At 45.4% G+C, this 72,089-nt stretch overlaps 2 protein-coding genes and 1 long non-coding RNA gene across 6 annotated transcripts; 2 read left to right on the forward strand and 1 right to left on the reverse strand.

Annotated features, from left to right (window-relative positions):
- Positions 1 to 5,527: 5,527 nt before the first annotated feature.
- Positions 5,528 to 30,666, forward strand: cd34 (CD34 molecule; the record flags this gene model as incomplete). Its single annotated transcript, XM_080534432.1, has 8 exons — positions 5,528 to 5,652; positions 23,155 to 23,364; positions 23,652 to 23,986; positions 24,264 to 24,344; positions 27,793 to 27,907; positions 28,019 to 28,071; positions 28,914 to 29,060; positions 30,475 to 30,666. Exons 1-8 carry the CDS (start codon positions 5,571 to 5,573, stop codon positions 30,664 to 30,666), a joined length of 1,215 nt encoding a protein of 404 aa, XP_080390558.1. The 5' UTR covers positions 5,528 to 5,570.
- A 12,162-nt stretch (positions 30,667 to 42,828) lies between these two features.
- LOC308160190 lies at positions 42,829 to 45,685 on the forward strand. The gene is made up of 3 exons (XR_013937509.1): positions 42,829 to 42,969; positions 43,102 to 43,141; positions 45,563 to 45,685. It is a non-coding gene; the product is annotated as an uncharacterized lncRNA (long non-coding RNA).
- Positions 45,686 to 63,558: 17,873 nt separating this feature from the next.
- On the reverse strand, positions 63,559 to 71,680 carry LOC308160016 (C4b-binding protein alpha chain-like). 4 transcript variants are annotated; one of them, XM_080533865.1, is made up of 13 exons: positions 71,613 to 71,680; positions 71,191 to 71,388; positions 70,527 to 70,712; positions 70,132 to 70,231; positions 67,955 to 68,028; positions 67,680 to 67,862; positions 67,341 to 67,520; positions 66,797 to 66,877; positions 66,057 to 66,098; positions 65,855 to 65,896; positions 65,293 to 65,338; positions 64,704 to 64,775; positions 63,559 to 64,320 (listed from the first exon to the last, which is right to left on the reverse strand). In XM_080533865.1, exons 2-12 carry the CDS (start codon positions 71,264 to 71,266, stop codon positions 64,718 to 64,720), a joined length of 1,068 nt encoding a protein of 355 aa, XP_080389991.1. In that variant the 5' UTR covers positions 71,267 to 71,388; positions 71,613 to 71,680; the 3' UTR covers positions 63,559 to 64,320; positions 64,704 to 64,717. The 4 variants fall into 4 exon arrangements, with proteins under 4 accessions (XP_080389991.1, XP_080389994.1, XP_080389992.1 ...); XM_080533868.1 differs by lacking the exon at positions 66,797 to 66,877; XM_080533866.1 differs by lacking the exon at positions 64,704 to 64,775.
- Between the last annotated feature and the right edge of the window lie 409 nt (positions 71,681 to 72,089).

Here is a 72,089-nt window from a genome sequence, read left to right on the forward strand (position 1 = left end):
TTGGAAATGGCCTCTACGAGGGAGAGAGACGATGGGGACGTCCATGTTGAATTTCCCGAACGGGTTCAAATGTGGTCAAAGAAACGGTTAGGGTTAGGGTTAGAGTTAAGGTGAACGGTTGGGTTTAAGGTTAATGATCAGGGTTAGGGTTCTTGGTGTCCAGGCCCAGAGGTCCCCTTCATCACTACCACTCTACAAACCACCTGTTTAGTGACGGTCGTTCTCCCGATACGGTCGCTCTCCTTTTCCGCTTGACGGACACTCGTACTGATTCAGTGAGGTGGAATGTTTGCGACGTCGTGTGTAGAGCTGACATAGAGGCGTGTTCCTCAGTGGGTTAGCCCATGATGCTAACAATGCTAACTTAGGTTGGGGGTTCGGTTCCTGCTGGGACCATATGTATACTGAAAAATGTAGGGTACTCACTGCAATGTATAAGTCACTTTGGATGAAAAGCATCAGCTAAATGGCATAACATTAATACAACCCACTTATTCCCACGTTCTGGCCTCACAACTCATGATTCAGTCATGCCCTTTCTCCTAGATGTCGCCAACTGGCTCTGTGACAATCTCGAACCCGCAACCTCCCCCTAAAACTCAGGGGTTAGTTACTACCTGCTGACTCATAGCTCCAGACACCCCCCATTGGTCCATGTGATGCGCTGGCGCTGCCCAAACAATGCCCTCGGGGCCCCTACAGGAGAGGAGCATTGTGTGTCTCTCTCTACGAGCACAAGGGGTGGGAGGGGTGCACGCATCTGGTCACTCACTCACAAGCAGAACACACAGGCAGAGAAGGCCAGGGTCTAGTCCACTTCATCAAGATTCTCCTCCTTGTTTCCTTGTAAACAGCCGTGTTCTGTGTTTGGAGAAAAAAACATGGAAACCATAACAGAACATCCGCAAAAAGCCACAGTGAACAAGAAAGCCTGCCAAGGGAGGAACAGAGAGGAGTTATTATCTAGTCTCTTATGTAATTGGAAGCAGTTGTTCTTGCAATATATGATCGTGCAGTGACTCTATCGGTGTACAGAAGCCACCAATGGAGTTCAGTGTCCAGTCTTGATTAGATTAGATTAGATTGGATTAGATTAGATTAGTTTAGATTAGATTAGATTTGATTAGATTAGATTATACTCAACCTTTTTGAGTACAACGAAATGTATTTGTTGCTTTAGGCACAGGGTCAGACATACTCAGCACTCCTGGAGCAATTAGGAATGAAGTGCCTTGCTCAACGGCACAACGGCAGTGGTAGGTGCCTTAGATATGGCAACCCTCCAGTTCACCAGCTCAATAACGTCTTATGCTGGGCTCCCATCTCTTCACATAATGCTGCATATAAGCGGCTTTTCAGAGGTCTTGTTTTTACAAAGTTTACTATACGAACAACAGCTATCTCCGCTGGTAAAGTCTCGGCAACATAGCTGCTGCTCCATCAGTGCAGACACTTACGCAGCTGTCCCACTGAAGTCCTCCCCTGTTGTTTTTTTTATGCAATGTCTTGCAAAAAAGAAATTTTCTGTGATTGTGTCTCCATCCACAAAGCGTGCATTGGCCAAGAGTTGAGCCAAGACTCAAGTTGCAAAGCAAACTGCCCACTGCCACGTATCTTCTCCAAAACAACATTTTCGATGTCTGCAGACATGTCATCAATGCGTCTGGCAATCGTCTTAATGAATGAATGAAACAATGTAGGTTATTTTTATCATCTTGGGGTATGGGCATACAATCGTTAGGTTTTTCAGTCACGTATTCACACACCCTCCTGTCAATCACCTGGAAGAGGCCGCTTTGCGGACGGCGATACGCTTTTCTCTGACTGTTAAGCCGATCTTTTTGGGCTCGTCAACTTCTAACATTACACTCTGTAATATCATATTTCTTGGCTCCTCGACAGTTGTTTGATGCCTCTGCTTCATTGACCACCATGGTCTTAAAATTGGCATCGTAACTCCTCCTCTGTTGTTTGTTAACTTGACCAACCACTTGAGCCACTTTTTTCGAGCTGGTCCAAGTGTGTCTCTGCGGTGTCTCTCCGCGGGTGTGTGTGTGAGTGTGTCTCCATCTCTCCAGACACCCGTCACTGGGGTGTGTGTGAGAGGGAGAAACACGGTGGCTCGCGTGGGGAACAGTCTTTTGGCGCCATACATTGTTGTGAATTAATATTGACGTGTAAAAGTCTATTGCGCGAATATAAGACGATGCAACTTTTTCAGACTTTTTTCCGGGGAAAAAACCCTGTCTTATATTCGGGTCAATACGGTAAGTGGACTTTGATAATTTCCCTCGGCACAGTGGTTGAAAAACACTGCTCTAGGCTACCTGGCATTTCAGGATGCAAACACAGTCCTCTACCATCCTGGCCTCTACACATGTAACACAGTCTGATCATTTTGGTCTGCTTGTCGGCAAACCAATCAAAATGTTCGGACTTTTCTTTTGAAACACAGAACTACATTTCAACGTTGTTGAAAATCACAACACAAACTCGCTAGTCAAGCCAAAATATTGCAACGCAATGGATTCGGTGAGTAATCCCCACTGCTACCTAGTTCACTATAACACTACTTTACATTGTTAGCAGGCTCACAAAACAAGCTGTGTTAGTTGACTAGCGATGTGTCATTGGTTTTCAACAACGCGGAAATGTATTCAAATATTTCGAAAGAGAAGTCTGATCATTACATCAGATCCCGACATGAGGACCAAAGCATTAGATTGTGTCACATATAGTATCATCTACCACTGTGGAAGAGCAGTGGAGTGGAGCAGAGACCCTTACAGCAGAGAGAAGTCCTCTGAACCCTGAAACACTCAGCCCTTCTGAACACCACTGGGTCAGAGAAGCCCTCACTTTCTATTCTTTTTGAGAGAGTTGCCTGTGTGTGTGTGTGTGTGTGTGTGTGTGTGTGTGTGTGTGTGTGTGTGCGTGCGCGTGCACGTGCAAGTGTTTCAAGTTTCAAGTTTACTGTTAGGTCACATTACCCAAGAGTGTAAGAGAGTGAAATTCTTAGGCGTCGGTTCCTGACATTGCAATAAGGCAATAAGGCAATAGGCATAATTCAAGATAAAAAAAAGTGACAGTAGTACAGGACATAAGTGACAAATTGCGTGTGTGTGTGTGCGTCACCCCCTCCTTTACTATGTCCTGATAGTGAAGGGTCAGAGGGAGGGTGGCGGGGGGGGCGGGGGGGGGGGGAGACTAGAGAAGTGGGATCAGATTACCACGCCTCAGTCCCCGTCAGAAAGGGAACTCGCGGAGGGACGAGTGGGAGAGGGAGCGGTCCCCTCCCTCTCAGCGGCCCCCTCCCTCCCTCCCCCGTCTTAGACCCTGGCTCTGGCCTGCCTCCCCGCTGCACTCCTCTTGGCTTGACTCACTCCCATCTAAGTCAGGTTGTTTGACAAGCAATTTCTGCATTGCAAACCTCAAGAAAACACACAAGAGTGACTGCAGTGCTTCCAGATGTGGCCCGACTCCCTGCTAGTGGACACGTCTACGTGTGAACCCCCAGCCACACATCACACAGTCACCATCCAGAGAAAATACACAGACCACCGCAGTGTTGTTGGGTTTCTTTAGGATGGGATGAGGTGGGGTGAGATGACAAACTACCGTGTGTGTTTGTGTGTGGCATGTGTATGAGCAGCAGCAGGTGTGTGTGTGTGTGTGTGTGTGTGTGTGTATATAGGTGTGTATGTGTGTGTGTGCGTGTGTGTGTGTAGGTGTGTGTGTGTGTGTGTGTGTGTGTGTGTGTGTGCGTGTGTGCGTGCATGCGTTTTTGTGTGTGTGTGTGTGTGTGTGTGTGTATAGGTGTGAGTGTGCATGTATGTGTGTAGGTGTGTAGGTGTGTAGGTGTGTGTGTGTGTGTCAGTGTCAGTGGATGACTCACTGTATTACTCACCCATCCAGGGACACACAAAAGCGCAGGCAGAGGTCTGTGCGTGACGCCATGCACTTTTATTGGCCTCTCAGCTATGTGCTCAATATGAACCAGACAGAGGGAGAACTTCCTGTTTACCAGGTGCATCTTGAAGGCAGAGGCACTCTGCTTCTCAAACCCTCCCTCCAGAGCATGAACTGTGTCCAGGCTATCACAGACAAAAACTCCTCTACCGGTTCAGACCAAAGATCCGCAACGAGACAAGACCGTCTTAGAACGTCCAGCTTCTAGTTGCAGCGGTCTGAATTATGTTCAGTTATGTGCTGCTACCTAGGCTAATCTTCTCTACCCAACGTTCTCTTTTTCTCCCTCCAAAAGTCATCGGTCCATCTCAGTCGACTGCCACTGAGACAGGTGGCTGTCATTCCTACAATGAATGCGACATTCGGAGAACCTGTTTTGTAGAACGTGGAACCGATGTTCAGATGATCTGAACGTTAGTTAGCAACCGTGATAATGCGCTCCACCCGTTGCGTTCTATGGGACTGCTACTCGTGCTACAAAACCACAAAAAAGTCGGTATCAGTCATCCGTTGCCGTTGCTTGAAGTCACTTTTCGAATAATTTATATGCACTGTGAAGTTTGCACAGCTGCAGCTCAGATGGGGAAATGGGGAGTTTCTCTGCTGGCTGGCTCACTGAAACCATCTACGCTAGTTATCGTGTACATTTCCCAAACTAAACAACGGCTGCACCCTCAACCACCCAAGTCCATCGCTAGTTTCAAGGTCATGTAACTAATAAAATTCACTGGAGAAAAGCCGAAAAATACAGAATTCATAGGTGTATTGTTCCAGTGGCGATGCGTCTACACACATCGTAATCAAGGCAACAATATGACAGCACACGCCTGGGCTTCTTTTGATCTATGCCATGCGAGATAGGAGAAAGACCAGTGCTGACAGTGAGTCGCTCGATCAGCTTACAAACCCAGTAGGCTGCCTTCACTGTCTCAATCATGTCCTCCCAAGTGAGTAGGCTGCCCAAGCTCTCTCAGTTAGCTCCTTTAAAGCCAGTGGGCTCTGAACCCTCTGTGGTTAAAGTATTGTATATGCACATGAATAGTCCATCTAAAAGTGTCCAAAAACATTTCACATTTCACACCCTCTCACTGCCTTTTCCTTACACAGACACACTCACACACATGCACACACACACACACGCGCACACGCACACACACAGACACAGACACGCACACACAGACACACACAGACAGACACACACACACACACACACACACACACACACACAGGAGGAGGTTGGACCAGCTGCCTTGAGAAGAGGGGTTAAAACCAGCCAGTGCAAAAAAGGGGTGTGGAAAAAGAAGAGAGAGGGAGAGGGGGAGAGGGGGTAAAGGAGAGGGGCCGTATATAAAACCAGCTGAACACAAACCACACTTTATCCTGCCAGTCTGCCCCGCTCAGAGAGCACACCCACACACACACACTCACACACACACACTCCCTCACAGGAAACTCACAACTCCCCTAGCCCTCACATAAACCACTCACACATTCACTTACTCACTCAGCACTCACTTGCTCTCACATACTTTTTCAGAAACACACACACACACACACACACACACGTACGCATACACCGGCCGCCGCGCTCGCAAAGGAGGATGTCTGCATCCATGCGGAGAATGAATGGAACCTGGAGAGGGATGGCTCTCGCCCTGGTCCTCTGCGCTCTGTTGCTGCACAGTGAGTAGTACCACAACTTTCACACTACTAATTAACTTGTACTGCTGTATTCTGGCTGTAAAGTCACCTGTGTCTTACCGGACCTTCACTTTAGGGATCTGGCATGTTTCAAACTCTAGTAGTTTGTCTTCTGATGAGGCTGTGGGAGAGTTCAATGAGTATGTGTTAAAAAAAACTAGTAGAATGCGACATTGTTTGAAATGCACGCTTCAAGGTGAACATGAACGGTAACTTTTCAAACTTACGACACACCCGTTTTCTTGAGTATGTCGTCACGGTGTGGCATGTAGCGGCTCGGAGCATTTCTGTACATTAAGGCTGGTAGAATGTTAGAGGAGTAGAACGTTAGAGGGGTCACACACACAAAGGCTCCGCTCTAGAGTGGAAAGTTGCCGTTGAGAATAATTATGGACTACATCCTGAGTAGTGGGGTGGAGCTGGGTGTGTGTGTGTGTGTGTGTGTGTGTGTGTGTGTGTGTGTGTGTGTGTGTGTGTGTGTGTGTGTGTGTGTGTTTAAGAGTGCACTGTGCAGAGATGGAAAGCCCACTCTTTGGAAACAGAAAACAGACAGTTTATTTCAGGAACATGGGAGTCTATTTAGCATCTTTTTTTCTCTTCATCCTTTTTTTCATAAGTGGGAAAACTACTTCTGGAAGTTCCATCTGATATGTGATATGTGTTTTTTAGCTCACAATCTGTGTGTCCAGACGTTTAATAGGAGGAAGCTCATCCTGTGTTTGATCCCTGTGTCCTGTGAAGATTCATGTTTATGTTATTAGTGACCAGGATGGGTGGAGTGTGTGTGTGTGTGTGTGTGTCTGTGTGTGTGTCTGTGTCTGTGTCTGTGTGTGTGTGTGTGTGTGTGTGTGTGTGTGTGTGTGTGTGTGTGTGTGTGTGTGTGTGTGTGTGTGTGTGTGTGTGTGTGTGTGGGGGGGGGGGGGGGGGGGGGGGAAGTGAGCACAACAAGACGTAAAAATAGATCCAAATGTAACGCCTCACAGGGGAAATGTGTGTGTGTGTGTGTGTGTGTGTGCGTGCGCTTGTATGTGTGTTTGTGTGTGTGTGTGTGTGTGTGTGTGTGTGTGTGTGTGTGTGTGTGTGTGCGGTACCTCTCATGGGGAAGGTGTGTGTGTGTGTGTGTGTGTGTGTGTGTGTACTAACAGGGCAGTCTGCCCTGATGATAATTGCAGGGTGATGTATTGCTTGGAGAGTCTGCTGTGTGTGTGATGAGACCGGTGTTGGTCCGGTCCGGTCTAACGACTTCTCCAGAGCTCTGTTCGTGGCTCATGTGGGCACAGGAGCAGTAAAAGCACCCTGGCCCAGTTTGGACTGTGGGAACAACTATTCCAGACAAACCAGACAGAGGGGAATAAACATGGAAGAGTTTCACTTTAAAAGGGGAAAGTCTCTTTACCCAGGAACATCCTCGACATGATGCACATTGGGGAGGCGCCTACTGTACCACCCGGCTGCAGTCCAAGTTGGTAATTAGATTTCCATGGAAATCCGATTAAGTGAGGGCCCCCCCCCCTGACTATACTGTAGGTCAAAAAGGACACCGTTAATCTTATGTAGATATTATTGTCGTTTCGCTTTGACTGAAATGTACAGAGTTATTATTATTTATTTATTTTCTCAATCTGAATCATCTCCCATTCTTGTTTTGGGTTTGTAGCTAATTCGTTTCTACTTTGAGAATAGCACAGGGGTGTCGACACAAGCCGTCCGTGTCCCCTCCCCCATTCCAGACTGCAGCCAACCACGCTCCACCCCTCACACGGAGCTGCTACATGGTTGACACTTGTATGCCACCGCCACCACTACGTGAATTTGCCAAGGAATGGCCAGCATAGGATTTTGAACACAACATTGGAACATCTTTGTCAAACTCAAACACAGACATTTGTGACGGCAGCTGGTGAAAGGCGGAACAAGTTGGCAACTGACCAAATGTTCTGACTTTTATTCAAAATAAATTATAAATTGGGCCAGAAAATGTAAACTCATTTGTGGGTGGTGACCTTTAAAAGAGCATTGATTCAAAACACATCGTTTTACTGAAACGTTGTTGAAAATCAATGACACACTTGCTAGTCAAGCCAAAATATTGCAATGCAATGGATTTGGTGAGTTACATTTTTCTGAATAAAAGTCCTAACATTTCGTCGGTTGCCGACTTGTTCCCCCTTTTACCAGCTGTCGTCACATTTGTAAATTGTTTCAGCTCTGAGGCGCTTCTTTGTGTTAAATGTGACAAATGAACGAGACAATATACAGTATTTGGTTGCTTGGTGCTTGAGGTTTTCATCATTTTAGATATATATGAGATATTTTAAAGACCCCTCCCTACCCCACACCACCACAACCACCACCACCACCACCACCACGAGAGAGAAGCCCTCCACCCCATCTCTGTCCCTTTTCACAACCGCATCATTGTCCATATATACAGACACCAAAACTCAGAGGTCAATCTCCTTGACGTCAGTTGTCATTCTTATCGAGAACAAGACTATTTATATGGTTCACGACCCATTATGTCTGCATCTATATTTGAGGCTCTTTGTCATTATCGTCATGAGCTGATGAATCCAGCCCCTGTTCTGCCTACAATTCCTGTCTTGTTCTTGGCCTGTTATTGCTCTGGATAAAGTCTAATCAATGACACAGTGGATGTTGTGCCAGTGATGTCATGAGGGCCAGAGGGGAGGGGGGGGGGGGGGGGGGGGGGGGGGCGGAAAACAGGCAGCTGATCCCAGGCCTGTTTAAATAACACCCTTTGTGCTGCTTTTATAAAGACCCAAACATAAAACAACAACACACAGACTGGCTTATGGAAAAAAAGAACTAAACTAATTTCCCCCGGGGTGTACTTCTGCCTTATATCTTCTCCAAAACACGCATGTTTACGACAATCTGATCACATGCCAAGCGACGGCACCCGCAGGGAGAACAACATTGAGTTTGACAGACAGACATGGAGCACAGACACCGCCGTGTCTAGTGACGGTCGTAAAGAAGTATCCCTTACAGCAGTGGCAGCATGGCTGGGGTGACTGGGGGGGGGTCTGAGAGCAGCACTCGGTAACAGTAGCCATTAGGCCTCCAGAGCACCTGACCACAGAGGGGCATTCCACTGGGAGGGTGGGGGGGGACTCCGAACAGGTTTAGATGGTACAGCAAGCTGCCAATGCAAACTCGTAAGTATTAGATGTGCCAGGCACAGGCGGAGAGACAGATGAGCGAAGAGGAGATAGAGAAAGAGAGAGAAGAGGGGTGAGAGGGAGGGAGGGGGGGGGGGGCGGTGAGAGAGAGAGAGATGGATAGAGATGAGAGAGAAGAGGGGAGAGATGGAAAGAGATGAGAGAAGGAGAGAGGAAGTTTCTCGATGACGCAGCTCCATGGTAAATGTGTTTAGCTGAACTAACATTCTCATCATATTTAAGCCGGCCGTTCAAACCGACACGTTCTACAAACACCGACAGAGGTTTATGTTCCAATTTCCCCTGGCTTTGATTCAGCACTTATGTACGCTCTGAAATATGTACCGTAGCACTGCTATTAGGCATGGTCAAAAACCTTGCATGATGTCATTCCAACGCCTCTTGGAGCACACTGCTGTATAGGAGGGCCCTGGCGTTCTGTCTGGAGGGGGAAAAACCCCGCTTTTAAAGCTGCATGAGGAGGGAATAACACGTTCATTTCATGGCTCAGCTGATTTTCCAGGAGCCGGTTCGCTGGGTTCTATTGCTAATTCAGCGCCTTTGGGAGAGTGGGCCATTACAATGTGTCCCACATGAAAATATGCTTGTGCCACAATTCCAAACTGGGATCAATAGGGTTATGATGTGCATTCCTGTGATTGGGGGATTCAACACTTCATATCTCCTCCACCACATCCTCAACACAGGCTAAGTGTCCCACCTCTGAAACGAGGGTGTGATTGACACTTTGATAGGCCTCCCAGACACAGCACATTCATTCAGGGTGGCAAGAACCGTCGGGTGTTAATGAATATGGACATACAAAGAACTGCACAGACACAAGGAGGAGGGAAGCTCACTCATGACTCCTTTATACCACTATTGCGAGAGAGAGAGAAGGTTCTTCCTGATGAAACCCCCCAAAAGAACAGCAGAGTTCAGGGATCGAGGCCAGTGGGGGTGTCAGGGGGGATAAGCTTCTTGCCCTTCATATCTCCATGCTGTAACAGCCTCTTTCACAGACAACAGGGTCTCCTGCCAACATCAACAGGGGCAGAATATTGCCACTCTCTTTCTCATGGCCCTCGGCTGTTGAAGCAACATTCTTTCGGTCCCAAGTCGTGATGGTAAACGTTGAACTCACGTCATCCACTGGAGGGTGTGGGGACGTTTACATAACTGCTGGCAGATAACCGGCTGATGTCAGGGCAGGGTGTGTGTCCTCACGGGCCTATGGTCATGGTCTGAAAACCGTGAGAGCTGCAAAGTAATTAGAAATGTACTACATCAAACTGGCACTACCATTTCAGAGTTGTTCCTTTTTTTCTTTTTTCAAAGTAAGTTGTCAAAGTAATGTTGAAATCATCTTGTCTGCCAGTGTTATGCTGGCTAGAGTATGTTCAACAGGACTTCTCAAACTTCTCAAAAACAAACACACAACGACCCCACCCTTGGGACTATTCTATTACCTCATACTCGGTCTGGATGCCTGTAGATCAACTCACCCGCCATCACACTCCAAGAACTCCAAAACCCCTTCTCCACAGCAGAAAATCTTCATTTGGCATCCTGCTGCTATCAACTATTTTACAAAGCAAACAAATTAAAACAAAGAAAACCAAGCCAACGTTAATCTAGGACGTGGACTTGACAAAGAGCGCATAATATTCTCTAGCAACAATATTTACTCTGCTAAACAATCTTAATGAATTGCAGACGCTGGGGTTCGCATTCAAATCTTCCTCTCCCCCCCAATTATGGCTGTTCTTCAGAGCCTTTTGTTTCTTGTTCCCTTGGCACCCTGGTGCAGTTTTACAGCTGCTAGGGGTTTTTACAGCGAGCAAGCCCTCTCCTCCGATTTCTCTCTCTTTCATTTCAACACAGCAACCTTGGCACATGATGAGAAAGACTCAGTCAGGAAAGGAGCTTTAGTAGACAACACTCCTTCACTAGTCACTAGATATCGTTCCACAGAGGAACGCCTCTGAGATTGATCGGTGGGGGGCTGGTGGAGGGAGAAATCCTGTTGGATACCGTTCCTCATTCCATGCGTTACAACCCACCCTCCGATTTCTACCTCCACCAGCCTCCGCTGAGACGGATGGGGGATTTCTAAACATTCGGTCTGGGAAGGACACAGATTCTCGCCCCATCACAAACACTGTCGCTTATTGCTGCAACGAAACCAAACAGTAGACGTCAGTGTTTGGAAGATCCCAGGTCATCATAGTGTCACAGTGTCCACAGAGTAGACAACATTGGTTGTACAGTACTGGCGTCCACCAAGGCAAGCCTGTCAGAGAACAAGGCTGGACTCTTTCATGGCGGTGTATACTATTTAGCCTGGGGAATAATGATATTTAATGAGCCTTGGCTGAGGCCCTTTCACTAGTGGGGTAATTGCTCCTGGTAATTAATGTTCAGCAAGAAACGCATCATTGGGGCCGCATTGCTGTGCTGCCTAATTGAAAACATAAGATCACATCCTGTTCAAGGCTGTTTAGATGGCACATATACTTTCTTTCTTTCTTTGTGTGTGTGTGTATGTGTGTGTGTGTGTGTGTGTGTGTGTGTGTGTGTGTGTGTGTGTGTGTGCGCATGTGCGTGCCTTTGTGTGTGTGTGTGTGTGTGTGTGTGTGTGCATACGCATGTGCGTGCCTTTGTGTGTGTGCGAGTGTGTGTGTGTGTGTGTGTGTGTGTGTGTGTGTGAGGCAATAGAGTGTCTGGGCAGGTCTCCCTCTGGGAGAGGGAGAATTACAGAGTTTAACCAGGCAGTCAGGCTCTTCCCATCGTTTCTCTCTCTGCCTCTCTGTCTCGTTTCCCTGTCCTACTGTGGCTCCCTAATCTAAACCATTGTATGAAGCCGTTCTGGGAGGACTATACATTTAGATATCCTCTTACATAGCCTCTCCCTGCTCTGCACTCAGATGTCAAAGCAGTTGGAGTCAATCCAGGAACATCTGCAGCTACAACCAAGCGTAGTGACAGCGAGAGGCCAAGAACACGCTCGTAAGAGCATCTGGAATTTGGAAGAGAAAGCTTACCCTTCAGTAATGAATGAATGAATGAATGAATGAATGAATGAATGAATGAATGAATGGACTTTATTGTCATTGCTACAGTACAGGTACCAAACAACGAAATTTAGGAGGGGTGGCTCCCCTGGTGTTAGGAAAGGGGAAAAAAAACACTTTTTAAAAAAAAATCACAAGAAGGGAAGGAGCTGGTTTACATAAATAAAGGCTATGTACACAATCCACTGTACTATACTGTACAGATAGACGACTAGGGTTGTCATATTGCACAATAGTATTGTTTCACGTTATTTAAAGTGTCACAGTTTGCAGGCTTGAAATGTACATGTTTGTGCCTCAGCACTACACCTGATTTTTTCAGTCCAGCAGCTGCCATACAATCCGTCCAGACTGTCCAGGGCCCAGAACCTAGGTCTTTGCTGTGTTCAGGGCCTGGACGGCCCTGTGGTAGAAGCTGTTCTTCAGTCTGTTAGTCTTAGCGGCCAGGGTCCTGAACCGCCTTTTCGAGGGCAGCCTGGTAAAGTGTACGTACCCAGGGTGGGTCGGGTCCCTGGAGATCTTGGAGTAATGAGATAGATGTACTATTTAGGAAACAGGGGTTTAAGGTACGGAGGGGTTTAAGGTCCGGCGAAACTATTTTGATGAGAGTATTAAATGCTGAAAAATAAATAAAAGTATGCCCATGTTTTTGCCAATTTATTAAATAAATAATACCTTCTTCTTCTCTGGCTCTCTCTGTTCTGCAAAGGGTTTTAAAAAGCAGATGTAGCCTATGGCAAGTGGTAGGGAAATATCAATTATTTCAATAAATGAGTCTTGAGTGTGGAACAGTGTATGCCCATATGAACGAATATCACTGTTGGCTGTTATTATGGATGTACTGTAGAGGAGGCTGGTGGAGGTTGAAATCGGAGGACGGGGCTCATAGTAATGCATGGGATGGAATGAGGAATGGTATCAAACACGTCCTTTATAGTCTCCTGCCCTGCTGTGTGTCTACAGGCCAGCTGGGTGTTACCCTCCCCAGCCTGCTCACCTCTACGGCTTAGTGAGGTCACTGCCTGCCGCGTGCCGTGTGAGCTACATCCTGTCCAAGGATGTGCACGGATAACATTCCAGCAGCTGCCGTGAATTCCTTTTCATTTTTGACACCCCGTGCTGTGTTTGGTTTCAAAACACCAGGGGCGTGGGCAGATCTGAAATGTCAACTTTTTTCGCCACCGGCCTGTTCAGAAACATCAATAGTTTTTCTCCCGTTTGGTTTCATCCACAGTGATGAACCCCAAGTGGAGGTTCCAGGTTGGCGGTTTGGGTTGTTTGGATTGGACTGGCTGTCTGGCCTGGAGAGGAAACTCTGCTGTATTTGGTCACTGACCGGTACTGTGGACTGGTGTGTGTGAGTGAGTGTGTGTGTGTGTGTGTGTGTGTGTGTGTGTGTGTGTGTGTCTAGGTAGCCCCGAGTTGGCAGACATAGGAGCACGTTGTTCTGGTCGTATAGATGGAACAGATAGATAGTGTCTATCGCTGAGGCTCTGAGGCTGTGTGGTCACCTCATGGACAGAGCAGCAGGAATGGAGGGGTCCCTGTCCTGTCCTGTCCTGTCCTGTCCTGTCCTGTCCTGTCCTGTCCTATCCTGTCCTATCCTGTCCTGTCCTGTCCTGTCCTATCCTGTCCTGTCCTGTCCTGTCCTGTCCTGTCCTGTCCTGTCCTGTCCTGTCCTGTCCTGTCCCTGTCCTGTCCTGTCCTGTCCCTGTCCTGTCCCTGTCCTGGCCTGTTCTGTCCTATCCTGTCCTGGTCTGTCCTGTCCTGTCCTGTCCTGTCCTGTCCTGTCCTGTCCTGTCCTATCCTGTCCTGTCCTGTCCTGTCCTATCCTATCCTATCCTATCCTGTCCTGTCCTGTCCTGTCCTGTCCTGTCCTGTCCTGTCCTGTCCTGTCCTGTCCTGTCCTGTCCCTGTCCTGTCCTGTCCTGTCCTGTCCTGTCCTGTCCTGCCCTGTCCTGTCCCTGTCCCTGTCCCTGTCCTGGCCTGTTCTGTCCTGTCCTGTCCTGTCCTGTCCTGTCCTGTCCTGTCCTGTCCTGTCCCTCTACTGTCCTGTCCTTGTCCTTGTCCTGTCCCTCTCCTGTTCTGTCCTGTCCCTATCCTGTCCTGTCCTGTCCTGTCCTGTCCTGTCCTGTCCTGTCCTGTCCCTGTCCTGTCCTGTCCCTGTCCTGTCCTGTCCTGTCCATGTCCTGTCCCTGGTCTGTCTTGTCCACCCTCCCAGAGCATTCCTCAGCCAAAGCTTTCCCTTGGGGCTCCGGAGGGTTGCCGAAAATTCCAGACTGGCTGTAGAGAGAGGGACAGTCTGGGACAGGGAAGTCAGGGCCTATCGCCTGCAGACATCTGGAAGTGGGGGAGTGGGAGTGGAGGGGAGGGGAGTGGAGGGGACAAGAGGGGAGGGGAGAGGAGGGGAGGGGTGGGGAGGGGAGTGGTTCAGCCAGCCGGTGTGACAGCCAAGGTGCTGTCTCTGCGGCCTGGGTGGGGATCCGAGGCGAGCCCCAGGCTTTGAGGCCGCAACAGCCGCCTGTCTCTGAAGGCCTGACGTCAGGGGGGCTCCTCTTCTTCTTCTTCCCTGGAAGTACGCATGCAGGGAGGAGGCCAGTTCTCCCCCCGAGGGAGAGTCCTCCACATCTGGGCCAGGGACCCAGGGACCCCTCCCTGCTCCAGGCCACTTCCCCTTCGTTGGCTCCCCAGAGAGGAGCAGAAGCAGACCTAATGAGAGAGGCCATGTGAGAGGACTTTTGTCCCCTGCTCCCCCACACACACACCTTTTTAATTTAGTGTAGAGATGTTTGTTTTGGTTTCAACGTCCGTTCCCCACCCCTGTTTCCTCCTTCTCCTCCTCCTCCTCTTCCTCCTCTTTACACTAGCGAAGTAGGAAGTGTTTAAAGACGACGGCAATCACAATGGGAAGGGGACTGTCGGTAGGGGCAGGAAGAGACAATAAAAAGGCAGAGATATTGACAGAGGAAAGGAGACGTCCTTCCAGACACCAAAAAGGGGGGGGGGACTATAATTTAGAGACACCGGAGGGCCATTTACTACTCAGACTGCTGTCTAATTTTGAGGTCAAATACACACATGACCAACAGGGCTGTACTGTATTTATTATAGATCTGATTTGATTAGATTAGATACAACGTCATCGTCCATCCAGGGATTGGAATGTGTCTTTGGCTCACCAGCCACATGTGGAACAGACACATAAATCCTGTCCTGCCTTATCACTGGCCCTACTGCACTGGCCCAAAATAAACACCAAGGTCTGGGGTGAGAGGAGGGTGTTGTCTGTGCTCTCCGAGACCTTCCATAAGGCTTCCAAGATGTGTCTATCATGTCGCTTTGGCTCCGTGGCCGGCGTGACCCGACAAAGGTGTGTGTGTCTGTGTGTGTGTGTATGTGTGTGTGTGTCTGTGTGTGTGTGCGTGTGTGTTTGTGTGTGTGTGTGTGTATGTGTGTGTGTGTCTGTGTGTGTGCGTGTGTGTTTGTGTGTGTGTGTGTGTGTGTGCGTTTGTGTGTGTGTGTGTTTGTGCGTGCGCGTGTGTGTGTGTGTGTGCGTGTGTGTTTGTGCATGCGTGTGTGTGTGTGTGTTTGTGCGTGCGTGTGCGTGTGTGTGTGTGTGCGTGTGGGAGGTTGAAGGCCTCGTCTGGCCGTGACCAACCAGACAAAGGTTTTCATCAGAGCTGTCATCACCTCACCTGGCCTGGACCATGTCACATGACCTCCCCCAGGGGATTGTGGGAGGTGGCTAGGGCGTGTGTTCGCTGGCTGCTCTAGGCCGCAGCTCTCGGTACACTCTGCCATGTGCTGAAGCAGCGCGGAACAAACAAACGGTTCCTCTCGTTCTGTTTTCTCTCCTCTCTGTTCTCCGCTTTTATTTTTTACAAATCTGGCAACCACATTTTATGGCGTTGGGAGACTGGAGCTGCTCAGGAGTACAATGAGACAATCTGTTCCGCTGGTGCCACGATGACATCACGAGAGAGGGGCCAGGAAACGCGATCCACGGGGGCTACGATAGGGCTGGGACAGGGAGTCAAGGGCCTGGACACATGCATGCACGCACACACACACACACACACACACCACACACGCACACACACACGCACACACACACAAACACACACACACATACACACACGCACACACACACGCACACACACACACACACTAGCTAAAATGGTAGTGTTGAAAGTTTAAGAAGGGTGTGCCTGCACTTTCTTGAATGATTACAGTCTATTGAAAGTTTATTGACAGGCATGTTGCATTGCATGTTTTACAACAATTGTGGTCAACTTTACAGTACCCTGGTGTATATGAATGCACTAGTGAAATCAGCCACGAGAAGAGGATCCATCAGCTCTAATGGGCCCATAGATAATGTCTGCAGAGAGATAAGAAGTCTATTACTCTCTCTGCAGACACAGTCCCCCACCCAGGCTCTGTGAGAGTGTGTCTCAGAGTGTAAGTCATGATATGTGTAAGTCATGACGTGTGTGTGTGTGTGTGTGTGTGTGTGTGTGTGTGTGTGTGTGTGTGTGCGTGCGTGCGTGTGTGTGGTTGAGACCCTATCTCTGATGAACAGGAGGGGCCAGTGAGTCGAAGGGATCAGGAGGGAAACCGAAACCAAATGTTGGAATTTGGCTCTCGTCCCGACATCAACACATGGGACTTAATGACAAGAGACACCACCTCCTACTTTAGTATATCACTCCTCTTTCCCTCTCTCCCACTCTCTCTCCCCCTCTACTCCCCCGCCCTCCGCTGCCCCCAGAGCCGTGATAGGATTGCCTCTCTAGGCTCTCCGCCAGCCCACGGGGCCCCAAACATCTGCTATGGCAACCCTGTTTGCTATGGAAACAGCTCTAATAAAACAACGTAATCTCCTCCACTGTCCTTCAGCGTGCGTGTCAGTTCAACCAAGGGCCTTTTTCACGGCAGACCCACCTCGTTTTGGGGCACATCGTGTCACGCGATGCGTGTACGTTTGAAACGCGAGCGAACGCGGCGATTAGTCGCGAGATATAAACGCGGCGGTGTTCACCCCCCCCCCCACCCCCCCCCCCCCCCCCCCCCCCCCCGTGACCTCCCTTCAGCTCTCCATATAGAAAGGACGGCAGCCGCCAGGGGAGGCTGGTTCATTAGGGGCAATTGTGCAATGCCCCACCAAAGGGAGAAGAGAGAGATTTTTTTTCTATGACTTCTAGACAGTGTTGCTTCTGAATATCATAGTCCAATCAGCTAGTGTTCTGTGGCGTATATCATAGTCCAATCAGCTAGTGTTCTGTGGAGTATGTTCCAATCAGCTTCAAGTCCCGCCCCTTTCGGGGCAACTTTCACACTACGCGAAATTGCACTAGGCTGTTCTCGTAGACTTGCATGTAAAATCTATTTTGGTAACTTCAGGCCATTCGGTCATTTGTCTATGGGGTTTTGGGACATGCACCGAAAGGGGCGGGACTTGAAGCTGATTGGAACATACTCCACAGAACACTAGCTGATTGGACTATGATATACGCCACAGAACACTAGCTGATTGGACTATGATATTCAGAAGCAACACTGTCTAGAAGTCATAGAAAAAAAATCTCTCTCTTCTCCCTTTGGTGGGGCATTGTGCAATTGCCCCTAATGAACCAGCCTCCCCTGCTTGAGGATATTACAACTGGACCTATTACCGAAGTCAAACTTCGTTTGTGGTCGCAATCTCCGCGGCTGTTAGGCTGCTACTGTTGGTGTTTTGCGAAGCCAGAATACACAAACTCGACCTGAAGGTAAGAGAGTCAGCTAAGATAAATGCTACTTCAAACATTTAGTAATATCGTCAGCATGGTACGTTTTCTATTGTCGTCTTTTAGCTTGTTTGTTTATGTATTCAGCACACGCACACACACACACACACACGCACACACGCACACACGCACGCACACACACACACACACACACACACACACACACACACACACACTCACACTCACACACTCACTAGAGGGGATGAAGAGGTCTGTACAGGGGGGTAGGGGGGATGAAGAGGTCTGTACAGGGGGGTAGAGGGGATGAAGAGGTCTGTACAGGGGGGGTAGAGGGGATGAAGAGGTCTGTACAGGGGGGTAGAGGGGATGGAGAGGTCTGTACAGGGGGGGTAGAGGGGATGGAGAGGTCTGTACAGGGGGGTAGGGGGGATGAGGAGGTATGTAGAGGTGGGTAGGGGGGATGAAGAGGTCTGTAGAGGTGGGTAGGGGGGATGAAGAGGTCTGTAGAGGTGGGTAGGGGGGATGAAGAGGTCTGTACAGGGGGGTAGAGGGGATGAAGAGGTCTGTACAGGGGGGTAGAGGGGATGAAGAGGTCTGTACAGGGGGGTAGAGGGGATGGAGAGGTCTGTACAGGGGGGTAGGGGGGATGAGGAGGTATGTACAGGGGGGTAGAGGGGATGAAGAGGTCTGTACAGGGGGGTAGAGGGGATGAAGAGGTCTGTACAGGGGGGGTAGAGGGGATGGAGAGGTCTGTACAGGGGGGTAGGGGGGATGAGGAGGTATGTACAGGGGGGTAGAGGGGATTAAGAGGTCTGTACAGGGGGGTAGGGGGGATGAGGAGGTATGTACAGGGGGGTAGAGGGGATGAAGAGGTCTGTAGAGGACGGTAGAGGGGATGGAGAGGTCTGTACAGGGGGTAGAGGGGATGGAGAGGTCTGTAGAGGTGGGTAGAGGAGATGTAGAGGTGGGTAGAGGTGATGAAGAGGTCTGTAGAGGTGGGTAGAGGGGATGAAGAGGTCTGTACAGGGGGGTAGAGGGGATGAAGAGGTCTGTAGAGGTGGGTAGAGGGGATGAAGAGGTCTGTACAGGGGGGTAGAGGGGATGGCGAGGTCTGTACAGGGGGGTAGAGCTATTCTCATGCTAAAATCGACTGTAAATCCAGATTTTAAAGTTGATATTCTTCCCCGTGGAGCATGCCCCCATAACCTGTGCCCCACCCAAAATGTTTAGCACCAGCCGCCACTGGCAGCCGCTTGTCAAATTCATACATGACATACTGTACTGTCGTGGGATAGTAGTATGCCCTTTATTTGGAGAAGTGTGTACCCTAGGCACTTGACATGTTGTTTACAGTGTGACCGTCTCTACGACGTGATGTCCCTTACCTCATCCACTAAAAAACACTGTATCCCTCTGTAAACGCTTGGGTCCGTGCCTCCTCCGTGACTCACCATCCACTCAACGTCAACACCCGCATAACACGTTTGGGCAGTGTGTCGGGAGGGAAGCGGGTGAGCCGTCCTCTCATTATCCCGCGGCCGCGTTAGTAGCGTAGCTGCGTAGGCACCGCAGTGTAATTGCCGATGATTGGCCTCGACCACAGCCAGCCGGCAGCGGCAGAGGCAGCGTCTCAGCTGTCACTCCGCATCCCAGGAGCGTGTCAGGAGTCTCACTGTAAAAGAACAACAACCCAGGATTCTGGTGGCCTAACGGGCCAGTGTGGCTCCCCACAGCGTCGTATAGGCTAGAACACCCAGGGCGGCCGTGGGACAGTCAGGGTGTGACAGCGTCCGTTATGGCCGCCTGAGAGTGCTTCACTGTGAAACCCGAGGGTACCGTTGGCTGGCGTCTAAGCTCCGTGCTCCGAAGCTTTTCCGATCATTTAAATCAAGCCGTGGTGTGCGCAAAATGTGGTGAAGGCTTGTTCCATCCTGTTTAACTGTGTGTGTGTGTGTGTGTGTGTGTGTGTGTGTGTGTGTGTGTGTGTGTGTGTGTGTGTGTGTGTGTGTGTGTGTGTGTGTGTGTGTGTGTGTGTGTGTGCGTGCGTGCGTGCGTGCGTGCGTGTGTGTGTGTGTGTGCATGTGTGCACGTGTGTGTGTGGTAGCGGAGTAAGGGGTTAAGAGCGGGGCTTGGCTGGAAGGCTAGTGAGATTTCACACCCAAGATCTCTGAGGTGTGTCCTCAGTGGTAGAGTGTCATATATACTGTACCGTATAAACTCCTGTCATGCTGCCCAAAGCTGAGGCTGTGTAGAGCTGTGTGTGTGTGTGTGTGTGTGTGAGACAGAGAGAGAGGAGGAGGAGAGAGAGAGAGAGAGAGAGAGAGAGAGAGAGAGAGAGAGAGAGAGAGAGAGAGAGAGAGAGAGAGAGGGAGTAAAAGAGTAAGAGACAGGGGGACACATTAGAGTCATGATTAATACTCTCCCAGGAGAACCCGAGGAGCTAAAAGGCCCACACACACTATAAACAGCCTTTTTCCTAGGAAGCACTTGAGTATAGAATCTGGAGTAGGCTACAGGAGAGTCAAACAATCAGGCAAGAAACATTAGTATCACAATGCAACATGAACAGCTGTTTCTCCTCGAACCGTTACTGACCAGGAAGCACTTGACTAGAGAATCCGGAGTACAGAATGGTCAAACAGTTAGGCATGAAAAACACTACTGTAATTTGTACTGTAGCATCACAATGCAACCCTGTATTACTGTGGGTATTTGTAGTACATTCAAGGACAAGTACTTTCAATATCCTTTGAAACAAGTGTATTTAATTACATGAATTGGAACACATTGAACATTTTATGAATGTAAATACAGTAGGCGTCTGTGTATTGCGACTGTGAACAGGAGGTGAGGGATGAGGTAGGGGGTTGGTTGCTGACGTTTGGAAGCTTAATGTGCATTCTTTTTCACAATGGCTATCTATAAACATAGTCGCCTAGGGCCAAAGGGAGTTCGCTGAAGGCTTTAATAACACCGTTAAAGTTTCAGGATTAATGCCCAGTTAAGCCAATTAAAATATATGACCTGCTCTGCACAATGTCCAACGCGTTGGCGCTGCTGTCTAGATAAAGTGCACTCCGGGAGGGAGATGTAGTGCATTTTACTGGGCTCAGTGTGCCGTGTTGGACACACGCTATCATGGGTGTCCATTTGGCACCTATTCATCATGGGAAAATATTGACGTAATGCATCATTAACCCCTTGTTGAAGATACTCACGTCGCTACAAAGGAATGGAAATGCTAATACGAGGGTTATGGTGTGGTGTGGTGCCTGCTCTTTTTATATCAAATTCACCAGCGTAAGAAAAAGGGACGTCTTAAACCATGAGAATCTGTAAACAGTTTATTGCCGATTTGCTAGATGATGTGTTGTGGTATAATCATTAGCTCCTTTCAGAAATATGCCATAGCTTTGGTGGTTAGATGATAATTGCTGCAGCTTTTCAAACCACAAGTGTTTCCAGCCACTTCAGACGGAGTCTTCAGACTTGCTGTTGCAGTGTTAATGGCACAGTGTGGGCTGGGCATATTATGTGACAGCAGCTGGTGAAAGGGGGGAACAAGTCGGCAACCAATCAAAATGTTCCGACTTTTATTCGGTATTCTTCGAGACTCTTATACTGTATTTACATTCACAAATGTTCAAGGTGTTTGAATTCATGTCATTAAATGCACTCGTTTCAAAGGATATTGCCCTTGAATGTACTACAAATACCCACAGTAAAACAGGGTTGCATTGTGAAACTACAGTTACAGTAGTGTTTCATGACTTGACCTTTCTGTACGGATTCTCTAGTCAAGTGCTCCCCAGTCAATCGATGACACACTCGCTAGTCAAGCCAAAATATTGCAATGCGATGGATTCGGTGAGTAATCCCCACTAACTAGGTAGTAGTGGGGATTACTCACCGAATCCATTGCATCGCAATGTTTTGGCTCGACAAGCAAGGCTTGGTCGGTTGCAGACTTGTTCCCCCTTTCACCAGCTGCCCGCCACATATTCTCATATTCTCCTCAATGTTGACAGCTAATCGTCCACTCATTTGTGTATTGCTTGGCTTCTTAAAGAAAATATACATGTACTGTAGTTGTGATATCTTATAAGGGTTGCAGCTATCCATTTGCTTCTGATTACTTAAGTAAATGAAGCATTTCTCCGCCAGGGAAAGACAGGGTAAAAGTGCATGTTTGAGTCAAGTTGCTGAGGACCCAGATACAAGAACCTCAAAAGCAAGGCAGTGAGGCAATGGAGGATCTCAGCTGTATAAGAGAGAGCACCACGTGTGTGTGTGTGTGTGTGTGTGTGTGTGTGTGTGTGTGTGTGTGTATGTGTGTGTGTGTGTGTGTGTGTGTGTGTGTGTGTGTGTGTGGAATCAGACAACACAGCTGGAGTGTTACATTGGTGTGGGTGCAGAGCCAGTGCTGGTCAGATAGAGGGTTCGTCTGCATTCTGGAACCTGGGTGAAAATGAGTTTGGACTCAGGGAACACTAGGCTCCAGAATGCCTGCTTACATAGCACGACACACCACCTGCCTATGGGGACAGTATTGAAAAGAACTATCCCTCTAGACACACAAACAAAGCAACGTTTGTAACTGCACTAATAGTATAAGCAAAGTTGCATAGACCAGTATTGCCCATCCAATTATCCCTAATAACACCCCAGAGTCATGCCTCCACATCCACTTTAACTTCAACTAAAATGACACAAACGAACACTAAATCATCACCCGTCGACCTCACATAAACTCACATGGATAATCCTTTTAGTTTCACCTTGCCTCACTCTCCAGCCTACCCGATACCAACTTTATCTTGTTTTAGCAACAGGATCTCTCCCTGGCGGTGGGTGTAGTAGAGAGACAGACGTCGTGACCTTTCAGAGAAGCGTTTATTTATGCAGCCCGTGGGGAGGGCATCAGTGCACTGTTTGGCCTATTCATTACCTGGGGCTCCTGAGCAAACAGGGCCAAATTGGTTTGGCGTCACGGGCCGAGGCGAAGGGTGTGGGTCAGAGGGGCCAGGCTGTCTTAACCTGCCCTCCACCCCCGGCCACATTCAAACAAACACACCACCCACGTGCTAAAACCCCATCCCAGCAATAAAGGTCCCTATAGGCGGGGGGTGTGGCACTGCTGTGAGTGTGAGGATTGTTAGTGTTAGGTGACCTAGCTATGTTATAACTGTGTTATACAGTATATATATATATCATTGTATTGGGAGTTGTATCGGGGTGTTCAGGAGCTGATGCACAACAATCGGAGGGCATTCCTAATGCACCTGTTTCTGATGTCATCTGATGCCCCACCACCACTCTAACAACTCTATGTTCAGTGTGTTTTCCTCAGGTGACACTAACAAGATGAAAGGACCGTTGTAATGTCGACTGGTTGCAGCTTTTACAAGTATCAGATGGGGTCGGTGTCAGGTCCACATGTACACGTATCGAACCCTGTCCGTCTCTCCTTCTCAGACGGAGTAGTGTGTCAAGATGACGCTGACCCGGCTGACGCGGCTGACGCGGCTGACGCGGCTGACGCGGCTGACGCGGCTGACCCGGCTGACGCGGCGCCTGACGCTCCCGCAGACCCGACCGCCGCCGGCAGCGTGGACACGACCCCGGACGCCCAGGCCAGTGCTGACCCGGCCAACACAGACCCCACTGACAGCCCTGCAGACACAGGTAAGACCCTCACTGAGCCTCCCTTAAAGCTGTCCACACCACAGTGTCAACGTCAGTATCAGGGAGGTGAAGAGAATAACGGTTCTTCTTAGGACACTTGAGAAGAACTTTGTGATGACCGAAGACACTTTGAACAAGTCTGGCTATTGAATACAAGGCACAGTAAAAAAATAAATATATATATATTATATTAGGTCTTACTGTACACCCGTTCCCATCCGGCATCCGGATATCTGATATTCAGAGCTGTACAGTACACTAAGTATGATCCTACTCTGCGTGTTTAGGAGCCACACTCCCGGCAGACGCTCCCCAAGATACGGCCGTCACGGACGCCCCGGACGCCCCAGACGCCCCAGCGATGGACACGGCTGCGACCCCGGAACCTTCCGTAGCCCAGTCGGCTGAGACTCCGGCGCCGTCGGGGACAGCGGTGTCTCCTGATGACAGTGCTCATGACAGCGCCATCTCCGTCCAGACCGTGATGATCGGAGGCGATGATACTTCCGGTACCACGGAAGCGCCTCTGGCGAGGGTAACATGGAAATTTATCCTTGCTACCGAGGCCCCCGCTGCCCCCGCTGCCCCAGAAACCACCATGGCTCCTCCTGTACTCGTCGTGGTGAGTAGGTGACCCACTACCCAGCCAGCCGGATGGTCAACTCCTGTCCATAGTGCCAAAATATTATTATTATTATTATGTGTGTATATATATGTATTATTTATTATTTTAACACACCTGAGTGAACCAAAGCATGTATAGATACAGAAACCTGTCTCTGAAATAAAAGCTGTGTTGTAAAGAGAATAGAGGAGAATAGAGGGAGTTCATGGAGAGATGGGTTTACGTACGCCTCTGTCTTCCACTGACACACTCCCTGTCTCCCCTGTTTGTGCAGCCCATTGTGGAGTGCGTGGACAAGGAAGCCATGAAGGACAGAGATGCAGTCAAGGTGATGCTGGAGGTAGCTTCCAACTGCGTAAGTAGAACAACTGGGTTTTTTCCGTATCCATATCGCTATGGAAAATCGGTTCTCAGAATGAGAATATAATGAGATGTATGGGGAATATCTGATCAGGATCAACTCAGAACTGAAGTTGATGGAGGTCACCGAAATGGATAGGACAAATGCTATTCCTAGAATGTGGTAACTGGCTGTTCCGTCATGTCGTTGAGGATGTCTGGAGATATATGAATATGGAGTCTTGATGGCTGTTCATGTTAGATAATGCATCCCGAACAAACAGGCACGCTCTCATGATATGACGGGAGTTACGGTACATACTGGATGTGAATCCCTTCTCCATCACGTTCATAATCAACTAAACTGACTTCACATTGTGAATGGCTCTTGAGCTGGTCCACCCTGGGAACCCCACTCCAACCCCCCTCCCCACACACACACACACACCCCAACCCCAACCCGCCCCCCCTTGCCACCCCCTCCTCCAGCTTGTTCTGTGTTTCCAAACCGCTATGATATCAGCATTTGCCAGACAGACAAACAGACAGACCGACAGGGGGGGAGCGTGCAGGGGGCCATTACCCCTGGTGCCATGTTCCGTTTGCATGGGTTCCTTATCTGGCTCCCTGCACCTTGGCCCGGGAGGAAGCATTCCACTTAAGAACCAGAAGATTAATGCGTTCCAAACAGCTAGTTGGAAACATGGGCCCTGATATGGTTCCCTGATATGGGCCCTGAAGACAGATGTTGTTGTTTTCTCAGACGTTCTCTAACCGTTCTAAAACAGCCTGCCGGCGCAGGAGACAAACGAGGCGGAGGAGGACTGGTGTTTCCTCCCTGGGCGTCTCTGTGGTCTCCCAGGGTCAAAGGTCACATGGAAGAATAGCAGGGGTGTGGTCTGGTTCCCTAGCTTGGCTTCGTCAAAAACCCTTAGTGCGATGGAATACCAAAGGCGGTTGACTGCTGCTTTCACCATGGTGACTAGGGCCCAGAGTTTTTCCTGGTCAGATCATGAACTTGAGTGATATCCTATAATAGAATATATGCCATTTAGCTGACACTTTTATCATAAGTAACTTACAGTACAGTGAGTGTATAAATTATTTTGGTGTATATGGTGGCAACGAGAATTGAACCCACAACCTCCTAACCTACATGTTAACAAAGAACGACATCTTGTGAGAGGAGCATGGATGTGCTATTAGAGCTCAGAGATATTTCACCCCAGGTGCCCTAAAACAGCTGTACACCTCAGTGAAGTCAGTCATACGCCGGTCATCCCCCCCCCACTGTAGCTGGCCTCTGCATTAGCAGTCAGTCTGATCTGCCATTATTCTACTGGAATATTGAACAGGCCAAACCTTCAGAGAGGTGACGTTCAGCGTCTGTTTAAGTCATCCATGTGAACCTGACACGGAACATGGAGAGGACCGGAGTACTTGGCCAGCGGATGAGGTTCGCAACAAGCGGGAAAACCCAAGAGTGTGCGGTTTCGAAGGACCTCGATAAAGAGTGAACGTCTACAACGTTGTATCCGTAGAGAGCGGTTCCCATAAGTTGCGGTCGCACCGGAGCAGTGGAAAAAGCTCTCGATGACAAAAGTCCCGGAATGCAGTCAGTCGCCTCTAAAAATGTTGCTGTAAATTCCCATGAGAAACGCAGTCCCCCTTTTTCATAAGGCAAGTCAACAACACTCACAAAAAAACCGGCACCGGCTAATAATAACACCATCACCAGAAAGATAACACACATTCGTCACACTTGAGACCAAACACAGCTCTCTCTCTCTCTCTCTCTCTCTCTCTCTCTCTCTCTCTCTCTCTCTCTCTCTCTCTCTCTCTCTCTCTCTCTCTCTCTCTCTCTCTCTCTCTCTCTCTCTCTCTCACACTCTGTCATGGCCAAACGCGAGCATTTCCCAGCAGAGAGACATCTCCTCCCGGCTGCCAAGATTGAAGCTGAGGTCAAGCGGGGCGAGGAACACTGTGACGAACGTAGAGTTCCTGAACACAACTTTTAATGGGTCACTTGTGGGACAGACAGACAGACAGACAGACAGACAGGGGGGGAGGCAGGGGGGAGGAGGACAGGAGGATACAGTACAGAACATCCATCAACTTGTACTGTACCCTGGAAGTTAACAGTGTAGGCTTGGATAGGGAGTGTGTGTGTGGGGGGGGGTGGGGGTGGGGGGGGTTGATGAATGATGTAGTGCGCTCCTCCCTACCCAGAGGAGCAGATGAGGAGTGTTATGGGGAGGCCAGCTGTGGTGTGGGCCTCCTCACTGAGGATCCAGTGGGGGGGTTTTTGCACATTGTGGCCTATGGGGAGGCAAGCGCTGTCTGGATCACATTACACAGCAGCACACACAGCCAACGCTCCCAAGGCCCTTGCGCAATGTGATGATATCATAGTTCAACGACAAGGTGTGGTCACTGAGCTGTTTTCCATCCGGCATTATACCTCATACGCACATGTACGCACACACACACGCACATGGTTTTACACACACACACACACACACACACACACTGATAGAGAGAGCATGCTCCGCTGGACCTATTCACAAGCACACCCACACCCAACGTTCAACACTCCACTCTCCTGAGGATACATAAGGATACATGAGTGTAAGAGAGAGAAAGAGAGAGAGAGAGAGAGAGAGAGAGAGAGAGAGAGAGAGAGAGAGAGAGAGAGAGAGAGAGAGAGAGAGAGAGAGAGAGAGAGAGAGAGAGAGAGAGAGAGAGAGAGAGAGAGAGAGAGAGAGAGAGAGAGAGAGAGAGAGAGAGAGAGAGAGAGAGAGGGAGAATATGTGTATGTGTGAGAGCTCCAACTCTGACCTCATCATGTGTTTGGTGCGGTGACAGACATGCATGGACTAAAAGTCTACAGCTCAGCTTTAGCAGCATGGGTGACTGTGTAGCCGTGCATACAGGAACAAAATACTCTGAGCACCTCACGTTTTCTAGGGAAATTGTCATGAGTGCTGTCATTCTGATGTATAGTGTACAACATTAACCTAGACCTGTAATGTTTAATGCTGGAGCTAAGAAAAGGCCTTGAAGATTGTATCGGACCACTCCCACCCACCCTAATGGCTTAGGGCCATTGAAAAAAATAGAAATGTACTGTATGCTTTCATAGCAGCATCTTATTGCACTGAGCCAGTACTATTTAACTCAGATAGTCTATATTTTATTATGTTTTTTCGACTCTAAGTGTCTATGTTTATGGATGTTATTGTGTGAAATTGCTCTCGTGTTGACGTGTGCTGCATCCAAGAGGTCTTGAATCTTGAATATTGAAAGGTCACTCACAGCTGGAGTTTGAGATAAGGGTGAAGGTAGAGTTAGGATTGGAGCTATAGGATTAGAGTTAGGTGTTGTGTTGGAGCTAGGGTAACGGCTGTTTAATTAAGATATGAACTTATGAACTAATCAATATAATCCAAAATATGTTTCTACAGGAGGATACTAAAAGAAAAATAGAGTCTTTGCCTGGGACTTGGTGCGCAACGTCTTGCAAACTTCAAGTCTTCCAGGAGGAGAGCTCCAAAGAAATGCTTATGGCAAGCTCTGATAGTAAGTATTGTCTCATAATTGTCATATAATAATCACATTATAACAATACAAATGACTCTCTAGATGCCCGAAAAATCTATATTTCACTTACACGCTTGTCTCCCTTTCCAGCTGGCATCAAAGAACTGGCTGAGACCCTGAACACTGAAGACATCAAGGGCGCGGTAGGGGCACACTCCTCGATAGCACCAACACTGTGTTCCCTGCAACTTTAATTCATGTATTTGTTTTATTAGGCACAGCTTTAAATAGACATTGACATGAGTGCTATTCAGGGGAGGCTGGCCAAGAGTTTGATACCATTCCTCATTCCATTCCATGCATTGCAATGAGCCCGTCCTCCGATTTCTACCTCCTCTAGCCTCCCCTGGTGCTACCTACCGCGCCTTACAGGAGAGATCTGAGGTGACTGTAGCATGGAGGAGTATGTAGCTACTGTAGGGCCTGACTACAGTAGGAATCACAACCAGTATGAACACACAGCCCCAGAGAGAAATAACCATGATGTAAACACACAGCTTCTACTAGGCTGAGGAATCTTCTAGAGACTGAGCGGGCCCCACCAAGGACGTCACTGCCAGCTGACACACGCCTGTGAACACAACACATCGGTCTCCTCCCTCCCTCCCTCCCTCCCTCCCTCCCTCCCTCCCACCCTCCCTCCCTCTCTGGCATGGAAGTCTGGTCCCTCTTCATCCCATCTGGTGTACTCATAAGGCCTTACTGAACTACCCTGATCCTCCCTGGATGCTGTAACAGAGTTCACCCTCAAGTTGATTCATGGTGTTCTGTAGGAGGCATTCTAATGCCCTGAGAAAGGCATTCTAAGGCGGGGAGAGCATCATGGGTTCTCTTCCTAATGAACTCTGAACTCGTAAAACTAAACCCGTCTGAGTGCCTTGTTATGATACAGTCTTACTCCTCTTAACTCTACACACTCTCTCTTTCCTGTGTGTGTGTGTGTGTGTGTGTGTGTGTGTGTGTGTGTGTACGCGCGTGTGTGTAGCTGGGAGTGGAGCAGGTCGAGGCAGCCCCACAGCAAACTCATTACGTGTTGCCGACCCTGCTCACCTTGGGTCTGCTCCTGGCCGCGACCATCATCGGGGCCTACTTCCTGAAGAACCGCAGACACAACGCCAAGGGCATGAGGCTGGTCAGTCAGGCTACACTTACTGCCACAGACATTAGCTTACATGGACAGGAAAACCTCTTGGCCTTACACATATTTCATAATGTCCTCTATATGTCAATATTTTTCACATAAAAGCCATCCTACTATGTCATTTACCTGACTTTAGGTTGGAATGCATTGGTTGTACTCATCGGTTGTCATGAATTGTCTTACACAGCGGTTATCGTGACGTTTAAATTTGACTCTATCCTCTGCAGTCTGCAGCTTTACTAGCTAGCTATAGACCCCCACTACGGTCAATGGACCACTGTGCACTGCATAACATACAAATAGTATTCGTTATGTTTCTACTTACACACACACACATGCACACACATTTGCACACACACACACACACACACATACACACACAGAAACAGACACACACACACACACACTCACATACACGCACATACACACACAGACACACACACACACACACATTAATTATAGAATGCACTAGAGTATATATGTACGTATGTGCTGCATTGTGTGATTTCAAACACTGATCTCACTGACCCCCTTTCATATACCACCACCAGGTGCATATGATCACAAGTGTTTCATTACAGTCATTCAAAGTTTCGTAAAAAGGCTGTTTTCCTCATTATGAATGATAGAATACACACATTTCTAAGGGGCAGGGGGGTGGGGTGGGGGGGGGCGCGGTTCCTGTTTCTTATGTTTGAAACCTGATTTAAAAAAAAAAAAAATCTAAATGGCAACGCGTTCTTTTCGGAGCAATTGTTACCATGTTGCCATGTAATTAGGCGAGCGTTTTGGCGTGATATCACAAAGGAACAGCGAGAGCGTGTGCTCCAGCGGCCCGCGCCCTGAGAAGGAGGGAGGAGGGAGGAGGGAGGTGGTGGTGGTGGTGGTGGTGCTCTCTGAACTGCCATATGCAACAGCACTCTCTTCTGTTTCATCTCCCAGCCAGACCAGAGACACAGCTGGTTCTCTCTACCGCTGCCTGTGACGTCACACTCAGAGAGAGCTGCTTACAGAGCTGATCCAGCCTGTCAAACTGGGGCGACATGTTCAAAATCACAGTTTTCACCGATAACTGGGAAAAACCCCTCGAATAGTTCCTCTGATCCTCACAAAATGAGGCCCTGGCCCTGTAAACGGTATCACTGTGGCACTTTGATACTAAGCAGCTGCGGTTTAATTGCGATACATCGTGAAATGATAGACTCCCACATCGGGTTGTTACTGTTTTATTGTGTTTCTTGGTCATGGTATGTTGACCATGTTGTGTGTGTGTGTGTGTGTGTGTGTGTGCGCGTGTGTGCATGTGTGCGCGTTTGTGCGTGTTTGTGTGTGTGTATGTGTGTGTGCGTGTGTCCGTGTGCGTGTGTGTGTGTGTGCACGCGTGCGTGTGTGTGTGTGTTGCCAGGCTGAGGAGTCCTACCCAGCAGATGAGGAGAACCAGGGCAACACCCTGGTGTCCGTAGCCCCGCTCACCCCCCCGGAGCCCCAGGAGAAGCCCAGCGTCAACGGGGAGTCCCTCGACGGAGCCAAGACACAGCCCCCGCCCACAAACGGACACTCTACCCCCAAGACCCCCGTGGCCGACACAGAGCTGTGAAGACCCCCAGCCCCCCCTCAGCCTGTCCCCCGTCCCTCCATCTCCCCCGTCCCCCTCCCCTGGATAACAATGGAACAGAACCCCCCCCACCCAATTCCTCTAACCTCCCGCCCCTTCCCCTCAGAACCACAGAGGCCCCATACCGCAGTGGACATCAGGGACAACCACCCCCCCACCCCCCCTTCCACGTCTGTGGCCATATAAATCATATGTGTGTTAGTAATGATGATGATAATGATGATGATGATGATGATGTTGATGATGATGATGATGATGATGATGATGAGGCTCCACCCCTGGATTGCTGACGGCAGGCAGGCAGGAGACCGGAGACCGGAGACCGGGGCTGGACTGGGTGGAGCTAGTTTCCGTGAATTACCACTGGCTCCCATGCCTGCAGCTGGGGTCCCTGTCTGCAGCTGTCAACGCCCAGGAGTGTCCCTGCAGCACATGTCATCAGCTCTAAAGGCTTCCAACAGAAAAACATCAGTGCAGTATTAATTCGAATCTAGTCTGTTAGTCAATCATAAAAGCAGAAGAAGAAAAAACACAGCCTTGGATCTGTTGACAAACTTGTTAAGAGTTCAAACTTGATGAGCTCTGAGTTTGTTTGATTGTGTGCTTTCTGTATGTGCCTATGGGTGTGCATGCACGTGGTTGTGTTTGAGGGAGTATTTGTGTGTGTGTGTGTGTGTGTGTGTGTGTGTGTGTGTGTGTGTGTGTATTACGAAAGTTGTATGTGTGCCCAATGGATTGGTGTGTGTACGCGCGTGAGTGTGTATTTGTATGTATGTAGTTCCTCTGCACCTTTTTCCGGCTCGGACGTTAATTCCCACCCTGTAAAGCCCCCTACAAAAAAGGGGGTCTCGTCTTATCTCATCGTTGTGGGCATAGGCAGGGGGAGTGTGTCACTGCTGAACACAGTTGGGAATTAGCTCCCCTGTCGGAAATATGTGACACGTTCTAATGCTTTGGTCCTCATATCGGGATCCGATGTAATGATCAGACTTTTCTTTCGAAAAATGTGAATACATTTCCGCGTTGTTGAAAATCAATGACACATCGCTAGTCAACTAACACAGCTTGTTTTGTGAGCCTGCTAGCAATGTAAAGTAGTGTTATCTAGGTAACTAGGTAGCAGTGGGGATTACCACCGAATCCATTGCATTGCAGTATTTTGGCTTGACTAGCGAGTTTGTGTTGTGATTCTCAACAACGTTGAAACGTAGTTCGTGTTTCAAAATAAAAGTCTGGACATTTTGATTGGTTGCCGATATGAGGACCAAAGCATCAGAACATGTCACATATGTGCTAACGAGCTATATATATGTGTGTGTGTGTGTGTGTGTGTGTGTGTGTGTGTGTGTGTGTGTGTGTGTGTGTGTTTGTGTGTGACATAAGCCACGCAAATTGTAAAATGTTGTAAAATTCGTAGACAAGGTGATGGCTTGGGGAGTTAGGTTCCCCAAGGTGAGGAGAGAGGGGTTTCCTCTTTAGTTGGTGCTTAATCTCAAATGCCTATCCATAAGAGGTGAAGCAAGCAGGAAGCGATTCCCCCCCACTTCATCACTGCTAGCTGAACCGCAAGCTGTACTGAGATCCTGAGATCAGCCTGTACCCTGACAGGAGGCCAACTGGGGCTCAACACTGTGGCCCTGGCTAACTGCTGAAAACCAAATGCGACTGACACTCATAAGACCGGGGACACAGTGTAGACTGTATAAGAGCCTTTTTGTCAGGTGCCAATCTTTTTACGTCAGTGTTATGCTCTTTTTTTAATACCTTTGTAATGGTATAGAATTCGTTAATACATCAGTATTCTATGGAACAGTGTTGTATAATATGATGATGTTGTTGTGTTGTGTTTTTTTGTTCTTTTCTTCTTGTCTACTTACACTTACTTTGTCCTATGCCAAAGAGATGCATTTTTGCCAGCCTGCCACAGAGATAGAGTGGGGAGAGGGAGTGATCGAGAATGCAGAAACGTTATCCACTGCGGTGTCTTTTACAATGATTTCGTAGGTAGTTGTCATTTCATAGTAGAATACGCATTCTGTTTGCACTGTTAGAGTGCCTGATTTCATTAGTGCTGTTGCTCGATTAGTGTCTCCTTCTTAAAGGACTGCATTTCTTGAGTGCCCAATGTTAGAATACAGCATTCTAGTTCTGATACTCTGTCAAAATCTGATGTTTTAATCAGGGTTTAAGGGAATAGCATTTCCATTACACCTAGCAATAAATCATAAGATGACGAAGATGATGAAAAGACCCCAATACATTGTACTGTTTATCCAAATAAGAAAAATCTGATTTGAGCACATAAAGGTTTCACCTTACTATATTTTCTTCTTTTCATCCATTTCCTGTCTTTTTTTAACATTCCAGAGTGACTGTTTAATTCTACTAGCATCTTAAAGTTCAAGATAGGAATACATTTTTGAAAATAAAGACATTTTTTATGAACCATGACATTTCCATCTAATTTCCTAAGTGTAATAGGATGTCAAGCTCAGCATCAGACCACAGAGTTGGAGTCGTATCCACCCTAACTACATGTACTCCTCACATACCCCCTCACTCTGCTTCACTTATCCTTTCATCTGCTGAGCTTTAAAGGAACAGTTTGGCTTGGGGAAAATGCCTCTAAGATCAGTTGCACGCATAGCATGCATTGTGTGTGTGTCAGTGTCTGAGTCCCACACACATGCACTCGGGCACAAATGCAAACACACACACACACGCACAGACACGCACACACACACACACGCACGCACGCACGCATACACACACACACACACACATACACTCACACACAGCCGGCATGTAAATCTCATACTGCCCATAAGATGCACAGCTGGTTTGCATAAGTAGTAGTAATGACATCACTTTACACAGTTTTGTGTTTCACTGTTTGGGTGGGGCTGAGAAAACATCCCACAGCTGTTTCTGTTCAGCAGCGGCGGTGGTCGTGGTCATGTTCATGATAACCAAGCGCCTGTATGCTGGACCCACAATGACAGCTAGAGAAACAGACCAATTGATTATTTGCCATGTGTTTACAGAACGTTATGACAAGTTACAGCTAGGATCTGTCCTGATAAGCCCATGGTGAGATCAGACTGTGCGTGCGATAGTCAGACCGTATATTTGGATTCAGTACTTTCGGTCACTTGATCCAGGGGTTGGTCAACAGATATGTGCTAGATTTGCAATGCCCCGCACCCCATTCCCTCCACCCTCCACACCCTAAATTTAATCACAAGATGCCCATGTGACCCCCCCCCCCCCCCCCCCGCCCTCCTCCTCCCACCACCCCACCCAAAAGGAAAACAGTCACCCAAGGCCATTAATAATTGCATTATGGAATGTGTCCCTCCAACAAAGAACGAATGTGGCTACAACACATCTCTGATGCGATGGAAACATCTGGTGTGTTTTATCCAAAAGAGGAGCACAGCCAGTGGATAGAGGAGAGGAGACATACCAATCTGTGCATATCTTCCATAGCCCTCTCCTTCATAGTTTAGAGACAAATATCTAGATTAGGGAATTCCCCGCAGTGGTTTGTCCTCTTAATCAATCTCCTCTGTTGTCTTTTATGTGGGGGAAAAAGTAATTTGGGAAAGATTGACGAGAATTTCCGGCTTTAGAGAGCAGCTTTTTTGTTTTTTGTTTCAAATTAAGCTCAGAAACCACGGCAACATCTAACCTTTATTTCACCTGGAACTCTTGTAAGAGGAGTAGGTCCTTTGAGAGAAACCATGTGTATTTTACAGGACATATGTTGGTTCGGGGGAGGGTGGAGGACCAGAGGACCCCACCCATGTGAGAGCAATCCCAGGTGAGACTGAGCCCACCCGCCTGCCCCCCCCTCCCCCTTCTCCCTCCGTCCCTACTCCCCACCACCCTCCAGCCGTCCATCCCCACCACCCCTCCGAGTCAGCGATGATCAACACTTCTCAGCTGGTTGTTTTCACTGTGGGGCGGGGTCCCTCTGCGTGTAGTCACAGCTGCCAGACACGTCATGGTTCTCCCTCTCCCCGCCAAGACGCGCCTCGTCTCCCCTCGCCGACGGTAAGATAACATCAAGGAGGAATGGAGGGAGGGAGAGAGGGAGGGAGAAAGAGAGAGAGAGAGAGAGAGAGAGAGAGAGAGAGAGAGAGAGAGAGAGAGAGGGCGGTGTGGGGGCTCAGGAGCGAAGGTCAGGAGCGATTGTCCCATCGGACTCCACTGTTGTCAGGACTTAGTGACAGAGGATCCAAGCTGCCAGGTAGATATTAGCTATGTAAATATGATCTCATTCCACTGATGCTTTCATCAGGACTGTGGAATGCTATATTGGTTATGGAGACTAGGTAGTCTTGTATAGAATAGTATTGTAGATGTAGCCTCATGCGATGCTCACCACCGGTTATTAATCAATATCAATATCAATCCTCCAGCCTACACTACCATGAGGAAAAGTGCTCCTATCACCACTAAGACTGTCAGAACCTGGCCAGCAGGGTCCGCTCCACTGCAGATCTGCCTGAATGACACCTCATGGCAGGAATATGAGCATGAGGACCTGGAACAGTTCACGTCGTCGGTTCTGAACCACATAGTGAACTGCACCAACTCAGTCACCGTGGACAAACGGGTCCGGGTCTACCCCAACACGAAGCCATGGATGACTGGGAAGGTCCAAAAACTGATCAATGAGAGGGAAAACGCCTTCGCAGGGAAGGGCACACTGCTGTACAGCACCACCAGGGCTAACCTAAAGCGCGGCATCCGGGAGGCCAAGGCAGACCACAGAGAGAAGATTGAGGAATGCTTCCTGAGCAACGACTCCAGGCGGGTGTGGCAGGGGGTTCAGCACATGACAAACTTCAGAGCCAACAGGCTCACAGCCGCAGAGGACGACCCCCTGCTGGCGGAAAAGCTGAACTCCTTCTACGCCCGGTTCGACGAGGGGCGAACGGAGGTAACCACAACACAAACACCACTCTCTCCAGCTCTCAGCAGCCTCACCCTCACAGAGCATGAAGTGAGACGCGTGCTGAAGGCGGTGGACCCCAGGAAAGCCTCAGGGCCGGATGGCGTCCTGGGACCCCACCCTGCCTGAAAACCTCAACTATCATCCCAGTCCCGAAGAAAAGCACGGTGAGCTGCCTAAACGACTACCGCCCGGTGGCACTCACACCAATCATCATGAAGTGCTTCGAGAAACTAGTCCGGGCCCACATAGTCACACGCCTCCCGCCCAACCTGGATCCATACCAGTTCGCCTACAGAGCCCACAGGTCCACAGAGGACGCCATCGCGACGACTCTCCACTCCACTCTATCCCACCTGGAGAGGGGAAACAGCTACGCGAGACTGCTCTTTGTGGACTTCAGCTCTGCCTTCAACACCATCCTTCCAGACAGGCTAGTGACCAAACTACTAGACCTGGGACTATCACACTCTATATGTGCATGGATCAAGGACTTCCTGTCCGACCGCCCCCAGAGGGTGCGGGTGGGCTCCCACACCTCCACAGCCCTCAGACTCAGCACTGGGTCCCCCCAGGGCTGCGTGCTAAGCCCCATCCTCTACAACCTCTACACCTACGACTTCACCCCCGTCCACCCCAGCAACTCCATCGTAAAGTTTGCAGACGACACCACCGTGGTGGGCTGCATCTCGCGGGGGGACGAGGCGGCGTACAGGGATGAGGTAGAGCAGCTGAGCAAGCTGTGCAATATTAACAACCTGCTGCTGAACCAGTCAAAGACCCAGGAAATCATCGTGGACTTCAGGAGGAAAAAATCTGAGGTCCAGCCCCTGCTCATCGACGGAGGGAGCGTGGAGAGAGTCTCAACCCTCCGATTCCTGGGGGTGCACATACAGGATGACCTGTCCTGGAAGAACAACACAGCAGCCATCATCAAGAAGGCACAACAGCGGCTCTTCTTCCTGAGAGTCCTCAGGAAGGACCACACAAGACAGGAGATACTGGTGGCCTTCTACCGCTGCGCAGTGGAGAGTATCCTCACCTACTGCATCTGCAACTGGTTCTCCAGCTGCACAGCCGCAGAGAGAAATGCGCTACAGAGAGTCGTGAGAACGGCCCAGAAGATCACCGGCGCCCCCCTCCCCTCTCTGGAAGAGCTGTACAACACACGCTGCCTCAGGAAGGCCTCCAAGATCTCCAGAGACCCATCCCACCCTGGGTACGAACACTTTGCCCGGCTGCCCTCGGACAGGCGGTACAGGACCATGTTCGCAAGGACAAACAGACTGAAGCTCAGCTTCTACCCCAGGGCCATCCAGGCCCTGAACACAGCAAAGACCTAGGTTCTGGGCCCTGGACAGTCTGGACGGATTGATGGCAGCTGCTGGATTGAAAAAATCAGGTGTAGTGCTGAGGCACAAATGTGTACATTTCAAGCCTGCAAACTGCGACACTTTAAATGAATGTGCAATAACACTATGTGCAATATGACAACCCTAGGGTACATAAGGTTGCAGAGAAATAGGAAATGTTAGAATAGGTATAGCATAGCATAGAGTACAGCACAGTGTTTTATCTGTACAGTATAGTATAGTGGATAGTGTACATAGCCTTTATTTATGTAAACCAGCTCCTTTCCCTTCTTTTTTTTCTTTTTTTTTTTTCTTTCCTAGCACCAGGGGAGCCACCCCTCCCAAATTTCGTTGTTTGGTACCTGTACTATAGCAATGACAATAAAGACCATTCATTCATTCATCATTCATTAAAAACAGTGATTGAAAATGTTTTAAACGCCTATGAATCTATAGAGAGGATGATCCTTAAAAGCATATGGCATCTTCCAAACCCTTTTCATGGGATGGAGTACTATCACCACCATCCTCAGGAGTTTCCTATTCAAAAGAAAAGGGCTGAGGAATATTTACCCGCTTCCTGCTTCCCCGCTGGGACGTTTGTGTGTTTCTGTTGTCTTACGGTAGACCTTATCTCTCTGCAGGAGAGAGCGAACACCTGGGCCCCAGCAGAGCAGAGCAGGATGACCTCTGGCTACCCAATGCTTTCCACTGCTCCAGCTCGTGTCTGGGTGCACTCCCCTGCTTCCTCCCCATCGCTTGGACATACAAGAGCAATTCTTTCACCGCAGAGTGGGTCTAGAGATGATAAAGTGATGTCGGGATATAGAAATGTATTGGTAATGTGTGATATGTTTACATTTGACATTTTTGGACATTTACTTACTTACTTACGGTACATAGTCCTTGTTGCGCCGAGTGGCACATAGGGAAAGGACCTAGGATCTCCACTCATCTCTGTTGTTTGCTTTCTTCTCAATGCTGTTCCAGCTGTATCCTCTCTCCTTAATTTCTCCTTCGATGGTTCGCCTCCAGGTTGTTTTGGGCCTCTCCCTCTTTTGCGTTTTCCCTCTGGTGTCCAACGCAGTGCCACTTTTGTCATGTCGTCAGATGGTTTCCTTTTGACATTTAGCACAGCAGGCGCCTTTATCCCAAGCGACTTACAACAAGTACATTTTGTCTAAAGTAAGTGAATCATCTATACATCAGTCATCATAAGAAAAACAAATCTAGGCTAGGACCAGGGCCCATTCTATCTGACAATATATTACTGTACAAGGAAATCTGATATGTACTGTGTGATTAGCAATACACCATTCAGTTGCTAAAGCCAATGTTGATTGGCTCAGCGGACACAAGGACTGGCTCAGCGGACACAAGTGAAAACAGGAACAGCCATGCCCCCCCAAAACAATTTTTTATAAATAAATGTATCACTGCCCATATAATTCAGTGATCTGATCAGCGTCATAATTCCAAACAAATGGCAAGAACTTCCACAATATTTCGAATCCACATCAATGTTTCGATATCAACACAATGAAAGGAACTGATATAAAGATGACTTCTCGTGTTGCGGCAGTGGAACACATTGGCCATTTTCCATTTGACTTAACCACAGAAATAGTCTCAGTGAAGCCGTAAACCGACTGTCATAAAGAAGCATCTAGACTACAGCATGTCACAGCTGTCGGAGCACCTGAAGAGGGGAGGCTGGTGGAGGTAGAAATTGTAGACTCATTGTAATACATAGAATGCGTGTGTTTGATACAATTCCTTATGGTGACAGTTTGAGACGCTTACAGTGATTCACTGCAGTTTCAGCAGAAATCCATACGGGCCTACAGAGTTTCAGGCGCAGGAGTCCCATAAAGTTGACACAATAGTCATGAGGCCAAACAAAGGCAGTTGTAGAATGTCGATCCGTACTCCCTCAACCACTGAGGGAATGAGGCGGAACAATGGCAGCTGAACTGCAGGCCGAATATTATGCGGAGTCAGGGGAGAGATTGGAGAACTGGCTGAATACTCCATGCAGCATCTAGTCCTGGGAAATAAACCTTACAAACCCCCAGTCACTGTTGTTATGGGGGGTGAGGCAGGAGAGGACAATAAACAATAGGAAAGAGATCTTTCAGCAGGAACAAAATGTGTTATTTAAATTATTCTGGGGGATGGAATTCCTTTGCAAAATAGCACAGGGATTTCCTATGGACGAATAGAATCAACGTAGTGTCGGGCTGTGGGTCTGTTGGTATAGGCACCACACAGAGATGACAGAAAACGATACCCCCTGATAGCATAGCAAGTTCTAGAAGAGTGTAAAGTAGATCCCTGGAATGGCAGGTCCATATCAGACAGGAGGGGTCGATCAAGGACACGCAGCAACACCAAATACAGGGCTGACGTATATATATATACATGGCACCATCAACGCTGCCTAATATATATATGGAACTTAATCTGACCACGACCCTGACATGGCTAACCTTTAGTAGGGATCAATGGGTCCAAAATGCCCCCACTCCTGCTACCCTGAACTGGAATTTGAAAGGTTAGAAACGTGTTTAGCCCTAGATCCTATACTTTAGAAAGGAGTGGCCTAGTGGCCGAAGCAGTGAGTTCCTGAAATGTGGAGAGGGAGGGAGATAGCTGTCTCACATTCACACTCTTGACCCGAGTAGACTGATGTCTCTCACCCTTTTGGCAGCACTGGAATGTGCTGTACTGTACCTCTCACACACACACACACACACACACACACACATGCTTGCAGGCACACACACATACACACGCACACTTGCAGACACACACACACACACACACACACACCCACACACACACACATACACACACACACACACACACACACACACACACACCTGTTGCACACACACGTAGATGACAGAGTTAGAAATACTCCATAGGAATTGAAAACACTACACTTGTGTTTTTTTTTGCAAGATATAATCCATACTAAATGCATTATGACATACACTACAGCATTCTCTCAGTAGGAATTCACTCCTGCTCAGACTAGCTCTACAGTAGAGCCAAATACTGTAGAAGGCGAGTCTGGGTCTCCAGTGACTGGTGTGACCACACAGGGCACTGACCAGACACGCCCACAGCTACTCCAGCCAGAGGCCTCCCTTCATTACACACTCATCATCTGAGCAGCCTTGTGACACATAGCTGGCCCCGGGAGCAACATTTCATCGGTTCATGTGTAAAATGTGATCCTAGTTGTTGTATTAGCACCACAGACGAGCGCTTTCATGCAAGGACCCTTCTCTACGTAGCATAGACCACACAGTTGAACTGTGTTAACATTCTCATAATTATCTGTTATTTAAAGCAGTGGTAAACGTACTTGAATGAAGGTGAATCATGAAATAAAGGCTGAAATTGGGAATGTAAAGATCGAGATGATGAGGTTTATGGTGTTCAGATTGGGACGCTTAGGAGACAATACCGTTTTTCCCACAAAAGCAGTGTCCTCTGATGTCACTGACTGAAAATCTGCACGCTTCCAGTTAAGTTCCAGTTCACATCTGCTGTGAGAAAGCAGCAATCTGGAAAACATTGTCTCTTTCTTTCCACAATGATGCAATGTTACACGCAAGCAAATTCATTTCCTGTGCCCATAAACCAAGCATGAGCACTTGCTGTATCTGATGAATTACCCCTTTCAATTATTGACAAATTGAATTTAATTAAATGTCAGCTGATTGTTCTCCCATGTTTGATGTCTATTGCTTTGATAATGTGTGCAGAAGCTGTGTATTTTAGTACCATGTACTCTAGATGGCTAATTTGTGTTAATGCATTAGCTTTCTGTAAAATTAAGCTTATAGTCTGTGGCTTCTTGGAGTAGGCCTATTGAAATAACCACCTTAATGGTTTCAGTCCAGTAATTATACTGGTTAACCAGTGAGCCATGACATCTATGATAGGCCTACATTGGGAGGGAGATTAGACATTGTACACACAGTAGTACACAGAGAATGTTGTGACCGGCTCCCCACGAGGCAGACTTATTCTTGAGTTAGGACGCCCCCTGCTGTGGTAATGGACAATCTGCAGGATAGGTGTATTGATTTGACTTACATCAGTCTCCTTTATCATGGGTAGGCCGATATCAATACATGAATAGTCATGTTTCTAATTATTTAACTAATTTGGCAAGTGATTTTGAGCATGTAGTTTATTTTATTCATGAGTTTGAGTTTGTTCTTTTTGTTACTAATGAAGCTGTTGTAAGAAGAGGTTGCGCAGTTCAATTTTCCGTCTGTGCGCATTTCATTGTACTTTCATTGATTTCCAGTGACATCACATTTTTCTTATATCACACTTTGGTATGAGGCATATTAACAATTCATGATTTGAGTTTGTTCTTTATGTTACTAATGCCCTGGGTCGTTCATAGACAAAATAATAGATGGGGAAAATGGCTCCATAGTGAACATGTGACCGCATGTTTGTAAACATGCGTCCAAAGCATGTGATTACCTACGACGCAATATTGCGTTTTTGTACTTCGGCCAATCCAGAGACGGGGGTGTGTGAGAGAGAGGGCGGGGTTTGAATGTGGTGCTGTGGAAAATTCGATGGATTAGCAGGTTAAAAGGGAACGTCTTGAATTAAATAAACCAAATAAATGTAATCGTGTCGCACATTGTTGTCACGTAGTCTACACAGGATGCAGGTCGGAAGAGCAGGCATGTAGGTGAGTCCTTCCGGGAAGGGATGTCTCGGATCATAAATGGGCTTCATCTAACCCACATTACAGAGACAGTTCAGCCTCTCTCATCACAGGTGAAGTTTTTATTTTGTATATTGCAGATAACACGAGATGAATTACGCGTTGAAATATCTTAGTTTACACCTCAACCTCTCGACTGGCCATATGCAGCTTGTCATAGAAGTTTCTGCCCGTGTATTCAAGCGTATTAGTCAATAATTAATGCTATGTTATTGTAATCGTGTTGGATTGAACTGCGGTTGGTTTAGCGGTTAGTTTGCGGGGGGAAATCGCTTAGAACGCTTCAAGTAGTTGAATCCTCGTAGTTGGATAAGCGTAAATAAAATAGGATCCCTGACAAAAGATATCCTTCTGCATAAACCCCGGGCTTTTCACAAGAGGAGAAGGTCGGGTGGATATGAGGTGGGTTAGGCTATGGATGCTGCGAAAGAGAAAGAAAGGTGTGCGGAAAGAATCCTTGCCGAACGAAGATGTTGCGCAGTTCAATTTTCCTGGGGTGTCACTGCGTCTGTGCGCATTTTATTGTATTTATTGATTCACGGTGACATCACATTTTTGTTATATCACACTTTGGTATGAGGCAAATTATTAAAACAATTATTATGTTATATGATGTAGGATATAGGCTTACGGTAGGTATGCCATGTATACAATACAATGTTCTGCCTTTCTTATGTCTCTATATGAAAATAATGAATCTCAAAGATAAGACTCAGCTAACGTCTACCTGCAGAGGCTCATAGAATGATGCGCACTTTTTATTACTGGTGTAAACAAACCTCTAAACCACTACTCTCCCTGACCGCATGGCGTCGCTGTTGTGTAGCACTATGAATTGATATTTTGAATGTGAACATTGTTACCTAAATGTATCCATTATCTTATGTCTTCGCTGTTATACTGTATCATTACATACATGAGAAGTACGTCACGCCGTGAGTATCTACATGGGCATCATTAGTGAAACACTCTATTGGTAGGCCTATTCCAATATGTGTTCAGAGTGAAGCCTGTGATGTACTAACCAAGGCTTAATAATAATAATAATAATGTTTACAGAAGGTTGACACCTCCATCTGTTGTCTGAGGAAAGAAGGACGTCTCGCTTGACTTCAAGGCTCTAAACCGCAGCAGTAAAGATGACGTGATGTCAGTTCACACAATGTTTATCTCGTGTCCTTATGCTTCCAGAGTTCACTTTGAACACAGTTAAGTGGGGCCAATTCAATGAATCACTTCTCCTAAAATTCTCAGTCACACAATACTGTAACTTGGAAACACTTTATTGCCTGAAATATCATAGTACTTCATAGGCTACTTCTACATTCTTTATTTTTCAGTAGAGCAATGGTGAAGTGCTGCTGGATGCAGAAATGAAAGGTAAGTGTATAACAGTTCTGATATCAGATACCTGTACCAGGTGTGCACCAAGCAAGGATGGCGCAACATCCAAACTGCCAAGTATCACCATGAAACATGTTTATGATTGCAACACACATCACTCTGTAAGATAGACCATATTTGACTTATTTGGGGAACCATTCAAAGCTGAAGAACAAGAGAATGTGGTGTGTACCACAGCAAACTGCTACGGCATAAGCTAATGCGGATCCTTTAAATAAACAAAGAAATAAACAAATACCCAATGTGCTACAGGACAGCTCGAAAAAATAGAAAGAGTAAAAGCCCAACTTGTTCAACTTAGACGATAAGACTTGAATAACGTTCTCATCCTCTCTGACCCTTCACATTATGACTATCCCTGAGAAAGAAACATTGGAACACTCACTCGTCTGCATCGACATTAACATTTATTGAGGGACACGCAAACTGGCTGACGTTTCAGCGCGTTACGCCTTCCTCAAAGCCTCTGTTTCTGGGATAGTCACACTCTGAAGAACTAGCATTAATAATACAGTCTCATTTTCTACCGATATTCACTTAGGGAACACTTTATTAGGAACACCTGTACACCTGTCAACAGTCCAAGCTGGTGGAGGTTGTGTAATGGTGTGGGGAATGTTTTCTTGGCACACTTTCGCCCCGTTAATATCAATTATTGCTTGAATACCACAGCCTATTTGAGTATTGTTGCTAACCACACAATGCAAAAGTCGTCTCAAACTGACTGCATGAACATGACAATGAGTTTAGTGTTCTTCAGTGGACTCCGGATCTGAACCCAATAGAACACCTTTGGAATATGGTAGAATGGGAGATTCACAGCTTGAAAGTGCACCTGAAAAATCAACAGGAATTGCGAGATGGAATCATGTCAACATGGACCACAATCTCAAAGGAATGATTCCAACATCTTGTGGAATCAATGCCACAAAGAATTGAGGCTGTTTTGAGAGCAAAGGGAGGTCCTACCGAGTATTAGTATAGTGTTCCTAATAAGGTGCTCGGTGAGTGTATCTACACAGTATTTTTTCAAATGTGGCTGTTTCTTCATACAGTATCTACTATTAATTCACCATTCTATTGTGTCATCAACAAACTTATATTTGGTCTAATGGCACTGGTATGGAATGTCTGTGTGCTTCGTAAACAGCGACGGTATGTTATGGTGCATTTGAGGGATGGTGTTCCCATACAACAGCAACAACACCACCACCTCCACCACAGCTCTAGTCTGGGCATATTTCCTGGGGGAGATTAGGGATAAGGAAGTGGAGCAGGAGCAGGACTCTGAGATTTAGACATGGCTAAAATTAACACGCTGCCCAGTGAATAACGTGTAAAAATAGCAGACAGGAAGGGCTGTGGAGTTTGCATGCATTTTTTGCAGCAGCAGGACCCTGTCCACTCAACACACTACATTAATATTAATATATCAATATATTCATGTATCAATATTATTGACCTCATTCTGTCTGAATGAACAACAGTTGTACATTCTGTTACTGTACTATATCACCCTTACTGGGGCAGTGAAAACAAGGAATGGTCTTTATAGGTTTGGCCTTCTATAATGGTGTTTCCAGTAATGAAATAAGACTATGCTTTTAAAGGGCAACAACATTCAACAATGTCAAATATACATTTACATATGCATGTCTTTTAACAGAACTGTATTTGTCTTGGTTCAGTTGTTTTGTAGCATCAGCAGCACCAGGGAAAATAACCTGCACCCCAATCCATTGGTAAACCCTCACCAAGCAGGAGGTAGAAGTCGGAGGACGGGCTCATTGTATGCATGGGATGGATTTGGAATAAGGAATGGTATCAACACCACACGTTTGATACCATTCCTCATTCCACTCCATGCATTACAATGAGCCCGTCCTCCCATTTCTACCTCCTGCTCGGTGAGGGTTGGGTTGCAGATTCTTTTCCCTGGTGCTGCTGATGCTACAAAACAACTGAACCAAGACAAATACAGTTCTTTTAAAAGATGTCCACCTCCAGCAGCCTCCCTTGGCAGGCACACAGCTACTGTTCCCAGTCGTATATGACTGGATGCTTGGTTATTTAGACTGGGGATGATCCACTCAGAGGATCAATAATCTCTACATGCACCAGTCTCCTCCAAGAAAACATGTTTTGATCTCCCAGATCCCTTACATTTCCCTGCTGGCATGGGGTGAAAGCTGATTCCTCTACCGATGTCGTCTCCATGCCCTCGTGCTCCTGTAAGATGAACCTGAGGAGTTCACACACTCACTCTCTCTCTCTCTCTCTCTCTCTCTCTCTCTCTCTCTCTCTCTCTCTCTCTCTCTCTCTCTCTCTCTCTCTCTCTCTCTCTCTCTCTCTCTCTCTCTTTCTCTCTCTCTCTCCCTCCCTGTGTGTCTCCAACAGGGGATGGGTTCACTAGCTCATGGATGGACATTGCAGCAGTGTGGCTACTGGTTGAGAATCTATAGACTCATGCCCAGAAGAGGACTGAAGGTTTAATGGGGCACCAATTAAAATGGGTCAATGCAACACAATGTAACCTACGTATGTTCTATTTAATTATAATTTCTTTTGATCGTCAACCAGTATCCCGTAAAAAAAAAAAAAGTAATCCAATGAAATAACTGGATTAAAAAAAAAAATCCAACATTTAGCTCATTCATTTTAATTTTTATTTTTGGCATTTAGCAGACGCCTTTATCCAAAGCGACTTACAGCAAATACATTTTGTCTAAGTCAGTGAATCAATGCATGCATCACCCCTAGTTGGTGATGGTGTGGCTGTGTGCAGCACAGACATTGAACAATGACACTTTGTAGGCTAACACAACAAAGCTAAGCAGCCCAGGAAATAATGGCCACTTTCTAGTCCGCCAAAACCGTAAAAAGAGATGATATAGGCAAAGCCCTGTGGTGAACAGTTCTAATGATGAAGCCAAGCGAGAGGTTGTTCTCCCTGCCTGGGCCTGCTACTCCACGGTCCTCCTCCCCCTCATTGTTATGCTACAGCGTTCGCTAACACTAGTGCTAATACCCACCACAATAACAGAGAAGGCAGCCACAGGCAGAACTGGATACAAATGACAGTGTGTTCTTTCAAAGGTACATATGTAATAACAGCACATTCACTTAGAAGCTGTTTTTGTATCTTTTACGGAGAGATGATCATTGGATGTATACATACAGTATATTGACCTTTTCTTATTCATTGTTTTCTTTTTTCATCCCGGTCTCCTTTTTTACAGACCTTGTCCTCAATATAATTGGAAACTGTTTTCCATTGTCTATGCCTGCTCAATCTTGTACCATTGAATACTACAGTAATAAAATACAGTGTCTCTGTGTTTAATATTACTGTTGGATGTGTATCTATGGATCCTTAATGGTCTCCTTTCCTCTTCTTGTTAAACGTAGGTGCTCCAGCTTCATAAAGAGGCTTATGAGGCTCTTTGTTGTTTTAACACTTCCTTGTTTGTCTGAGATGCTCATGACTAGAACACTGTACAGCACATCCTGTTCTAGCTGCATGCTCCCTCCATAGCCTCCTAGCTAGGTCAAACACAGTAGAGCATTGTGATAGATTATAATAGCGGAATATGAAAGATATAGTAGCAACCTCATGGTGGGAGGGGGGGGTTATCAAGCTATGAGGACATTTCACAATGTGACACTGATTCTAACCTTTAGGCCCTTGAGTTAAAGGTGCATTACATGACTTATAATAATAATAATAATAATAATAATAATAATAACCTTTATATTATGACTTATTTATGACTTGCTTATTTTTTTCTTTTTCTTCTTCACAGTGCCCTCCTCCAAATGCTGTTTGGAGCGGACCTAGGGCACAGAGGGCTGCTGAACAAGGTATGTGGACTAGCTCAGCATCTTCAAATGGACTCTCTGTAAATGGTTAACTGAAGCAGATTCTCGAGTATTTCAAGAAGGCAACTCCCCTTTTAAAGATACATACATGTTCCCGACATTGGACATCCATTTTACAGTAATGTCGTCGATTAGTCTGTGAATTCCTAAATTCCATTAACAATCAAACCAATCACAAACAAAAACAACATGTTGATGATTACATGGTTATGTACAGTAGTTGGAACGTGCCTTATGACACCTATGCTACAACACAAACCCCTAATGTTCAATAAAGCAATAACTAACACCAATGTTGTTATTTCTATACAGTCATCACAGTGTTGTCACACAGACTGAGAGGGTACACCAACATTGAGGCTCAAGTAAGAATTTAACCCCAAATTGCAATTTAACCCCCAAAAAGTATTAAACATTCTCTCTCTCTCTCTCTCTCTCTCTCTCTCTCTCTCTCTCTCTCTCTCTCTCTCTCTCTATATATATATATATATATATATATATATATACTGTATATATATATATAATGTTTTCAGAGGTTTCCAATTACAACGCTGTTAAAAAAAACACCTTATCTGGACAGTGCTGTTATGTGTGGGTAGCCCCACAGGAAATGGAAACACAGGAGATTGTCCCTTAGCATGAGATTGCCACCACCCCCACCCTATTTTATATTGACAGGTCATTGATGTTTTGTTAGTGTTAAAGATCACAGAAGGCGATGAAAGTACTGTATAACCCCCCCCCCCCAAAAAAAAAGCAATGCGAGCAGATCAGCAAACACCCTACGCACTTCTCCTGTCTGTGGGGTTTTCAGTAGACAACTGAAAGACAACCTATTAGTGTCTAATCAGACCGCATTCAGAAAAAAAGGCAAAAGATCAATCTGACTTTGTTATGTAAGAGACAACATACCCTGACGATGTGCTTTTAAAAAAAAATAAACAGTGGGTTTTGGTCAGGTGACCAGTGGAGACAAAAAGACAGCTTTCCGTAGCTCATGGACAGAGGAACAAACACAGTGAGAGAGTGTGTGTGTGTGTGTGTGTGTGTGTCTGCCTGAGAGCTGAACATAGACCGCAGAGAAAAGGTAGAGCAAGTGAGAGAGAGAGAGAGAGAGAGAGAGAGAGAGAGAGAGAGAGAGAGAGAGAGAGAGAGAGAGAGAGAGAGAGAGAGAGAAGGGTGAGAGAGCCCCGGTTAAACGGGGACACAGGGGTAAATGGGGACACTGGAACGGAGACAGGGAGAGGTGACAGGGTCCCTTTAAATGCAGCCCTGCCTGCGCTCAGCTGTCTGTGTGGCAGCTAGTCTGTATTGCTGGGTCGAGTTATCAAGAAGCTGCGTTTGTGTTTAGCCACAACAGTGGCAGAAAAAAAAGCCATGAGAATTAAGTGCTGCGTCACACTGAGGAGGAGGAATAGTGTGATTGTGAGTGTGTGTGTGTGTGTGTGTGTGTGTGTGTGTGTGCGCGCGTGCGTGTGGTCTGATCTGTTGGCGTATATATCTGTGTCGGTACGAACCAGCGGTCTGAAAGAGCAATATCGCTGTTGCAACAGGATGAAAATAGAGTGTGTGTGTGAGAGGCAGGCAGTCAGGGAGGGAGAGAGAGGGGGGGGGAGTGAGAGCCAGAGAGAGAGAGAGAGATTTTGGATTAGTTGCTACGTCACTTTTTCACGTCGAAGGGGGAAACAGAAGCTAAGATAATAGAAGCCCAGAGTCATCTTGTTTTCTACCTGACGGTGGACGCAATGGTTCCGGACTGCCTCTATCTCCTCGTTCCCTTCGGTAGTGTTGATCCATCTCTCTCTCTCTCTCTCTCTCTCTCTCTCTCTCTCTCTCTCTCTCTCTCTCTCTCTCTGCATCTACGTCTGTGTAGTCACTCCAGGTTGGCATCGCAGGGTTACAACATGGAAGCTGAAGATGTGACACAGTTTCTCTGGGTCTGGGTCTGAAGCAGAGTGTTTTGAAGGCACTCAGAGGTGTGTGTGTGTGTGTGTGTGTGTGTGTGTGTGTGTGTATGTGCGCGTGTGTGAGTGCATGTGGGTGTGTTTGCGCGCGTACATGTGTAAGTGTGTGTACGTGTGTGTGTGTGTGTGTGTGTGTCTGTGTGTGTGTGTGTGTGTGTGTGTGTGTGTGTGTGTGTATGAGGGGTGGGCAGAGGTGAGGCGAAGGGGTTAATGAAAGAACGTTCTGGAAGGTTCTTATTATCGAGACGAAGCGCATTGGGGAGCGTTTACAGAGAATTATCGAGGTAATCAAATATTGCTTTTCTCACCATAAATTCGACCGATGAGGATAATATATCAAAATAGAGATATGTATGTATATATGTTGTAACAGTTATAACACTGCGTCACAAATGGGTATTGAATATATAGGTATGTACGCATTAACGTGCCCCCACTAGTACGGTAACCTGTTATTGTGTTCGGCCCGATTGGTCCAAATACAGATGATTACATTTGTGTCGGAGTTGCTACGCAGCGTATATCTGTGGGTATCTTGTTCGCTACTGTTCTACTTGTTGTGATTAACTCTTGATAGGTCTGTAATCAAGAGGACGGTGTGGTAGGGTACAGTAGTCCGGGCTTTGTGACTTGAGGGAGATCAGTCGCGTGAACCTGGGCTTATGTTTGTCATCAGAAACCTAGCTGGCAGCTAGCTGACATGTCTGGAGCACTGGAGCTTGTGGCAGCGTTATCAGGTGTACGTCTTTTCTCTCACCAGGGCCCCGCTGGGGTTTAGAGGAACCCTCCCCAAGTACATTTGTTTCTGCGTAGTGAGTAGAAAACAGTGCTGGTGACGCAGTCCACTGGGCTGTACTTCTACCGGTGCACGGCTGGCCCCTGGTGTTTTTCTCGGCTTCGCGTTCTTGCTCTCTCCCTCCCTCCCTCTCTCTCTCTCTCTCTCCCTCTCTCTCTCTCTCTCTCTCTCTCTCTCTCTCTCTCTCCCTCCTTCTCTTTCTCTCTCGCTTTCTTTCTCTGTGCAGGAGGGAGCAGTAAAATGGTCTAAATGTCATGGCTCAGGATCAGAGAGAGACAGAGAGAGAGGGGAGGGGGGGGGGGGCAGTTGTTTACCTTGCTCTCTTGGTGACTGTGCACTGGCAGCCCTCCAGTTCACATGCACCAGACTTCCTAAAGCTGCAGCATCACAGGGCCTGAATGCCAGAGCTGGCCTCCCATTGGGTGGGAGGAGCTCCACAGACTCTGCAAATGTCATAGTTCTATTGGATCCGCACAAGCAAGCAGCTGGAGGGACAGATCTGATTGGCTGAGAATGATTGTTATCATGTTATGGAGTCTTTGACATTGTAGGAGTACTACTGAACTGTGTACAGGTATGTATATGTCGGAGATGTAAATATTGTCGGTAGGTACGAATTGAATTTAGGATCACAACAACAACATTAGATATTCAAAATGGCTTTTATGTCAGACTGACTGACTGGAAACCCATGTCAAACAGATTGTTTATCTATACAGTTTGTTTAAAAGAGAGGGCACATTACGAGTACAATATGTACATATGAGTGTGTGTTTATTTAAGCGACGTATTTTCTTGTTACAATCGGTCGATCATAAACAATCTGGTTGTGTGTGTGTGTGTGTGTGTGTGTGTGTTTGGAGTACAGCTACGCTTTCTGAGGAGGGACGATGACCAAGGGTCTCCTCTCTGACCTGCTGTGACGTCAGGAAGCCCAAAGCTGCCACATTTGTAAGTTGATGCGAGAACGTCTATTCTATGCCAAGGGTCTGCATTGCAGCTCCCTCTGCTGCAGTCGATGTCACTTTCGGAAAACGCGCGCACGCACACGCACACGCACACACACGCACACACACACACACACACCCACACACACATACACACATATATACACACACACTCTGAGAGAGGCTTTGTCGAGCAGACTTTCTTGACCACTGAGGTTGAGGATGGTGCAGATCAGCACAGCTCACCCCATTGGGTGGGGGGGGGTCATTCTTTATGAATGATTTAGCAACAGGAAAGGGTTAGCCTGCCTGTGTGTGTGTGTGTGTGTGTGTGTGTGTGTGTGGAGAGGGGGGTTGGGTGCACTGTGTTGTTGTCTCTTGTGTATAGTATAGTGTTTGTTTTTGAGGTTTTTGAACTTGCTTTGGTTGAACTGAGCCCCCGTCTCATTGTGTCACTGTGTTTCTCTTTTCATAGTTCATTTTTCATCCCTTAGAATGATATTATTGTGTTCTCGAAAGCAATATGTCCATGTCCGGTCAGGTCCCTCTAGTTCAGGTAGGCCGGGCAATACTGGCTCAGTTGTTTTTCTTTATCTCTAAAGGGCTCCTGTCCCTTTAAATCTTTTATAAACATTACACAACAGGTCCAGGGCACACAAGCAACAAACAACCTGAAAAAAAGCTAAGTGCCAGAGGTTGGGTTGAGCCAGGGAAGGAACCAGACACCTACAGACAGACGGAGAGACAGTCCTTCTGGTCAGAGCTGTATCTGTCGCAAGTAAGATACTTAAGATACCCCCCCCGCCCCCGTTGCCCGTTCTTCATTGTAGAAATCTCAAATATGCATTTGAGAAACAGAAGAAAATAGGGAAGGTCTTGCCTGGAGGCAGGGCTTCCCTGACTCTACTTGAATCAGTTGAAGTACAAGGAGCGCTTGTGGGTGTTAAATATAAACAGATTAAGTTGGGGTGGGTGGTTGGGATAGCTGGATATGACAGTTTTCCATTTACACGCCAAGGAGAGAGATAGAGGGAGAGGCAGCAGGGATAGTGAACAGGGTACACAGATTCATGGCAAGGCTGGGCTGTTTTGCATTTCGCCTAAACGTTTGGCACCCAGTCAGCGAGTTTGCCATTACCTGTCACCACACCCTGGCGCTGTATCTGCGTCATGACTCTCGCCTGACTGTAGCTGCCAGAGCCTTAGCTTGCTTCCTCCCACTCCTTTGCCTTTAATTTCCTCCATGGAGGAGGGAGAGCTGTGGATACCACCCTCGCCGCTCTGCCGCTGTGAGACAGAACAGAAGGACAATAGAGGAAAGGGTGTGGAGAAAAGTCCAAAGGTACAGCTGCTAAAGCGTCTCGTCCTCAGTGCTGGGTGGGGTGGGTGGGTGGGGGTTAAGACTGTCGATTTTGTCGAAGTTGACATTGTTGATTGTTGCTCACTCGGCTCTGAAGCATATCTGAGTTTGGATCGAGTGTCAGCAGACCCGTGAGGAGGAGGCGAGTGTTGTTGTTCTCTCTGTGGTTTTCCATTTCATTGCCCTCTCTCTCTCTCTCTCTTTCTCTCTCTCCTTTTCTCTCTCTCCTTCTGTCTCTTATCCCGCCCCCCTTTCTCTCACTCTCCTCAGATAAAACCAGAAGCATTATTTCATCTGACGCAGGACAATAACGTCAATAGTGAGACATTCTCTGCTGGGGCTTCCACTCTCCCTGAACTGTCCCATAATGCATCTCTCCTGGAGATCCTCACAGACATAAAAGTTGAGCAGGTACTGGTGCAGTCTTTCTCTCGTGACGCCAAGGAACAGCTAGAAGAAGAGGATGTTATTCAGCGGCCTTACGGTTCTGTTGACAGTCCAATGACAGACATCAGTCTATTGGGGGCTTTACACACTATAGGGCTGAACCAAACCATACTGTGCTGTCTCAGATATTTCCTTTTCACCTTATCTGTTTTAGCAACTTTGTGGTGGATGTGTAACCAGCCCAGTACAGCTCAGCTTGGCTCAGCGCAGCGTATATGATCAGTATCGTGTAATAACAGTGAGTTGGACTGGTGATCAGAAGGTCATGAGTTCAAGTCCCACCTGGGAACACCGCCACTAGTGTGCCCTTGAGTAAGGCACTTAGCCATAAGTTACTCCAGGGAGACTGTCCCTGTAATCTTTAATTACGTAAGTCACTTTGGATAAAAAGCGTCTGCTAAAATGGTAAAAATGTAAAAAGAAAATGGCCGTGTGACTCTGTAGTGTGAATTAGGGACTTTGGATAATGCTCCATTATGGTCGATTGATTTTGAGGTTATTATCAATCATCGTTCCTCTTCTCTAACCAGCTAGGAGCTGCTGTCCATTCCAGTCAAATGTATTACTATATCAGTATGACATAGTAGTGCATTACTCTGCAGTGTTTGGAATTTGAATATTTTCAATTGGTACTTAACAGCGTTGTGATGCCTCCCAGATCTTATCTTGACGACCACTATCCTAGTTGAGATGGGAGAGGGGGGGGTTGGCACTCTGGCGGAGATTTAGCAGATTAAAGTGCCCCGGTCATGCTCTCAATGTGTCTACATCAGATTGTCCCAGGGTGTTGGACTTCGGGGATAATCGACTCCGGTGAAAAGGGGGGCTGGTGGTGTCGGATTTCTGCTCAAAATGGCTGTTGTTGTTGTCGTTCTCTTCTTCTGGGCACGTCGAGTGCTTTGGAGTGTGCCCCTCCTAGAGTTACCAGGGTGTGTCAAGTCAAGACGACAACTCAGGTGAACCCAGAGAAGACTGGGATTTTAATAGGATTCAGTTTGTGTCTTAGTTCAAATAGCGAGTTACTGTACCTCAAAAGCCATACAAGTGCCCCTAGAGGAACTGCCCGTTTCTATACTCGTTTAAGTACCACCGGTTAGCGAATTGTGAAATGTTAGCGTAGCAGATGTGAATGAACTAGGTAGTGAAAGCTGTCCATGATCCAAAAAGGTCAGGCGGTGGTGATGACGGCACCCCCCTGGAGACTTATAAGTATGTGTGCAGTGTCACTCATGGAGTAACCTTGTCCCCGGGCTATTGTGCGTACAGTGCTGGTAATCCTGAAATATCAACCACTTAAAAGTCATTTCATTTGAGTTCATCACACTACTTGAGGTGGAACTTGATGTGTGCTAGCAAAGACATTTTCCCCTGGGTTGAAAGGAGAAAAAAAACTAAACAATGCTAGCTAGCTATAGTTCACATAGCAAGCTGACTACTAATGGCTTCACTGAGGAAAGAAAAAGCTGTGGTCGATGTGTATCGTGCTTGTGGGGAAAACTAATAGCATAATCATGTTGAAACAGACCACCAATGTCATGGCCAGATAATCGCATTTCATTAGTTTTAGCTGTGTCCTTTGCTGTCAAGAATGATCAAATCAAGATGAATGACGATTTCATTAAGTTAGCCTACTTGCTGCAATAACCGGTAGAGAAGAAGACTAGTCAACAGTATAACTGAAAACAGAGATATAGAGACAACAAGACCTTAGCCTCCTCACTATACTTGACTATTCTACACTAACCATAGGACCATGGTGTGTACTTCATCCACCGTGATTCGAAACACTGAGCTCTGCAATTTCTCTAGTAAGGTGTTGTTGGAGATGATTGGTTGATAGATTAAGCCAATGACTATACACCGTCCGTTTTTGACAGCCTTTCTGTTGGCTTAATGTGTCTGGGAACAAGACTACTCAAGCAGTAGTAAGACAGATTTTTACTCTGGTCGATGGATGTTGGCTTAGTTTGGTTTAGGTGAGTTTTTTTTATTATTCTTTTTTTTACAGTTTTTATTTCAGTTTCAGCAACTTGTACAATCATGTCCAAATTTTTGTCTACTGTTTTCTCTATTCTTTTAGCTGTACATACAGTATATGGATTACAAATTATTTGTAAAGAAAAACAATTAAGAGAAAAACACACAATGCAAAAACAAACAATCAATAAAAACACAGACAATAAAGCAAAAAGGGATTTGGGGTTGGGGGGGGGGGGGGTGAGTGAGTGTAATGATCAGGGCTGCCACAACAGTTTCACCAAAGTTTCACCAAAAGTTTGGAGTGAGGTTTTTTGGCGGTGGAGCGACCCAGATCTGTGCACGTTTTGGTAGCGGTGGCCCCTCTCTCCCACACAATTATTTGTGCTAGTTTCCTGCAATTTTACATGTTGTTCATAATAAACCAGCACAAGAAATTAAAATAATTGGAACATTTGATAAAACAAGACAAATTCAGACAATATATCATATTTATGTAAGTCTTAATAAACAAATACAGTAGCCTACAGAGTCTAAAAGAAAATTGGGACTGTAGGGCCCCTTGGTCAGCAGCAGAAAGACCCTTGGTTATCATCTTATATATACAGTGCATTGCTCATAGATGGCTATCATGTTATACAGGACATACCAGGGTTTTTCTTGGGTCAGAATGAGGCCTTGGTGGTTGATGTTGTGCGGGCGCAGTGCGCCCAATCTTTTTTTGAGGGACCCCCAATTGTTGTATTTGTAATGTACCTGGTTATGTTACAGTAGAGAAACAAAAAACAGTTACCAAAACTGTAAAGTTGCAAAGTAGGCCTATCATCTCTGAATCTGAATCTGAATCTGAAATTAAGTGAGTAGGCCTATTTAAGAAACTCTATGCCGTAGTGCAGGGGTGCTCACACTTTTTGGAACCAAGATCTACTTTTCAAGTAGCCAGTCTGCCAAGATCTACCAGTCTAGTTTCAACATCGCAAACGTACATGCACATACTACAAACACACACACACACACACACACACACACACACACAGTTCCCAGCCTGCATAGTAAACTCACAATACACTTTCCCTCTCTCTGTCACACAGCCACAGGAGAAGACCATCACAAACCCTCCCTCTTTGCTATTCTCGCTCAAACACATTCACACACACACACACACACACACACACACACACACACACACACACACACACACACACACACACACACACACATTTGCCAGTCTGCATAGGGAGCCATAGCACAAACCCTCCATCTCTCTCCCCCTCTCTCTCCCTCTCTCTCTCTCTCACTCTCTTACACACACACACACACACACACACACACACACACACACACACACACACTCACTTTCTCTCACTCACACACTGACAGCCAGTCTGCAGTACCATAGCCAACTACTGATCCAACAAACAGAAAAGTAAACCAGATACAAAACAGGTAGTTCCCTAGTTTGAAAGGAGGAAATAAATGCATTTCTCTACCTTAGTGGGAGACCTGGCACTGGGAGGAGGCAGCTAGTTTCTAGTAGTCAGGGCTGTAGGAGCTGGTTGCAAGGTGTCATCAGCCACTGTGGATCTGTCATCGAAAAGGCAATCTGCAGCCTCGAGAAACTTTTTTCACAATTTCGCCGTCTTTGAATGACTTCTTGTGTTTAACAAGAACGTGACTGACACGATAAGAAGTCCTCCTCCCATTCTGGATGGAAGTTATACGTTATTGGTTTCTTACTTGGTCCAGCTTCCCCACTCATTTGTATAGCCTTTATTTAGTATTATATAGTAAATAGTAGAAATTGGAAGGCTAACTAGGTAATTAGTCTCGCCGGTATTTTGTAGTTGGTGCTGTTGACTGCGCATGCGTGGTGAACCGCGTGTTAGGTGTAGGTGAAAAGATCAGATCTCAGACTGGCTTACCTGTATGTCAATCAAGTGGCAAAAGCCATAGTGAGGATGGATGATAGGCGAACTTTTTTTTCTTTTTTTCGTTTTGTTCAATGCCATGCGATCTACCCATACTACCTTTGCGATCGACCGGTCGATCGCGATCGACGTATTGGGCACCCCTGCCGTAGTGTCTCTGAGATAAAGGATACAATCCATTTTCACACTTGTGTTGAATAACAGAAGATTAATGGAGGGGGAAAAACATGTGTGTGAGGACGGAGTATGATGAGAAAAGTCCCATCATGGATTTTATCTGGAATTTCACTGCCAATCTCTCCTCCATCACCCCGAAAAAGAAGAGGATGAAACAACTTGCGATTTGAAAGTACCAGTAGGCTACAAGACACAATGTTGTATGCACATATTTTGCTACCAGCCCAACCAGTCTAAAAGCTGCCGAATCCACCCATCCAGTGTGACCAAAAGTAGCCCAATCTGGCAACACTGCTTGCTACGTTCTAAGACTTACATGCAGCTCGTGTGAACACAGGTTCTTCCAGCAGCGCGCGCCTCCCGCTTCGATTGCAGACTCAAGTTAACGCGCGTGCAGAAAGATGCCACGAAACTCATGTCTGGTAGCTTTATTTAAAGGAATTTCAAAAATCCATGAGCATGAGAACTGGTTGAAATGCGTGTGTCTCACGGCCAAAGCGTGAGACTTGGCAGCTCTGGTAATGATGTAGGCATGTGTGTGGTGAGTTGGGGATACCGAGATATGAATCAGGGTGTATGGAAGGGTTCACTGTAGTAATATAGACATGACCGGGCTCCACCTTTTAATAAATATGTTTTTGGAGTCTCAGAGATTATGTTATTTGTTCCATCTGATACATTTCCCATACTTTCTCAGTCCACATATTGTATGTAGGGGGGGTCAGGTTTTAACCACTTAATTGTAATGCATTTAATTGCTGCCGTTAATATTTTTTTTAATAGATATTTTTTTGCTCTAGGCCTTCCGGTTCTACTCCCAGTTCTGCCATCTTTGGATCTTTTGTGAAATGTTGGTGGAATTCTGCTTCAAGGGCCTCAAACACCTCTTCCCAAAATGTTCTTAATTTGGGGCATGACCAGAATATCTGGGTGTGGTAGCCAATTTGCGTACTGCAATTTCTCCAACATTTACTGTATGTTAGTGTGTTGGGCCCATTTTAGCCACAATTTCTGGGGTTCTATTCCCTCCATGTATTTAAATTGTTTAGTTGAGTTTTGAACCCAGTCCTTCATATTAGCATTATACAGTCACATTATAATACATTACATGTAATAATGTTATACACTCACATTATAATACATTACATTATTACATTTCACAGGAATATGGGTAGACATAGATGTTTACAATATCACACAAAAGAAAAGCACACAAAAAAGGCAGAAGAAACGCATTCGTACACATAGGAGGATCATAGACAATAGAATACAATAATACAATTGTAGCAATAAAATACACATTTTAGTTATCTAAAGATCCCATGTTACCTGACTTGTCATTTGATACAGCAGCTGCCCATGGCCTCCCCTTGGCTATGCTGCCTTACACAATATAGACCATAGACCAGGGGTGGGCAATTCATTTTCACAATGGGCCACATGAGAAACCGGGACTATTGAGGAGGGCCGGACCAGTAGGCTGAACTTAATTCTGCTCAATATTACTTTTATCGCTTTATAAAAAGCAGTAAATTATATGGTTTGGACTAGCTGCTATTGCATAAGAATACATGTTACGATAAGGCTATGAAAATGTGGAGTAGGTCAAATATAGAAGAGCAAGAGGACTCATTTTAATTATTACATTTATTCAGAAATATTTTTATATTTTTGGGTGGACTTTTATTCTGAAATATTTTGGGGGGGACTTTTATTCAGAAATAAAAATATTTCAGAATAAAAGAACCCCCAAAATATTTCAGAATAAAAGTCCCCCAAAAAATATTTCTGACTTGTATTCTGAAATATTTTTTTCTGACTTTTATTATGAAATTATTTTTTCAGACTTTTATTATGAAATTATTTTTTTCATACTTTTATTATGAAAACAATTTCTCTGACTTTTATTATGAAAAAATGTTTTCAGACTTTTATTATGAAAAGAAAATCGGACTTTTATTATGAAACATTGTTTTCAGACTTTTATTATGAAAAACAAGTTTCAGACTTTTAATCTGAAAAATAAGTTTCAGAATGTTATTATGAAAAAAAGAAAAAGTTTCAGACTTTTATTATGAAAAATGTAAATAAATGTCAACATTGTTGAAAATCAATGACACACTCGCTAGTCAAGTCAAAATATTGCAATGCAATGGATGAGTGAGTGAGTAATCCCCACTACTACTTAGTTAACTATTGGCGCTTTTCCATTGACCAGACCGGTATGGTTCGGTACGGCACACATTTGTATCCTACCCTATTTTCAGAAACGCTTCTCCATTATACACAACATACCTGGAGCGACCCAGGACAGTAGAAGGAGTTACGTGTCATAAGAGCACTTCACTTGGACACTACTTCATTTCCAATCATAGTGGAGGTATGATATATGGCAGATATATATATATATATATATATATATATATATATATATATATATATATATATATATAGGCTACATACAGGTGGAAAGGCTTTTTTAAAGGCATTTTTAACAAACTCCCAGCAGAGTCAAAACACGAAATTCTGTGATCACTACCTTTTCCAGTTGAACTAAACTAAACTAAACTAAACTATTTAAATGCTGCTATTGTTTGCGAAAGATACATCCCACCAGGATGCAAAGTTATAATGTAGCGTAGGCTACATTACCATGATGTCCTGTAGTTGATCCCAAAGTCTGTTCAAACCCAGGCAGCGAGACCAGCAGGAAAACACAATGAGATCTTCTATAATTCTAACTGGATAGTACTTCGTTTCCAATCATAGTTAGCTAGATGACTTACTTAGCTAGCTTACCTTTACTTATCAAATGTACATTTTGTGATATAAACGCAGTGCACACACACCGACAATGCATGTCTAGCATAGGCACAGCACATCGCCAAACATTTTTGCTTGTTGTAAATAAAAGTTATGATGCATTGAAATGACATTAAACTAAGATAATAAGATGGTTATCATAATTTTTCAAATCTTTATTTATAATTTATTACAGAAACAGTAAGTGACATTTTCCAAGAGCGAAATCTGTTGTGGTATTTAAAAATGGCGGTTACGGGTGAACTCTGAACATGGGATGACGATGTTGTGACGATTTCCATTGACCAATCAACGGTCTGCAGCGTCACACGTCACACACAGACTGGCAAAAAGTACCTCTCGCTACCCCCAAGCAAAACAAACTGGGCTCACGCGGTACGGCACGGGTCGGCACGGTAGTGGAAAAGCGCCATAACATAGTCACGCACGCACATAAATAAATTTAAAATAAAATTGTCGCCTTCAAAATAAAAGCAATGCAATTGTACTGGACGCATTGCCTACACTTCTTTACATGTTATTTCTATTATTATGAAAAACCTTATTTTATTTTTTGGGACCTCACACAGGGCCGGCCAGGGACAGCCATAGGGCCGCATGCGGTACAATGCCCAGGTCTGCCATAGACCATGTGAAGTGGTCATCAATGCTTTTATTGTGTGCTCGAGAAGAACACTAACTAACCATGTTGTCTTATTTCCTTTAATGTTCAGTGTTGGGTGATTCATCTCATCACAGAAGGTTGGCTTTACCTGCAACAATGCTCCTCTTGGAGGCTGGTTTCCAATGGTGACTTAGAGTGTTGTAGCCATGTATCTAGCACCATTTGAAATCAGTGTTCTTGGGGTGGGAAGTCCCTCTCTCGATGCCTCAACCCGTCAACCAGTGACCAGACGTGAGGAGCATCTTAGCAGACAGACATCCCACAGCTCTTTGTCCTATCACCAAGGTTGACCGATTTCTTTTGGTGTTCAGAGTCTTGTTGTGTTTCTAGCACCATTTGAAATCGGTTACAATGAAGGACAGAAATCATCTGAAATGGGGGAAATCACCGTCTCAATGAAGAAACATCCCTGTTAGATAGTAATTCTTCTCTGCCTGCTACTGTAGATAAGGTAAGTTTATTTTATAATGTCCTCATAAAATATTACCATGATGTCCTGAAACAGCAGATTAACACATCACTCTATGGTGAAACATGTAAGAACAGCTAACATGTGTATGTTGCAGTCTAAAGAATGATCTTGTATTATCAATTCTAGTATAAAATATTAACAAAGGGGAGTGAAGAGTAACCCCTATATAAATGTGATTTAACTGGTGTATCACAGTGTCTCTGTCATTGCAGTAATGTATACCGGTATCCAGGCCAGTGATATGCTATTTGCAAGTAAATCCAATAGGTGGCACTGTTCTCAAAGAAAAGTCCTGGTCGTCATGGGACTGGGAAAGTGTTTTGCCTGGCATGATTATAATACTATTCTAGTGTTTGTGGCAAGACTGGGGGCTTAATAATGGCAAAGGAGGAATGGTGTGTTCAACTTACTCAAAAACGTATTTAGGGTGCTGGATCACAAGGACATACAGTATAAAGAAAAGTCTACTTCTTTATACTACTGCAGACAGTTTACCTACACTCAACACTGTTGACATCTGTTAACATTTCTCCCTTATCAATATGACCCCCAATATGGTTTAACATGGGACAGGGGGTTGTCAAACATAGTTTTACTTGTGTAATAGGTAATAGTTGTAGGAATACAACTGCACATTCTGAACATATTTAACTCAGTCATGAATACACAATGATAACATATTACCCAACCGCAAGGTTGTGCCAGGCAGGGAGTGCCTCCTACCACCTTAAAAAACAAACTCTATCAACAGTCAAAGGTTACAATAGCCTGCAGGGAAGTTATATTGCAATATCATTTTGGAAGATAAAAACATTGTAAAACACATTGCCAGGTTGTGGTGTGATACCAAACACAAATTGCTATATCAAATTGAATTGGGCTTAATGTCTCAAGCTTCTCATATCAAATTCAAAGCTAGTTCACAGTGAAGTAGAGCCATCTCGCTTGTTTTCCTGTAAAGTCCTTATGCCTTATGTCCTTATGCCTCACAGACCTTAAATGTTACACACTTACATTATACATTTTCCTCTCATTCAAGTGAAGTAAAGTAAAATGACATTCTGAAACAAATGATTCTTCAAAAACCTTCCACTCAGCCCCTCCTATACAACTGAACTAGCCCAAACTGAACACTAGCTGACTCCCAGGCGTCTTCTTCTCTCAGCAGTGAAACCCATTGTTTACAAAATGGCATAGTCACTTCCCATGAAGAAATCTCCAACAGTCTCCAGATTTCTCCATCAATGACATCAATGTCCCTTCCTCATTTTGTTTCTGCTGTTCTTACATATATTTTTGGCAGCATTGTTTTACGTGATTCCTTTATAAATGTTATGTGGTGCAGCTGAAGAGCATTTCATATATTTTTCTCTTTCTTTGTAAATGTTTTACCTCATTCAGCTGTGGGATATGTTATGTCAATTTAACATACTGTGTCTTGGTACAGCTTCAGTTTTCTTAAATAGATTAGACCCTATTAAACAAATAGATATAGGACTACTAACATGTTTAGGACAGCCTAAATGTTTATACAAGGTCTTTCTCACAAGCCCTTTAGGGTTTATTGCCTCTCCTGTGCATACAATGTATTCATTATATTCATGTAATGCTCATCATTGTCTGTCTTTTGTATGTATTAATAAATTATTCAAAGACATTAAAGGTTATTCAAAGGCAAGCAGTGTGTTGAACTGTAAACATGTGATTGTTACCTTTATCAAGAGTTCCCTGTCAGAGCCCTTACTCATTATATACCATTTATTATGTACTGTATACGGTATACATATCAATCTCTCATCTTCCCTCCGTTAAGCAGGGATTATAGTGATAAAAAATATCTGACAACAATAGAGATCACAAATAGTAATCCATGCAAAAAGACAAGACACTTTTTAAACGATTGCTTGTTTAATTACAATATAATACAATTCTAGTGCAAATTTGCTCTCATGATTTTCGCAAAACAGTAATTAGATTAGCACTCAAAAATAAAACACATTACAGCCGAGTCCACAAAGACAGTAGTGTGATACTGGAATAAATAAAAAGGAAATCCAAGAAATCGGCCCGAAAACTGTGCAAGAACCCTCCATGGATCTTAATTTAAAGTGCCTCTCTGTCGGACAGTGGTTTCTCACTAGTATGGAGTATTATATTTGGCAGAATTTCCATGACATTCTGGAAGCAAGGCTAACAAAGAGCAAGAAAAAAATCAATTAAGGTTAAATTGTTGTTTTGTACATCATACACTCAGAATGTATTTATTTACACAAGCACTAGTAGGTCACACACACAACTAATTGAAGTCCTCTGAATGAATGGTCTTTATTGTCATTGCTATAGTACAGGTACCAAACAACGAAATTTGGGAGGGGTGGTGCTCTGCCATTGGTTTAAGCAGTGAGAATCACAGCTACCTAGTGCGCTGGAAAAGCATAAACAACCACGTCCACTTATTCCCTATGAGGAAAGAAACAGATGTTTGGAGTCATTGATTATAAGGCCAGCTAATTTGAAACGAAGGGGCTGTCAGCAGCAATATCTCAGGAAAGATCGAACAAACACTATATACGGTCTACTGCAGAATACTTTTCTAAGGCATGGTGAAATATTCAGAGCCCCAATGTACATCATTCTCAGGGAGAGGAGCTCAGTCCTCGTATTCAGGACAGCAGGTAGCCAGTCGTCTGAAACACCTTGAACCAATGAGGCTGCACTGTGCTGAACCTGGCTTTAAATTGAGTGAAGGCATCAATTTACGTGTTAGGAATGACATATTAAATCGCATCGAACAGTAGATCATACATTCAATGTCAACTTCATAAAGAACAGGGAACTAGAAAAAGTCCTATTGAGACATGACTCATCGACATGCCATTCTAAACACATTCTAAACATTCCTAACCTTTAACCCCCCTTTTTCACAAAGCTTGTTTCCCCCTCCCCCCCTTCCCTATCTACACATTTCAAAATCATCTTCACACCAAAGCTGCCATAGCACTCATAAGAATCTAAACAAAGATGCAGCTAAAAAGGTTAAAATGTTTGAGGTCTTGATCCATTGGAGTATAGTACAGCTATCCATATAGCATTATACATATGTCTGTGGTGTTTTAGACACAGCCTTGTCGGTAAACCAAGCTTTTCAGATTGACAACACTATTAAAGCTCATCTAAGGCCAATACTTCAACCAGTTTCACATTGGTCACCATCTTTTGTTCTTTGATGATATGACTTACATTAAGACTTTGTATACAACTGCATCAGCCATAAATCTTGTTAAATATGTTGATAGTTATGCTTTCCTTCAATTCCTTTATTGCACCACAGCAAAATTCAATGCAATGTGAGTTCTCCAGTAAAGAGTACCTTCCTGCATTAAAGGGATTCTAAGATCACAACATGTTGGTGGTGGCAAAGCAGGATCAGATAAATACTTTTTTTTATGGTACACTGGAAACATAAATGGTTACTGATTAATCAAGACTAGGCTGCTCAAGAAACCAAATGGCAGTCAGCCAGTCAATTCATCTCATTGTGAGGTTTGTGATAACATGCTGTGGTAGAGGGCCCTCTGTTCCAGAGCATCTGAAAGGATATGGACCATGGCCTATGAAGTCCTGTGCTGGGAAGTCGGAGGGGAGGACATTCAGGTCTGGTTGAATGGGTTCTCTCTTTTTCAAAGAAGTGAATGCAGATTATAATGGAGAATCATTGGCACTGAAAAAGAGAAAAGACCAAGAAGAGAAAAAGTAGATAAATATTTCCAGAGGAGATTTCACACATGTATTGATCACCAGCAGAGTTGATTAGTAGGGAGGCGGTTCTCACAACCCAGAGGACCTGTGGAATATGAAGGGAACAAAATGTGTTGGACTTTGCCACTCTGACATGGCTGAAAAGCTGTCCCATTGCCACAACTAGCAGTCAAAGTGGTGATGCATCTATTTAATTCAGTTCAAGGTTCAAGAAGTCATCATGCTCAGCCTTCCACAGAAAACAAAAAAAAACACAATTCACAGCCAATTCCTACTCAATCACGCTTTACCCCGGTTTCTAAGATTAAAGCAACATATTGTGCACTCAGGAATCCGTCCTCTTACCATGGCCGAGGGTGCTACAACTCTTCTTCATAATTATTTGTGGCCACATTTCCAGAGTAGCCACCGCCAGAGCTGTAACCCAAAAGTCAAGCACTGGTCATCATGACTGCATTCGTGGACGACCAGGTAGACAGGGAGGTTTTGGACAACCAACAAAAACACTTACTCCCCCTGGGACCTCTTCAATGCCAGACACACCAACCAACTGAATTTAAAGGATTTTTTTTTTTTTTTTACTAAATGTTTGACCACTGGGTTTACTTTGCTCCAGTACTGTGGCTGGTGTGTGTATATTGGATGTTACACCTCCCCCCAAAAACACATAGCAAAAACATTCAGTCATGCAGTGTTAACCAGAATAAATGCTGAAATCAGCATAATGTAGGTAGGAGCTGAGTGTTACGACGCAAGACGCAAAAGGAAATGCAGTCAGATTCTGTATTTACAGATATACCGGTACACCAAAAGAAGAAGGGGGGACATTGACACAGGAAGTGTGAAAGCGTTGGTTACAGGAAGTTTAAGCATTAGTTACGGGACTTGCCAAGCATGCTAGATTGTTGAAGGATGGAATGAGCAAACTTCTTACCGTTTTTTTTTGTAGAAAAACACTCCAAAACAAATTAAACCAACAGCTAGAATGAAAAATTAGATGTTTGAATCCATGAGGTATTGGTATATATGGTATTGGTATAATCCAAATGTTATACATTCAATGTAGCCAGTGTTTGTATTTGGCTGGGAGTTCCAATTCAAATCATTCCTTTTCTATCTCAACATTGAGACTCAAATGTTAAAAAATCAAACATCACACCAAAATTCTAATATTAAAGGGTTAGGGTTAGCCTAACATCAAGCGTTAGGGTTAGCCTAAACCTAACCAAATCAGTAAATATAACTGCAATAACTACACAGTTGTTGCATCGACAATTAACAATAATAATGTATACTTTATTGAATCCTGAGGGGAAATCATCTTTTTTGTTAGGGTAAGCCACCAGCTCACATCCTGTTCCCTTCTGAGGTGGGGACTGAACCACAGACCTTCTGATTGCTGGCCGGCCTCTCTAAACTCTAAACCTGCCGCCCCAATCAGTTCAAATAAAGCATGGGATGCTCTTATCTACCTCGACACACCCACTATGACTTACCAAGAACACCAACAATGGAGCCTGCTATTATTCCCCCGTTGCCTGTAAAGAGAAACAAAAAAACAAGGTAAGTAATCGAGACATATTGTAACATGCATTGGGAGAAAACCAGAAACCATCACTAAGAGGTTAAATACTGCTCAAACGTGTAGCCGAGTAAAAACCAGACCCATCAACAGTCAAGAACTGAGGGATTGCTTACCATTTCCGGTTTCTTTGGGTTTGTCAGTGGGACCAGGACCTTCTGTGACAAAAACAAGACAATGAAATCACACAGTTTTAGTATTCACAATGACTAGCCTGATGGAGGGAATAGAAACTCCTTTGGCATGGGAAGACACAAACAAAGGAACACAGCAGAATTCAGCGCACACATGGAGTCGTTGGTGGCTAGTCTTCAATTTCAAACATTCAAAACATTACAACGGCAGTGATAGAATCCTGTCAAGAATCCATGTACTATAGGCCTAGCCTACAACCCCATTGCTGCTTCACTCAAAGCTCTTATTCCAAATCATTAATTAACATCAACTCAGAGATTTGAGTTTGAGTTATGTGCAAATGTCAGGTATGTTATATCACTCAGAATTCATGTAAATGGGAGATTGAAATGAACAAGCATGCTGGCCTGGTCTATATTAGTAACCATGACAATTCAACACCTCGGACACAGGCTAGGACAGCTCTCTTATTCTACACTTTCTGCAAAAGGTCAGTTCTCAAAAACAAGGAGGTTGAGATTAATAGGCGTAGCTAGAGTTTGGCACCAAGGTCAAATATTTTCTTTATCAACAAAAAGCCACTAGTTGAATCTGGGTCATTCTGTTGTTCAGCAGGTGCATTGCCTTGTGTTGCACAGGGGGGGGCGAATGAAGTGCATTATGGGATACGACACAAAGTAGATTGGATAGTGCTTCTGAGTAGTACCAAAATGAACTCTACCTTTTGGCGTGGTTTTCTTTGTAGGCCTAGCTGGAGTGGTAGTAGTACTAGTAGTAGTTGGTTTAGTTGTAGTTGGAAGGGCTACAAAAGCATGAAACACAAAAGCATGTCTGTCCTTGTCCAGTCTGTAAAACATGTCTACTGTTGTGTTCTCTCTAGAGCTTTCGTCTGCCAATGTGGTCAGAGATGTGGAATCATCTAGGTCATCAAAGGGATGTGAATGTAAACGGATGAAAGGCTGAGCACTACTGTGCATTTAATAGTAGTCATCTAGTCAACCTAGTTACAGGAAGCATGCAGAGGAAGAGGATAGCAACACAACAAATACGTTTTTTTGCCTTAAGAGGAACCATAAGAGGAAACCATCTGACTATCAGGTGTCAAAAACGGAACTATCCCTTTAAGAGAGCAGCGTTCACTTCAGATGTGTAGCATATGTTGACACTTCCACAATCTCATTAGTTCAATCTGAAACTTGAACTAAATTATCAACTCAAAATATGGCATATTACTGCTAAATATTCAACTTTAAGATAGGTCTTACCTTTGCATGTAGGGAAATCAGCTGACCATTCACTAGTTATTTGACAATGTAGACTGGCTTCTCCCTTCATTTCATATCCAGGAAGGCACTCGTACGTCACATAATTCCTGTACTTGAAAGGTTCTCGTGCGCCACTAATCTGTTTGGCATTTGGAATATCAGGTGTAGGACATATGACAACTGCAGACATAAAACAAAGATAATTATGAGAACCAGGAGTCCTGGACAAAACCTTATCACTTTGTCTGAGTAGTTCTGTGTTTTATAAACAACCACAGCAACACACAGATTTGGAAGGATTGGAGAAAAACAAAAAACAAAAAACAAAAATTAACATACTTTTACATTCCGGTGCAGCTGGCTCAAATTTTTCATTCTCCGAGCAACTTAGGGCCTTATTTCCAACAAGTGTGTACTCCTCATCACATTTATAAGACACAACTTGTCCATAAGTATACGTTTCCTCCGGTGGCATTATCGGCCCACCGTTGTCAATGACCGGGGGTCGTCCACATTTCACCACTGCAGGATAAAATACAATTAAAAATAGACTTGGTCACATGTTACTGTTATTCTCTTGATACTATCACACCCTCAGGATTACTAATACTAACCTTCACATACAGGTACTCGGTCTGACCACCCTGCCGCCAGACAGTGCCTCTCAGCACTGCCCACCAGGAAGTAACTGAAAAAGAGAAAGACGTGCCTAAAATGAGTAAACAGCATTTGAAGACACTGAAGAATAGAGGACATTTACACAGGGTCCAATACCTTATGTGATGACTCGAGAGTTAACGTTGCTAACGATGCATGTGAACGTTAGATATTAATGGTGAACTCTGTGATAGTCGTAACAAGGTTATGTTGTGCTGTTTTAACAGAACCTTTATCTAGGACTCAACATCACATTATTGCACGTAGGAAGAATGAGAATAGTGCATCAACAAAATTATCAATTTAACAGATTCAAAGCAACATATGAGAAAGTCTTAACCATACTAGGGCTGTTACGATTATTCGACTTCATCGACGTCATCGACTACGTCAATACGTCGGTTTGCGTAATATGCGTCGGTTAGTCGTAAATAAACAAAATGGCTGCGACCAGTGCAAACACGGAGAGAGTTAGCGATTAGCGATGTTAGCTTATAGCCAGTTTAACAGAAGTAACTTCACTTTTAACATTACTTCCCGTGGTCGTAGCGGGCTGGCTGACGGCTTAAAATGACCGTGATGACCTGTAGACCTTATCCAGCTATAGTCTTGTGTTTCTACCCCGGGGCATAGCCCTATTATCTCCATATTTATCTCCTAAAACAGTACTAGCTAAGCTGTTGTGTTTACCACAGTCCTGTTCTGACTGGTCGCGGGCCGTAAGTGATGCTTGTCTCACAACGGAACAGTTTGTCAGTGTGTGTGTGTGTGTGTGTGTGTGTGTATGTGTCACGCATGTGTGTGTATCTTTGTCTCTGTGTGTCTGTGTGTGAGTGTGACATGCTCACATTCCTCCACAGTAATGCCTAAGGTGAGGAGGGGGGAGAAGGAGGGGGGAGAAGGGAGAGAGCTAAGGGGGGAGGGGGAGAGCAGAGAGAGGGGGAGAATGTTATGTTTGTTATTGAGATTGTTATTGTTAAAGATTGTTACTGAGAGGTATACGGTATTCCGGTTAGAATTTCGCTTTTTTACAGAATTTACTGCATTACTTGCACTTTTCCTTTTACTTTAAGTTAACTTTTATATTTTATAATATTATATTTTATGTTGGACTGTAAGAAAGAGAGGATCTTTTTTGTTGTGTGGAATATTGCCCTGCAGTGCAAGAATAATTGAATAAAATACTGAAATGTTGATAAGAGAAGTTTTTGACATTTATTTGGGGGAAATTAAGTGATACATTAACCGAACAGCAAAAAAATAATCGTTAGACTAATCGTTAAATTAGTCGTTAGAATAACCGACTAACCGAACAAATAATCGATAGATTAATCGTTAGAAAAATAGTCGTTTGGGACAGCCCTAAACCATACGTTAACATGCTTCAAGAACAACACGGAAGACCACTGGCCGTGGGTCTAACTCTGGGAGCTCAAACAGAATGTCTCACTGTCCCTCTCTTTAACCCTTTACCATTCCTGTATAATTAGTTTGGTCTGACAGCGACGTCAATTGTGCATGCTGTTATGATTGTATCTTGAGATGGATTATTTGGCTCAAAATGCAAGAATCATAGCTTTGAGAGCATGTAACGCATGACATAAACATAGGAACATAGGAAGCATAGAGGACAAGATAATTAGCATATGGCCCAATGGCTAAGATAGATAAGAGACTACATATCATTCCCAACAAAGGACAAGGTTTGAGACACATTCAATCACAAAGGAATTGACAAATGGTGAGGGTGCAATTTCTTCAGGATGTCCGCTAGGCACATTCAAAATCTGTCTACACCTTAAACCTGACATGCAGTCCTAATGATAGCTAGTGCATCTTGACTGAGGTGAGACGCCTTTTCTGGACCAACACTGTGTTACTTTTGTAAACTGGATTTACTTGAAGATCACACAAAAACAATAATAATAACAATATTTATAATAAGTATGACGGCTAACTATAGTTGGAGTTGCTGAAGCAAGCCCACTAGCGATGAAACGATAATACTAAAACCACCTGATTAACAATGTAAAAGACGTTTCACTAAAAGACAGCAGAATGTAACGCCATCTTGTTTGTGAAAGGCAAACATCATAGGTTAGGGTTAGTTAATCATAAGATTAAGAACACTAACCCTCTGTCACAGATGGCCACAACCGTGGCACCAAAGTCAAAACCACTTGAGGTGTTAAAGCGTCCATTCGTCACTTGTCCAGGGGACCCACAGCTTCTTACTGAAACAAGTGAGGAAAAAACAAATGATATGCTGGTAATCTATCTGGGGGAGGGGGTTGATGGATGACAAATTAATATTCTTGAAAATGGTGTGTGGATGTGAGCCTGGCCATTTCTGAGCTGTGTCTGCCAATTACCAGATTATCTTTCGTGCATTACTTTACTACATACTTGATGTAGTAAAGTAAGTAAGTAAATGACTAGAAAGTAAGTAGGTAAATGACTATAAACGTTTTCTAGCTTCACAAAGAGTAAGAATACCACAACTCTAATGACACATTCATAGCTAATTACTTTCGCATTTCAATCGCAGAGGACTCCACTGGCCGCCAGTGCAGGTGGTCGTCCGTCGTCCTGACTCGATCACATAACCCACAGCACACTGGAACGTGACTACTGAGCCCTCCTCGAAGGTGTCTTTACTGATGTCGTCGCCTGCTATCACCGTGTTGGCGTTCCCTGTGGGTTTGGAGCATTGCGCTAAAGGAAGACAGAGAAACATGGTAAACACAAGTCAAAACATTTACAATCCAGACAGGGTATATACAGGAATCTTGAGGTTAATTTCAATACCTTTCTAAGACTTTTTAAAGACCATGTCAATATTTTTCCAGACCTCACCGCCACTTGGAGCTGAAACCGTTGACATCTGTGACACCTTTAACTTAACAGTTTGAGTTCGCAATAGACTAGACCACTATCATACAACATAATTTTTGTTTTTTAATAAAACTAATAAATTCACAAACTTTTACTAAACGTTTTTAGGAAACTCTTTGGGCAGAGTCTAATTCAGAAAAATACCTACAAAATTCAAGACCTCATAAAATCGTGATAAGACTTTTTAATACTTATTAAGGGTCTTGATTTTCCCAAAATTGATTTATCAACTTTTAATACTTTTCAAGACACCGCAGATACCCTGAGGAGTAAGAAAAAACAGTACGATGGAACTCACCCTGAACGGTGTTAACCTTGAGGGCGAGGCAGAGAAGACATATCCAGAACCCACACTGAGCGGCCGGCTGCTGCATGACTGTTTCCGTGTGGAAGTCAGAACGATTCGCTTTCCTTCCTCGAACGCGTTTGTGCCGAAGCGCTGATCTCCTCCGCCTTGGATGGTTATAATTCTCAATGTCCGCCTACAGTGAATTAGCTAGCATGGAGAAAATAGACATAACTATTGCACACAAACAGATCATCAGACAACAACAATAGCTAGATGTGTGGTGTTTACTGTGGCTAACGACGCCCTGCTCTGTCCACTAGCTGGCAGATTCAGTTGTATCTATGATCATTAGATGTCAATGGCGACCTAGATTCCCGGTCTGCTAGTAGGAGGCTCTGATTATTATTATTATGGTTTCCATAAATTCTTACCTAGTAAATAGTTTCACCACCCTTTCAACCTGCTGTCAAATGATTCAATGGTGTTCCTTCTGTGTTTGAGGGCTGTGTTAGAATCGAGGCGTGTCCTAAAAGGGACACCCACACACTCCTGACTTTACTGATGGAAATGCCAGCGATTCTAGGCCACTAGTTCATGGCGACAGCGCCACCTAGCACATTGGATGACCACCTAGCAAATTGGATGACTCAAATGAATGGCGTATTCCACCCAAATATATTCGAACTTCGAAGTACTTCGTTTATTGAACCCAAAATATCACTTTGGCTAAATACTTATTAAAGGTTTATCCCACCAAAATATGACTGTCTAACTACTTTTTAAAGCTTTATTCCACCCAAATACTTCTGTCTTGCAATTCAACTTGGATGCTAAGAGTTGCATTTTGGACAATTTGTTCAATTAGGATAATTAGCTCATTATCGATTCCTGATACATTTTCAGTGTGG

The sequence above is a fragment of the Nansenia antarctica genome (genome assembly GCF_963989245.1).
Source record: "Nansenia antarctica genome assembly, chromosome: 6".
In the NCBI taxonomy this organism is placed as follows: Eukaryota; Metazoa; Chordata; class Actinopteri; order Argentiniformes; family Microstomatidae; genus Nansenia; species Nansenia antarctica.

What these genes read in the sequence shown, in the direction of transcription:
- LOC308160016 (XM_080533865.1), bottom strand. Translation starts at nt 71,266, where the DNA reads ATGCAGCAGCCGGCCGCTCAGTGTGGGTTCTGGATATGTCTTCTCTGC. An exon ending in TCTGCGATTGAAATGCGAAA is followed by an intron (nt 70,232 to 70,526) that starts GTAATTAGCTAT and finishes CACTTGTTTCAG; the next exon opens with TAAGAAGCTGTGGGTCCCCT. An exon ending in TGATTTCCCTACATGCAAAG is followed by an intron (nt 66,878 to 67,340) that starts GTAAGACCTATC and finishes ATGCTTTTGTAG; the next exon opens with CCCTTCCAACTACAACTAAA.